General features: G+C 43.1%; 1 protein-coding gene across 2 annotated transcripts; it reads left to right on the top strand.

The window, feature by feature from the left end:
- Nucleotides 1-22,806: 22,806 nt before the first annotated feature.
- On the top strand, nucleotides 22,807-26,737 carry OTX2 (orthodenticle homeobox 2; the record flags this gene model as incomplete). 2 transcript variants are annotated; one of them, XM_082619058.1, is made up of 3 exons in its annotated part: nucleotides 22,807-22,903; nucleotides 23,888-24,039; nucleotides 25,912-26,737. In XM_082619058.1, 3 exons carry the CDS (start codon nucleotides 22,807-22,809, stop codon nucleotides 26,530-26,532), a joined length of 870 nt encoding a protein of 289 aa, XP_082475184.1. In that variant the 3' UTR covers nucleotides 26,533-26,737. The 2 variants fall into 2 exon arrangements, with proteins under 2 accessions (XP_082475184.1, XP_082475183.1); XM_082619057.1 differs by having other exon boundaries at nucleotides 23,864-24,039.
- Between the last annotated feature and the right edge of the window lie 45,352 nt (nucleotides 26,738-72,089).

Raw genomic sequence — 72,089 nt, 5'->3', positions numbered from 1 at the left:
GAAGCCCATGCAGTGCAAGGAAGAGTAGCCCCTGCTGGCAGCAACGAATACCTAGTGCAGCCAAAAATAAATAAAATTTAAAAAGTAAAAAATAAAAATAAAAATGACTCTGCGTGTAGCATCAGTTCCTCTTAGGAAGTTTACCCAAGTCAGAATAATCAAAACTTTGTTGTATCCAATTCAACCATAAAAATATGAATAGAATCTTCGAATCCATTTCTCTCATCCTGAGGGTGGTATTTTTAAGATATACAAATCTGGCATGGAAAAAAGTTTGGTCTGGTTTTTTGGTGTTTTGTTTGTTTGTTTGTTTTTTTGCGGTATGCGGGCCTCTCACTGTTGTGGCCTCTTCCGTTGCGGAGCACAGGCTCCAGATGCGCAGGCTCAGCAGCCATGGCTCACGGGCCCAGCCGTTCCGCGGCATGTGGGATCTTCCCAGACCGGGCACGAACCCGCGTCCCCTGCATCGGCAGGCGGACTCTCAACCACTGCACCACCAGGGAAGCCCGTTTGTTCTGTTTTGATGACTTATGGTAGAAGTCATATTTTCTGCAATCTGTTCTAAGCAACTTTTAGAGAAAGAATGAAATAAAAATCTAAACAGTGTAGATTCTACACCAGGTGAGTAAAAATGCTCTAAATTGTAATCTGACTCTAAGTTCATGTCATAATTTAAATTAGATTTTAAATATTAAAAACCTTGTGAGACACTATGAAGTCTTCAAAACTATGGGAAATTGGTATTCATATTGACATGTATATGTGCATATATTACTGTCTGTTAATGGTGACAGCTGTTGCAATAACAAGAAATTGTATAAAATTAATTTGGACACAATGGGTTTGATTCAGCAACTTGGATGTTTTAAGAATATCTTGAGTAAATCACTTCATTTATTATGGGTAAACACTTATCAGTTTACATTTTCCAGTAAATTTAATTCCCTATGTGTTTTACTGGATATAAAGTCATTGAACAGTTACATTAGAGAATGGATTTCAGTAGCATAGTGTCTGATGTTGAAAAAGTTCAGGGTATCCTGATTGAGGTGGTTACAGGACTCTATACATATGTTAAGAAAATTCACAGAATTGTATACCAAAAAAAGTCAACTTTATGACAATTCAAACAATAAAGTTAACGTCTAAAAAAGAGTTCAGGATACAACAAATGGTTTAGATTTTTTTAATATTTGTGTTGGCCTTGGAAGGCTAAAATATAACGTATGGCATGTAATAAAAATTTGTAACTAAGTAGTAAATAATGCTAAGACTATAAGGAACAAGGAAAGGTGTTTTAACGTACATACCAAAAATATGCAAGAACTATGAGCTTCCCTTTTTTTTTTTTTTTTTGTGGTACACGGGCCTCTCACTGTTGTGGCCTCTCCCGTTGCGGAGCACAGGCTCCGGACGCGCAGGCTCAGCAGCCATGGCTCACGGGCCCAGCCGGTCCGCGGCATGTGGGATCTTCCCGGACCGGGGCACGAACCCGTGTCCCCTGCATCGGCAGGCGGACTCTCAACCACTGCGCCACCAGGGAGGCCCCGTTTGTTTGTTTTTTTTAAATTTATTTGGTTGCATCGGGTCTTAGTTGCAGCAGGTGGGCTCCTTAGTTGCAGCTCGTGGGCTCCTTAGTTGTGGCTTGCCAGCTTCTGAGTTGCGGCAAGTGGGCTCCTTAGTTGCAGCAGGCAGGCTCCTTAGCTGCGGCTCACCGTCTCCTTAGTTGTGGCATGAGAACTCTTAGTTGCAGCATGCATGTGGGATCTAGTTCCTGGACCAGTGATCGAACCCGGGCCCTCTGCATTGGGAGCATGGAGTTGTAACCACTGCACCACCAGAGAAGTCCCCTATGAGCTCTCTTGAGAGAATTTCAAGTCTAGTAAATCTTTTCGTAACACGAACTTCTTAAACCCTCAAAACATGAGAAGACCCTCCTAGAATTTACTAGTTGGGAGTAAATATAAAAATAATTTAAAAATTACGTTTACATCATAGAATAAGAACTGGAAGGAAGCTTAAGAAGCCATTTGATTACCTTCAGGCAGGTGTAAATAAAGCTATTTAACCAAAGCTTTCAAATCTCTTCCCAGAGATCTCCAAACACAGAGAATCTACAGTGGCCACCAGTAAACATATTCCTGTGTTTTGCCACTGGGTAAGCTGGGGATATGAATCTGTGTGTTCAGCTGAAAGCTCCTACGTTAAGTTCTTTCATCATCTCTGATCTTATAAAGAAGGCATGGAGAGCTTCCTTCAAAATCCCTCTTCCAGAAATTATCTATGCATTTCATGACATTAATTGGGTCATCACTTTAGCCATTCTTCTTCAGGTTAATTGAACATACCCTTTAACTATGTGCTATACTCATCTGAGAAGTGCCCTTGAGATATTTCCATCATAACAGCTCTTTCAGTTCACTTGGGGTTCCACACTTCCTTTGTATTTTAAAGAACAGTGTCGAAATTAAGTCCTGCATTCTTGTTAATACTCACCCCCAGTCCCAAGGGTTGAGTGCCTCCTAGGTCATGCGTGCTCTGTTCCATTTTTTTCTTTTTTCTTTTTTCTTTTTTAAAATAGTCTGGAAGAAGTTAGATGTATATACAAACCGCTTACAAATGGGCATCATGTAAGTGCAAAACCCCGATAGAGAAATAAGCGCATGGTTCCTTAGTTTGTTTTTTAGCTAATGATGAAAATGCACATAAGAATATGACAAGAAGTAGCCTTAAGGACATGTAAGTGATGGAAAGAGAAGGAAAACTCCTCTAGGTAGTGCCCAAAGGAGTTACCATTTTCTTCCTATCAATATTGGGTGGATGTATAGGTCCCTTCCTCGATAGCAGCAGAACAAAATAAAATAAGTGTTGAAACTGACAAAGAAACTTACAGACACCTACAGAATCAAATGAGCAGCCCATTCTGATATTTTGCAAGTATAAATAGAAACAGAAATAACTAGAGGTGTAGAAATAGTTGAAAAAGACACTCAACATTAAATTCTAAACTTCAAGTTTGAAACACCCAGAGATTGGGATTTTTCCATAACTCATAAATCAGCCCTAATTCAAAGAAATGGCCAGGATGGCAAGGGCAAGCAACTTTAGATCTGGCCAGGACAGGACCTGGGGAGGCCCAGCAGAGACCCATCATCTGTTGATAAAGAAGAAGACCCAAAACAGAACCAGGGCAAATAATTCTGTAGTGTTACTGTCAAAAGTGTCCACCCATTCTTTATTGCGGAAAGGATCCATACTTCAGTTGTATCTTTATATTATTTTTTGCCATTTGACATATTATTCATTCCACAGTTATATTTCAGTTCTCCTCAAATGATTCTTTTGCAACCTTTAGAAAGCCCTTCACTATGTTCCTTTTTAATTTGGCTGAACTTGGTGGATGCAAGAGGGTGGGCTTCTCCTAAATCATGTTGCTCAGAGCATGTTAAAAAAAAAAGTAGCACCCCAGACAGGTGTGTTACTGTTTGAATGTGCCACCGGTTACACACCCAGGAATGAGACCTGCTTTGCTAAGAAGGAAAGAAGTTCTGCTCTAGAAACTGTTCATTGAAGCTCTTGTTTTATATTGAGGCGGGTTCCATAAAATAGCCATTATCAACTGCATAAGACAAAGCTTGTGTTAGTTCGAGGGCTAGCCCCTGTTTTAAAATCCTAGAAAAGATAAATCCTGAAGGTTATGGGTCATTTCCACTTTCTCCACTGTTTCCCTGACAAGAGGTAACGTGGGTCTGAGGAGGAAACCAAAGATTAATGGCTTAAGTAAAGCAGAAGTCGTGTGTAACTGCCCAAATGCTAATACACACTCATTGTTGCTCAATTTGTTATTTAAAGTCTGTGCTTTATTCTATTAACTTTGATTTGTCCTTTTTACTTCTGTAATTTTTCCATACTGGACCATCCTGGCAATCCTCCCTACCTTTCTCTCTGGGTTTCATTCCCTGACAGGGGCTCTGTGCCTGGGTCTACCTGCAGGACCCAAAAGGCCCATTGGTAACTAACTACCATTATAATCTTGACCAATGGTGATAGCTTCACCCATAGATTTAACGGAGACAAAACTGAACAATAACTTATAATAAACATCTGAGTTAAGAAAAAATTATCAGGACAAACCATACATAAGGTTAGATTAAAACAGATAAGGCAGGATGACAGTGTGGTCCAAGCAAGTTTTTCTATGTGGAGATGCCTTCTATTTAGTATAAATGAACACATTACTTAAAACAAACAAACAAAAAACCCACACAAAAAAACAAACAAACAAAAATTCACACTCAAAAAAGGGGATAAAAACTAGTATTGAGAACAATTATGAAAATGACCAGAAATGGCACTTTTCATCTGCTGCACAGGGGAGTTAATATCATGAAAACTTAATCATAATGAAATATTTTGTCAAACAGTATCTGTTCCTGTATTAAGAAATTAATGTGGGACTTCCCTGGTGGCTCAGTGGTTAAGAATCTGCCTGCCAATGCAGGGTATACGGGTTCAAGCCCTGGTCCAGAAAGATACCACATGCTGCGGAGCAACTAAGCCGGTGCGCCACAACTACTGAGCCTGCGCTCTAGAGCCTTCAAGCCACAACTACTGAGCCCACATGCTGTAGCTACTGAAGCCCGTGTGCCTAGAGCCCATGCTCCGCCACAAGAGAAGCCACCACAATGAGACACCCGCACACCAAAATGAAGAGTAGCCCCCGCTCGCCACAACTAGAGAAAGCCTGCGCACAGCAACAAAGACCCAACGCAGACAAAAATTTAAAAATAAAAATAAATAAATTTATTTTTTAAAAAAAGAAATTAATGCCCATATGCATAACTTTGAGTTCACAGAAACGAAACACTTAAGGTGATAGAATTAAGGATTTCATTTTCTTCTTTATAGTTTTATGTATTTTCCAAATTTTTTGGAAAGAAGTTTTAGAAATAGAAATAAAGATTAAAAACTAAAAACTGTTTAACATAGTTTTTCCTGCTGAGTTAGTATCCTGTTCATGAAACATGAGCATAATAACTCAGTTACTATTGACTTCATCAAGATATGGCTCGTTATATGCTTAAATAATAACTGAAGTGAGGATGAGAAATAAATTTCGCAGAAAGTAAGAATAATATCATGCCTTGTCTATATGAACCCAAACCTGAAGATATTTGAAAATATTTGAGTAACTGAGTTTTTTTACTTTTCATCTGCATCAGTGATACTATACAGCTATTTATATTTTGCTTATCACCAAAAAATCTTAGATGTCAGCATTAGTATACATGTTATCTATTTTTCTACATCAGAATTTCTCAAGTTTGGCACCTACTGACATTTTAGGCCAGACAATTCTTTGTTGTTGGGGGCTGCCCTCTGCATTACAGGATATTTAGCAAGATTTCTGGTCTCAGCCCACTAGATAACAGTTGTGACAACCAAAAATGTCTCCAGACGTTGCCAAATGTCCCCTGGAGTGAGAAATCACCCCTGGTTGAGAACCACTGCTCCATAGCAAGTTATCACTCTCCAAATATTTTGATTATCTTTTTAACAGTTACCTATTACCGTGGCCACGTTAATCATGCCATGATTCACATTGATCACAATTATCAAAGAAATTACAGATTTACCCCGGCACTCAGGGTTACTATTAGGCTATTAGACGAAGCCTGGGAATATTAAAGGAAAAAATTCCTATAATTAGAAAAATAAAAGATCACACAGAAAGAGCAAAGATTTTGGTTGTACATTGGAATCAAATGACATTCATTTGTTGAAGTGGTCTGAATGGCTCAAAAACATGCAGCAGCTATCATTCACTCAGCAACAACACAACAGATATATTAACACACATTCTGAAAAGGAGGGATGTTGCTTCATAGGACAATACTGCTAATATTTAAGAAGAGATGTTGGTGAATCATCAGATAGTCAGGCATGATTTTTTCCCCTTAAATGTTTCCTATCATTTTTCTTACTGCTTTTTTACTTAAACACGGGTTCACTGGCACTCACAATCAAACTTCTCTTCCGAAACTAATCTTAAAATTAAATATCTTACTTTTATTTCATGTAAATAAATTATAAATGATCACAGTTAATAACATAAATAATAAATACTATCTGCATCACCATACTTTTAGATTGTAGTGATTTTTATTTCATCACTGTGAATAGGGAGGGGATGGTCTTTTGTCTCTTCTAAATGTCCCAGTCCACATGGGATAATTAAATATGACCTAAAAGCAAAATAAAGTTTAAGAGGATTTTTTTTTTCAGATATGCAGCCTTGATTTGTACCATTGTCCTCCAATTTCCTTTTTAAATTTTCAAAAATAACATGTGAGTTTTAAAACTTATTTAATTTAAAATGACTCCGTTTTTAAAAAGAATACACTGCAGTGGGATGCCGGGACTGCATTCATCCCAGCATGCCCCACCACTGTTCTTTGGATGGCAATCACAGGACCCAGACATCAAGCTGTGGAGGAGATTCTTCCAAGCAACAGCATCTGGCTCTTTGGCAAACTGAACAGGCAGTTGCCCTGGTGGCTTTGGAGTTGCCTCTGGGTCTGTCACAGGGTAAGGCTGCTGATGGAGTGTCTGGATTTTCATCTCCTTTTCGTTTCACCATCCTTCTCATATACCTTTTTGGCGTCAAGAGATCCAAGAACTTCCATAAAGCAAATACTGCCCTCCTTAAGTCTAATGAATTTCTACATAAACACTGTCGTATTCAAGAAGTATCCCTTTCCATTGCCCACATCCCTTACGAAAGTGTAAAACTAGGCAAGCATTCTGGCAGCAGCGACACTAGCATTCTATTTCACACGCCACCTGCAGAGAGAATCACAAATTAAATGTTCTATTTTCAGTCCTGGATATTTTAGGCCTGCATTGTCACCTTCTTTACTTGTAATAGATCTCTTTGCCAGTTAAATTTAATAAAGTCATATTTATAATATGAATAACTACCTAATCTCATGGAAACTTTTTTTTCATTCTCAAGATTTCAATCTAAGCTGGCAAGGTGGTATAAAGACTATAGGGGCTTAGTTAGAAGAATTTATGGCACTTTAAAATCACACGTACAGTCCCTGGAACAAACAAACACCTGAACACAAGAATCGGCGGCTCTAGAACAAAGGGGCTCTCATATCCTCTTAGCTGTACAGGAAATTAAAAAGGCCAAATTTGGAAAGTAAAGAATGCATTTTTGGATGTTTTTCGGATATTAAAAAAAAAACAACCCTCTAAATCCTTTGTGCCAAAGGTAGTAATGAATATGGCCTCTCTACAGACCACAGGCTATGCATGGGTGCCATGACCCTCAAATCATACCCAAAAGATAAAATAACTCCTGGTGAAGAGATGGCTCAAAGGCTCTAGTGAGTCCAGACAGACATAGATCAGTAAGGTTGCTTTATAAGAGGTAGCATTTAATTCCTCCTGCTAGAGTTCATCAGAAAAAGGGAGGCTTTATGCACTGACCTCTTCTATAGAGACTCAGTTCTAATGTATTATCATTTGATCACATTCAATAACTCCATCAATGACCAATGGAAAAATCCATGGTAATGTCTGTTTTATGGATGGAGAGCAAATTAAAAAGAAGGGGGAGAAAGTCTTTATAGGAAAGACTGTATTTGTGTGTAAGTTGTTACTTTGAAAATCTAAATTCGCAGGGAAATAAAACTCATCACAAGTAGTTGAAGCTAAAATGGCCAAAAACAAACTAATAAATTTATAATAACTATGTCTAGTCCAGAAAAAGAGACTGAAAAAGTAACTGGTATTTATAATCATTCTGAACACTTTTTGTTGCATTCTCTTACAAATAAGATAAAAATGTAATGATGCCACACACACATATAGTCTATCTTTTAGATATCGGCTAAAAGAATATACAGTTAAATCTCAAGGTTTTGTTTATTCCTATCTAAAAAATTATCTTCTCCTGGAGAGCACATAATCTAAACATATAATAAAATGTACACTCAGTTGCCTTTTGATTTTATTTTTTAGAAACAAATCAAATTTGAACATTAAGAGTCATCAACTTTTGTCAGTTAATGCAAACAACTCCTACAGCCTTCCCTAGTAACACTGCTGTGGATGATCAACACAAGTACTTACAACTTAGAGCAACTGACAAATCTCTCCATGCTTAATTTTTGTCTTCAACCATCTTCTATACTCTAGAAACTGGAAAAATCAAGATGACTTCTGCCCTCAGATTTGGGATGGTGAATTTTCCAGAAGAGGGTAGATAATGTAAAGTTTTAGATCAAATGCTTATTATAACTATTTGCTTTTGCTTTAAATGAAAAAAAGAATTAACTTAGTTTATGGTCCTGAGCATGAATCTCTAGACATAACTCCTGACAACTGCATAATACATAGTAGGCCCCTGAATATGTTTGTTGAATGAATGAACAAATAAATGAATATGAGTTCATGTTGCAATCAACTTTTTAAAAATACTTATGCTCTGGAGACTTCTTGGATTGATAATCATACATCTTTAGAGAAATAAGAGATTTCAATGGAAAATTTTGCACGTGAAAAATGTTTATCCATCCTGCCATGTGTGAATAACTTGGTTGATAGACAAAATTAATCCAAATGTGCAATTGGATTTAAGACTATATGGTCTAATGCAAAATGTTTTTTGCTTTTACTGGAATGTAGTTGACTGAGGTTGTATCTACCCAATGTCAACTACCAGGGCATTTAAAAATATTCCTTAATGATAATGGAATTATTTGGTTTCTCTCCAAGTGTTTTAACATAAACACAGGCTTACTCAAGGTGACCTATTCCTTGGTGAATATCTAGTGTCTACAGAATATCTCCTTGTTAGAAAAAGGCTTCACCCAGCCCTTTGCTACTTCTTTTTTTTTACTGAAACAGTAGGGAAAGGTCAGGATAAATTAATTTATCCATGATTCTATTGATACTCAATATCTATAAATCATGCCTGTTTCTTCTGTGTTTCTTTGACCTATTTTGTGCATCAAATACAAGAGAGCACAACCAGAAGGAAACTGTTTTTCAAAAAGTAACTCAGAACATACCATCTACTTTCAGCATGGTCTGTATGTCTCTTAAGTGGTGACTCTGTCATATTCAGAAGCTAAGTATTGGATTCAATTATATCTTGCACTTTTTGCTCGTCCATTAGCTGAATAAGCTGCCAGAAAACCGCCATTTAGGCTAAGAGCTACTATCTGTTGCTGAACTAGCTTAAATGGTATTCAATAAATGATTAGGAATGTCATTATTGAGTTGCTATCCAAAGTCACACACATGCTAATAAAGATGCCTCCAGCATCCATAGGTCAAATGCCAAGAAACAGATCCACAAATACAAGTTAGTCTGTTGTTACTCTTATGTTATTGGGCAAGTATGACATATAAGGTTCAAGCTATCCCAAGAAGAGAACCACTTCCTTCTGGTCTTGTGACCTGGTCACTCCCTTGATACCCAGCTGACACACATGGCCTCACCACCAGTAGAAACCAAGGCTTGTCTGATAAATAGTAACTGGAGTACTTCAACTTTTGCAGTCTGAAAAAGGCAGTCCAAGGGAACAGGAAAAGCTCTAGATACATCATATAGACTGAGGTGGGGGAGGAGGGGAGAAAGTTCCTAGACCATGACAAAGAGCTGATAGCTGGCTTCCATCAAAGGAAGGTTACAACGCTCTAGAGCAGGGGTGCCCAACCCCCCCAGGCCACGGACTGGTAGTGGTCTGCAGCCTGTTAGGAACCCGGCCGCACAGCAGGAGGTGAGCTGCGGGTGAGCCAGCAAAGCTTCATCTGCCGCTTCCCATCACTCGCATTACCGCGTGACCATCCTCCCCACCAACACTCCGTGGAGAAACTGTCTTCCATGAAACCGGTCCCTGGTGGAGAAAAGGTTGGGAACCACTGCTTTAGAGGTCCACCTCTCCTGAGGGAGGGAAAGGAGGAGGCTGGGGCTTTAGGGAAAACTCCAGGTCTGCTTGTCTTCAGAAGCTTTGAGAGGCTCCCTAACCCGTGGGCAGAATCACGAAAATGGCAAGTCTGCAGGAAGTCTGTAGGAAGTCTGTAGATGAATAGATGGAAACAGGAGGGAAAGTGGGGTATGATTGAGGGATAACAAGGCTGGCCCAGGGACACTGAGAGCTGCAGATGGAAGTGTGCATTTGTGGGAGGAACTTTCCTGTGAGGCTATCTTTCAAGGGAAAGGCATGTGTCCAGTTGGGCCTTGGAGGATGGGCTCCTTCCTCCTCGGAATTTGTGTGTGAGTGTCCTCGGGGCAGCCTTGGAAGCCTGACTACCAGCTCCCCTCTGCTCTCCCAAGCACCTCACAGGGGCTCAGACCCCAGCAGTGTATCTCTCCCCGGCGCTATGTGTGGCTGGCCAGTGCGAGAAGCCTCCAGAATTCTCCGAAGGAGCTCGGCCCCCTGCCCCCACTAATCCTTTGGTGAAGGGAAGAGATCTGGTCTGAGTGTGCCTGTTAGCCTGCGGCCGCCTGCCCCACCTTAAGGGAGAGAGTGATACTGATGGAGGGGCGCCACCCCCCCGCCCCCAATTGCCTGAGCCTCGGACTGGGAGACGGCGCTGGGGAAGAGACCGGGGCAGAGCAGGTTCCAAGGGCTGTAGGACTCCAAGCAGCAGGCGTCAAGCCCCTCGCGGGCGCCGAGGCACCTCGTAAAAACCTAAATCGAGATCACCCCTTCCGCAACCTGTAGTCGTCCCCGGGGCTTGGCGACCGCGAGGGCCGCCCTCGGGTCCCCGCGCCCCGGAGCGCCAGGCTCGGCCGTCCGCAGGGCCACGCCTGGCACTAGGCGCCGCCGGTCGCTCCGCGCCCAGGCTTTGGGGTCTCCCCTTCGCGCGCTGGCTCTGGCAGCTAGCCGCTCCGGGTTCGAGGCGGCCAGCGCGAGGCCTGAGTTGGCCGCCCTCGCCGGGGAAAGGGAAAGCCAGAGGTGGCCGCCGCCTCCTCCCCATTGCCCAGCCTGGAGTCGGGGCGTGCTCGAAACTACGAAAGGTTGGGATCCCCCGCGTTCAACACATACGCACGCGCGAGCACACACGCACACACTGAGAGAGAGAAGCGCGTGCACACGCACGCTTTGCTCTCCTGGCCAGAGTTGGAGAGGGGGCGCTTTGGCAAACTTGGTCGACCCGCCGGATGACCACTTGCGCGCAGAGGCCCCCCTCCCTTAAACTCTCAGTTTTAAAAGATTTTTTTTTTCCCCACGACTTTTCCGTAAGTGAATCAAAGCAGAATCCAGGCTCCGAGGCAGCCCCGTCCCTTTAGGTAAACTTCTCAAAATGCACCAGGTGGCCCTGGGTCTCCAAACCTTCCTGCGCTCGGGCGCCGCGGCCGCCCTCGCCCGGCTCCGCTCGCAGGCTGGAGAGCGCCAAGTTTGCGCGCAGACACCCGCGGCTGGGGCGCCTCCGGCCGGGCGGCGCTGCCCAGGACCGCGCGACTCGCGGGAAGGGGCGCCCGGCCCCGCGCCGCACTTGCCCAAAACTAAACCGCCTGATGACAGCCGCTCCTGGTGCTTACACATTAAGAAACCCAAATTAAGAAGTGGGTGAACTGGGGAAGGAGGGAGCCAGGGGAGTTTGCACCCTGTATCTCAGGTATGAGCACTTTTCACTGACATTGATGCAACTGCATTAGAGTTAATGGCAGCAGACTGCTTCTCATTATTAATTGTCTTTGTGTTTGGATAAAGTATGTAATCTTCTCAACCACACCATTAAAATAGGTTGCCTTTTCAATTAAGAACTGTCGTGAGCACAGCAGTCAATTTTCCTAATGAAGATGCATTATATTTTAACATTTATTTTTAAATAAAGGAAAATCCCAGGTTTTTATTAGACACGATTATGGAGAAATACAAGAGAGTTTCTCTAAAATGCATGCGACCATGTAGTGCATTAAACGCCAGGCTTTTAAATAAATTGAAATTTCTGCAGATAAAAGGAAAGCATGAGTATCAAATATGTTCAAACCCGCTTCATTCAGATTTCAAAAAGCAAATACGATGAGTTCATTTTTTTCAAATGCACTTAACAGATATAACAGATATAACAATAAAAACAAGTCAGTGACTGAAAATATGCCTGTAAACTTTCGGGGGATCCCTTCTAGTTTAGAGATAAATTGCAGATCTTAAACTAAAGCAGTGATGTTTGTTGAAAATGCACTACGCACATTTAGATAATGTGCAGTCTTTGAACAAATACCTCAGCTTGATCATTAAGGGGCAAAAAATGTTTGGGCTGTGCACTTACAATTAGTTTTTGTTTATCTGTTTTCTTCCTTGCTTTCATATTTCGTCTTTAAAAAGAGAAAAATTGAAAGCTAATGACTCTAGCAGAACTGCTTAAAATTCTACGCCTTTGTGATAAGCAACTTTTCAATTACTGTAAAAAATTAAAATCGCAAAATTCTAATGTCGAAGTTTAAAAACTGGTCAGAAAGTACATGCTTGGATATGAAAGTGGAAAGTTTGCATCCGTGAACAAAAATGAAAAGTGTGCGTTATTCATTTTCTAATCTCGGGAATATGGGAGCCTGTAGTAAAAAGGATCTGTCAAGATCTATGTTTTCTTTGTTAATAAAAAAAATTTAAGTTACTGTATTTTGCATATGAAATACTATTTTAGACAAACAATTCCTCTTTTTTCTTTCCCCATTCAACGTGAATACTCTCATAGGAGCCACATTACAGAATAGTGTTGGAGGAAAAAAAAAATAAGTCAAATTCTTCTAAATAGAAGAAAAAAGTTCCCAACAACAGCCAGGCTTTTTTTTTTTTTTCTTTGTAAGGCGACATCAGTTGGTTATTTTGCAGACATGATCTTTTCCAGGTTTTAGGTGTTATGTCTTTTAAAAACTGAACTCTTTTAAAATCAACCAGCCCTTAAAATGATCTGCAAAGAGTGGGAAATTAGATTTTCGATTAAAACCTTATCCCATCTCGAAGGATTACTTTATATTGATTCTTAAATATGGCTACAATTGATGGGCTCTAATTAAAAATCCAAAGGAAAAGTCTGCCGTGCCCATATAAAAGAAGCTTTTCATATACGGGAAATAAAGCTTGTAAAAGGTTACAAATAAAAGATTAGAGATTTATCCAAACTAGTTTAAAGCTTCACTGTGGTTTTCTTTTCTTCTTTTTTTCCTTTCTTACAAAACCATTCCCGGGTCTTTTTTCCCCCAGTTTTAAATGAAGTTTGCAAACAGGCAAGATATTGAACTGTAATGGTTGTTTTATATCAGCTCTGTAAGCTCAAGGCTGCTGCCTGCAGTAGAATTGATTTCAAGGAAACTTCAGGACCAAGAGATGAAAATTACATAAACTGACAGCTACCACCCTTCAACAGTCCATCCACATTCCCGTCCACACTCTCCTGACACCCAAACCCACACTCCCACCCCTCACATTGCTCTCCGTCTCTCACAGTCACACATGCCCTTCCTATCCCTCACCCTAACCCTGCTCTGCACACACCCTTGGTCCTCACACGCTTAGGGACAGGCGCGTAGCTTCCAGCTCACACTCAGCTCATAAATGTCTCACAGCCCCACATCTCGCACTTGTCACACAATCTTAATCCGTTTCATTCCGGAACAACATGGTCCTCTTTTCCTCTTTTTTTTTTTTTTTTTTTTTTTTGCATTTGGAATTTGCCTCCGACTCTTTTATCAGGACAGCACAATCCTATCTTTGAAGTCATTTCTTTCCCCCTTACCCTCTTTTCTGAAGCAACAGCAATGCAGGGAATAAGCGACCCAAGCTTAATTCATAAGTGATCTGTGGCCTTCTTTTTTCCCCCCAATTCTGCCAGCATCGCCAATCTTTAACTCTTGTTAAAAAATTAATTAAAGTTAATCTTGTCAAAGTTTTTAATAAAGACGTATTTTAAAACCTAATGAAAAATGACTTCTTTCTAAATATCGTGGCAGTTCTAAGGCAAGATGTGGTCCCCCACTGTCCACTGAATCACTGAAAGGATTGGAAATTAATCTTCATATTTCTGAAGTAAGTGTTCAGGGAGTCTAACTGGCTCCTTCCCCCCTGAGAGGCTGTGTTCTCACGGAATATGGGTTTTGTTCTTCATCTTCTTTTTTAATTAGCCGGAAAGAATCCTGAGATCTCTCTCTTTCCTAGTCCCACTCCTCCACTCCCCCACACCACCATACTTAATAAACTTGGAGGAAAGTTTGGAATATTTTAAACTGGCCTGGCATGTGGGGTGGAGAATGTAAGCCCAGCTAGCACCAGACGTGCATCTAGATTTCGAAATATGAATATCAGCCATATTTTGGAAACTGCATGCAAGCTCTGACAAATAATTTGATTCCCCGTGTACAGGTTTTCTTAATTTAGCTTCTGAATGCTTACATCCCATATTTATAGCAAGATAATTGTACTCATGGTAATTAAAAAACATCCAGTTGTTAATGAAAATTACTTAAAAACATAAAGCATGCTACTAGAAGTCAGATTCATAGGAAAAAAATTTAAAGACAGAGGACACAGGAAAAAAAAATGTTAAACATGAACAGAGAAAATAAAATGACCACATAGTAAGTGTACTGGAAGTTCAAGGACTTACAGAAAATCGAGTTAGACTTTTCATACAAGGAGTCTTTTTCTCCCACCAGGTGTCTAAGGTTTTCAGTACAACAGCCAGCACCCCCTCCCCCGCCACCCCAAAGCTAGTGGCTTTTGTCCTGAACTAGAGTAGGGTTTGTGGGGACTGTACCTGAGCCCGGCTGTCTGCAATTTCCAAATTGGCAAGAAGAGACTGGAAGATAAAGAGCATGATCTTACAGGTGAAGAACAGTTTTGCAACTTTTCCAGGAGACACCCAGGAGAAAGCTTGCTTGCTACCAACTGCTGCAGAGTCTGGGCAGAATTCCTCTAGAAAGAAAAAGAAAGTCTTTTTCCACCCCCCACCCCCCCTGCATGCCTCTCTCTGTCTAGTTCTCTTTCTCCTCTCTGTCTCTCTCTCTCTCTGTCTGTCTCTCTCTCTCTCTCTCTCCCTCTCTCTCTCTCAGATCCAATCTTTTAAGAGCTTCAGCACATTGCTAAGCTAAAGGGAAATTCTCTTTGATAAAGCGGTGTTTCCAGCTTCTGGGTTTTAAAACCTAAATCTATATTCAAATCTGGCTGAAGGTGTGTTCTGGGATTTATGAAAGCCTCTTAAAGGGGTAAATTTACCAAACCGTGACAAAATCATCACAATCTTACTTTAGACATCTGAAGTGGATGAGAATTTTAAAGAGACCCTTGTTTGTTTAACACTGTCCATTTCCAACTCGTGGTTTATTGGTCCCGAATTTCTGCGAAGTTACTAGACGAGAGGGCAAAGGAGAAGCGGGAGCTGTCTCCTCCCGGCCGCTGGAAGGGGAAAAGCCCTCCCACGCCCCCAAGGCGCTGAAATCTGCCCGTCTAACAGAACGGGGGAATTTTCAGGGCGATTCAGCTGCCCCCTCCATCTGAGAAGACGTCAGGCTGGAAGGGTTTCCCATGACTCCGGACCCCACTGCAGATAGGTCTCCCGGTCTACAATTTTTCACTCACTTTGTGGAGATCACAAGCGCGCGTTCTGATATTTCTCCCCCTCACCCCGCCCCCACTGCCCCCAAGCCCTCCCTCCCGCCCTTTCCCTCCGCCAGCTGCACAACGTCCCTTTTTTCTTTTCGTTCTTTGATGCTTTAAACATCACTGTGGTACAACTGGGGGGAAACACTGTCCTGTCTTGGCGTAGGAAGGAGGCTCTGGCTCGTGGGATCGGGGTGGATTTGCCCTTCCTTCATCGAAAGCATGGTGACTGGCCCAGAGCTCCCTACCTACGCCTCACGGGCCAGACCTCCTGGGGCATTTCTACCCCCCCTCTCCAATTAAAGGCCTCGGGGCAGTTGTCAAGCATTTTAGTACAGTGAGGGCGGGGTGAGAAAAAGGGTCCGTACTCACCCTCCCCCCAGCCCGGGCCCCCTGAGAGAGTCTTGACTCCTGGGAACGCGACAGCCAACGGGTCTCTTCGGATTGGAGCGCTCGCGGAGGGCCCGGGAGGAGCTGGGCAGACCCCGGGCCGCTCGAGGTCTCGCGGGGACCCGGGGCCCAGAGCTCTAGAGACACCTTGCGAGGCTGGCCGCGGCCGCCGAGTGTCCAGCCCCAGGCCGAGCCGGAGCCAGAGCCCAGCCGGGCTGCCGAGCGCTGGCTGCCTCGTGCGCACTCGCGTAATTCGTTAATTGCTGGAAATCCCAAGGACGGCCACATTTGATTACACATACAGTATAAGAACCGACAACAAAGCGACGAATTAATTAACCAACTTCATTAACATAGGTCCCCAAATTAAAAGCGGCGAGCTGTTTCTTTGGCCCACTTGCCGTGGCGGCGTGGTTGGAGGGGGGAGGGTGTTCAGGAAGAGACTTTATATTTCTTTTCCGGCTTTGGGAGTTGTGAGGCAGGAACTGCTTTCTGCTCTCCGCCCCCCACTCCCCGCGCACCGCCCCCCCCGGCCATTCACACACCCTCAGCCTGTCCACTGGGGCCCGCACCCCACCCCTCCCAATCCGCCTCTGCTTTTCTGGGGACTCAGGTCTGTCGGGCCCCGCTCTCTGTGCCAGGCGGAAAAGTTGGGCTGGGGTTCGCTCTCTCCGGCTCGGTCCCCGGGTGCCGACCCTCTCCAGCCTCCGGGCTCCCAGCCCCCGGCTCGGGCCGCGCGGGCTCGGTTAGTTCCGGGCCCCGCCGCGGCTGGCGTTGGGGTAGCGTTTGTTTTAACGCAGAAACTCTGATTATTTCCACCGTGGGCCTCCCACGTCCCCTCCCTCCCCGGGTATCCTGCCGACCCCACTCTCACAGCCCCGAATCCTGACCTGGCTCCTGTTGTCTCCCCAACCGCCCCTGGGGTTAGATTCCTGGATTCGTGTTCTTTGCAGGTTGCCTTGGGCTTCTTAAAACCCTAAAAAACCTGCGCGAAAACCAGGAGCCCGGGTCTCTTGCTTGGGGGCCGGGAGACGTTTATAGGGACATAAAGAATGAGAGAGACACTGAGTTTTTGAAAATAGTTTGTTCTTGGACTTGCGTATCTGCATCTCTCTTGCCTACACGCCTACGCTTCACTCCCAGGCCTCCTTTCTCTACCCTTCCCGGTCCCCTCAGCGTGGTCTGACCCTGTTTGAGACCGCAGAGTCGTGTTTTTAACCTTCAGTCTCACTAGCTTTCTGTGTCTGTTCTACACACTTACTGCTAGCGTGGAATGTGATAACCAGCTATCTCCCATGCTCACTCTTCTCCAACCTTGACTTAAATATTTGTATCTTCCCATATTAAGGTGTATGGGTTTCCTTTCTCCCCTTCCCTAAAACAAAAGCAAAAACAAAAGAGGGGGGTGGGGGGAAGAGAGGAAAGGAAGAACAGGAGAAGGAACGGAGAGGCCTCCCTGTCCATCATTTTAATTATACAATAAGTTCACATGCTCCGGCCCATAATGTATATTTTAAGCACAGCCCAGTGTCTTTCAAGAACATTCTGGTAATGTCGGAGGCCTGGATTTGTTGCCTGCTCGTCCCCCCGTGCAGCAGCGGCCTGTTTTCCTCCCCCTGTTGTGTGTTTTTATTATTTTCCCTCTGGCTTAGATGTGTCAATCATTCTCTCCCTGCCATTGGTTGGAGAGTTTGCGTCAAAAAGTTGCCAGAGAGGCGCTTTCTCAGCAAATCTCCCTGAGAGCGGAACCGACCTCAGCTCCAACTCAGCCTCCACTGTTATTAAAAATAAAAATCGCTAGAGAAGCCCTCCTCACGTCTACTTTGTATGTATCACAGAGGGGCCCACGCGCGTTTCGAACTCGAGCGACTTTCCTTATTTTCTGTTCTTTAGAAAAATATTTTTTGTTGTGTTTGACTTTTCATGGAAGGGTGAAGATTGCAAGGTTTCTAACTCAATACTCTTGATTTCTTTTAGGATAGCTGGCTATTTGGAATTTTGAAGGCTAATTTGATTCCCCCCCCCCAACCTCCCATGTGGCTCTAAGGTAAGTGTCTGTCTGTCTTGTCTGTCTATATACATATCTACGTGTCCCTCTGTTTACCATCATCCCAGTGCCTCTAATAGACCCACTGATGCACCTTTGAGAACGTGGAGTTCTTCTGAAGGCTGATGTATTTTTTTACCCTTGCAAATTTTTGAGGTGTAATAACGATCACTGCGAAAAATTTGTGATCTGGAGATAAGGGCGAGAGTGGGAGGAAGGGAGGGAGCGCGCTCCTGGGGTCGGTGCTTTCGCAAAACGTCGTGGAAACCCTCCGAGTCCGATGTGGGGTATTTCGGAGGGGTGTTGTTTGTGGTTTTGTTTTATGTCAACGCCCATTCTGGGCTTCTCCCTGCTATCTTTGCGCTTTGGACATCACATGTGGTTGGGGTCATTTGGATTGATCCCAAGGACGTTTTCAGAGTCCGAGACAAAAAGATGCAGATGTAGCTAGATGGATGGATGGATGGATGGTGATGATGATGATGATGATGTTGTTAATAATAATAATAATTTGGGCGCCTCCGCGCGCCCAAAGCCCAGCTTGCCGGCGGGTCGGCGGGCGCCGGCGGCCGCAGCTCAAGCTCCTGCCTGTCCCTAATGAACGTGAGAGGAAACCCGAGAGGATAACCGAGGAGGCGGGGAGCGCCGACATCTCCTCCGCCCCGGCGCTCGCCGCTCGCTCTTTTCGGCCCCCTCTCCCCCAGCCAAGAGCAGCTCACCAAGGTTCTCGGCCTCTTCCAGAGGGCCTTCAAATCTCCTTTTTCTTTTTGAACACCACTTCCCCCCACCCAGGGGGGAAAAAACCCGGGGTGCCATATCGCCCCCCACCCCCCGCCATGGCTGTTGTGTGTTGTGGTCCTAGACCGAGCGAGCGTGGAAGAGTCGTTTTCCAACGTGACTGCTGGGGACGGTTCCGGGCCCGCCCCTCGCAGCCCTCGGCGCGCACCTGGGGCGGGCAGAAGTGGCGGTGAGTGGCCCCTGCTCCGCCCGAGGCCGCACGGAGCCGGGGACTGGAATCCTTCCGGTGGGAAGGCGGCCGCTCGGTTGTTCTCGGACAGGGGCCGCGGCCCGGCCTGCTTGCGCGCTCGCGCGCTCTGCTCCCAGGCTCGGAGACACCCGGGCGGCGCGGGCCGGGTCGCGCCGGGGCAAGCGGGGCGCTGAGGCCCAGCCTCCAATCTCGGTCGGCCCGGGGGAGAACCAGCAGAAGGTCTCAGCCGGCACCCAGCCTCCGCAATGAGTCGCGCCTCAAACTCCGAAGAAGTCTTCGTGCTGAAGCGTTCAAATGACTCTTGAGATCACAGTCTGGTTTCAGGACACACTTTTTGAAGCCCAAGTTCCCGTCAGAATCCCGCCGAGTCGGCTTTTTCCTCCCTTACAGACCGAAGCGGGGTGCGGGGACGGAAGGCCGAGCCGCGTTGCCCCTTGAGTTGGTGGATTGCTTGGGGAGGGGACGGGGAGGTCACTCCTGGAAATTCTCCCTGCATGCCAGAGCTTCGGGGGTCAGGATTTTTCGTGCTCTCCTCGGGACTTTTTCCCGTCGCCAAAGTTATTAGCACAAGAGAGGAGTTGAAGAGGAAACCCCTCCCCGCAAAGGCAGGTAGATACCCAGACCTCTGCACTCAGAACTAACACCAGGACTTTCTCCTCGCCATAATTAATAGTCAAGGCCAACCCTTTTGGCACGTTTCTTCCTCCCTCCCTCGCGAGTGGCAGCGTTGTTTGATTCCCTGAGGTCAGAAACTTTCACTCGAGTTCGCCGGAGGGGGGCCCGCGCCGGCTGTTTTCCGCGCTGCCCGCATATCTCCTTTTTCTTTCTCTCTCCTCTTCCTCTTCGTTGTCTTCCGAGCCGCAGGCAGGTCGCCAGTCCGCGTAGTTTTGTTTCCTTTCCATCATGCAGAAAATTAATCAGCCCGGACGAGAAGCAGAGCTGAGCACGGCGTCCTGTAATTAAGGGACGTGTGCCCTTCGGATTATCTCGTTAGTTTATCAAGAAAACATTTATTATAATTAATTCTCGGACGAGGTAATTATTATTGAGCGAGGACACAGCAACTGGTAGATGGGCTCCTTGGAAGATGAAAAAAAAAAAAAAAAAACAAGGGGGAAGGGAGGAGGGGGGAGGGGAGCGACAGATTGCACGAATTGACCGTTACATATAAGGCAGCGCGGCCCGGGGCGGGCAAGTGGAGCAGGACCTCGGGCGCCGGGGCTGCGAGGCTGCAGGGCTGCCGGGCAGGGACGCCGGACCAAGTCATTCGCGCCCGGAGGTGTAGGCGCCAAGCGGCTGCGCGGACTCGCCGCGAGACCGCCGCCCGCTCCTTCTAGGTAGGAGTTCTCCAGGGGCCACCTCCTGAGCAGTTGTTTTGAGGCTTGTATTTTTGAAAAGGGATTTCTTTTTCCCCTTCTGGGCTCTGCTTAGAGAGGAAGGGAGAAGGCTTCCTGGCAGGGCTTTGAAAGTTAGATGGAAGTGTCTAAGGCCTCTTCTTTGGAGAGCGCATACCTAGCTAGCTAGCTGTGGAGAACACGTCGTAGTTTTGTTTTGTTCCTTTTTCTTTTAAAGATGCATCCGGTAGTAAATGGAAAACAGTCTATGCCGGGAATTTTGGTCATTTTTCGATGGTAGAGCAAAGGAGCTCCAAGAAGGATCTCTGTCCTGTTGTTTTCTGTTTGTAACTGCTTTTTATGCTGGAATGTGCTACTTTAATGTGTGATGTGTCAGGCATTTCTAATTGGGTGAGAGCTATACATGTAAGAATACTTCCATATTTCTCATATGCACATCCGATATGATTTCAGTTGCTTCTATAGTAGTTCAGAACTTTCCGACATAGTAAGTTTGCATTAAACAAGAAAGAACTCCAGCTAAGAGGCTATTAAAACCAATACATGACTGTATTTTAAAGCAATATTATTTTCACAGCCTCCAAATAACTATCTTGAAAGGAAAAGATAAAACATCAGGTCTTTGTTGTAGGAGCAACTAAATTAGTTCTATTGGTGAAATAATACAAACTCCGACAAGGGCATTTATAAAATTACATTAAATTAGATCTAAGGGTGGAAAAGCATGATTTTTGTGCTATGAATTTAAATCAGGAAGAAGTTGAAGTAACTGGGTTCCATCTGTGGAGTTTTGTGTCTTGATCTCTTAAGCAATGTAAATATGAAAATCCAGAGTCTTTAAAACTCAGTAGGACCTCTGTAAAAGTAAGAGGGAACTTCTCCTAATCTTGTGTCCGCCATTTTGAAGCAATCTCTCATAGTGTCAAAGTTGCAAAGTAGAGATCCATGCAGGAGAAGTGCCACCTTTTAGGAAAATAAAAGCCAAAATTGCAAACAGCCAGTCTATAAACATCCATTTTGGATCCCTTTGCTTGAGGGAGCGAGAAATACTCAACAAAATAAAGTAAATAACTTTTCTTTTTCTTCCTTCCTTTTCCCTCTCTGAGCTCTTTTTCTTATAGGATTTTAGGACACTTGAAAGGTAGGGAGAAATTCTATTAGTTTCACAACTTTGGGTGTTTGTGTATGTACTTTCTTCAAAACTAGAATGTGCAGAAAGGCGCAGAGGAAACTCTGCTGTAGCTGCTGAGCACCCAAATGCCCGAAAATTTGCCTCCTGCAGGATCTGCAACCTCTACACATCAAAATCAACATGGAAGCGGCTTGCGCTACAAATGTGCACCCTTTCTACTTGCAAATGTGGGAGCCTGTCATTATCTGATTGGTGGGATTCTAACTTTACTTCAGAATTCCTAGTACACCCTGTGCCAAACTTGAAGACTTTTTTTTGCACTGCGTTTAAATATTTGATGGGTGTCGATAAAAAGTTAAATACTTGTTTGTTTAGCTTTAGTTCTTTAGACACATATAATCAAGTTCTCCAAAACCCTAATAAATCTGTTACTTACCTCGAAATCTAATTACCCAGACTACTAATTAGGTGAAAATGATTACTGGAAATGACTTCAAATGTGGAATAATAGTGGTTGAGCAGTTTTCTCAAGTTTGCTGTTTAGCAAGTTGGTGTTTTAGATGTTAAGTGCACTGACATTTTAGGTTCGAAGCAGTTGAAAGTGGTAAAAAGCTAAGATAATTAAAATCTGCCTTGGAAAGGCAACAGTCTGGGGAGAGGTAGATGTCTTGAATTGTTTCTTTGTTTCTCACCAATGGCCTTTGTTATCTGCATTATTTATTTAGCCAAAGAGTTCTTTGTCTCTGCAAATGGCCCCAATCAAGTTTTGTTTGAGACAATTAGCTAGTGCCAGCCAAGGAGTCCTATGCAAATGTAGGGATAGGAATGCAATGTGTGCATTTGGAGGCGTGGGGTTTTGGTGGGGTGGGGAGCGGGAGGCAGATTGTATTGCTTTCTTCGGGTCTTTTTTTTTTTTTTTAAGTTTTGGCTGGGGGTGGGGAAGACAGGTTTATCTGGTCTCTCTGCATCTCCTCTAGTTCAGAGAATCTGGGGAGGGGAGCGGGGTAGGGGGGGGAGGCTTTGCAAGTCCTTTAAAAGCCTCTGCAGTGCATAGCCCGGGCTCTTCTTAAGTTAGTGGCGGAACGTGGAAGAGCTGCGTCCTCCGAAGCGGTAAACCAGCACCTCTGTTTGTTTGTTTGCTTTGCCTTAGCTCCACCACTCCAAACCCACCCACCAGGACTCTGAATCTGTCCACCCCGGGCGAAGCGAGACCTTCCGGCTGGGTCCCCCGGATTTGGGCCGACTTTGCGCCTCCAAACAACCTTAGCATGATGTCTTATCTTAAGCAACCGCCTTACGCAGTCAATGGGCTGAGTCTGACCACTTCGGGCATGGACTTGCTGCACCCCTCGGTGGGCTACCCGGGTAAGTGAGCCCCGCGGCACTGCTGCCCTGCCCTTCCCCACGCCCGCTCCGCGGGGTTGTGACACTCTTTCCCCCGAGCGCCGCGGTTGGCGGTGGCGTCGCCCCCGCCCCAGCTCCAGGCGAGGTCTCCACTGGGTTTTCCTTCCGAGAAGCAGCTCAAAGCCACAGGGCACTTACCGTCCGAGGAGAGGACAGGGTCTGGGGGAAAGGGAGTAGGTGGATCTACAACGTAGGAGTGGGGCGAGGAAGGCTACTGCCCTTGTCATTTGGGCGAGGGGACCCTGCCTGTACCTCGAAGTCCAATTCCTCGGAAGTGCCCTCTTGGCGAAGTCGGGTTTCTCATCATAAATTCTCCCCGCCAAGCCTGGGGCTTCCCTTCTGACCTCCAGGCCCTTAGCCTCTAATCCTTAGAAGTGTGATTTACCCCGGGTGTGAGTGCTTTCCTTTCCGATAAGATCTGTTTTTTAAAATCCTCCTAGAACAAGAAGTATGAAATATGCCCCCATTTGAAAGTTGGAGGAACAAAGGCCCCTTGGAGTCCTAAAAAGCCTAGATCTCGGGCAGAATCGAGATTTGCCCCATCAGTTCAAGCTGCCGGTCCTCAGGGATCCTTTGACTTCACAGAGTGGGATTTTTGTGTTGATGGTTTAGGGGTTGATTTTGGAGGGTTCTTGTTTTTTGTCCTCCATTTTTTTTTTTTTTTTTTTTTTTTTTTTTTTTGGTTAGCTTTCGAGGAGACGCTCTGTCTGGAGCCATCTCCGACGTCAGGCGGAGTGGGGCATTCCCTGGAAGGGCCAGTGTCTGCCAGAGGAGCCGAGACCGGGAGGGGATGGGGGAGGACACGGGTAGGGTCCGGGTTGAGCTGCTGCGAGGACCAGGGGAGTGCTGAGTGTGGGCGTGGCGGGAGTCGGACACCCGCAGAGACCCCTGTGACTGAGAAGCTGCTCCCGCACCCTAAAGGGTCCTGGGCTTCTTGTCCCGCAGCCACCCCTCGGAAACAGCGGCGGGAGAGGACGACGTTCACCCGGGCGCAGCTAGACGTGCTGGAAGCGTTATTTGCGAAGACCCGATACCCAGATATCTTCATGCGGGAGGAGGTGGCGCTGAAAATCAACTTGCCCGAGTCCAGGGTGCAGGTAGGGCAGATGTAGGTAGACACAGCCATCCTTCCTGACCGTGCCACCCCTCCCCCCAGCCCTGTGTTTGGTGAGGACCCAGCAGAGTTCCAGGTCCCGGAGAGGACCAAAGGAAGGTTTTAAACTAAACGCTCGGCTCCATCGGAAGCCAGTAAACTTTTCTCTTAGGGCCCCTTGAGTGTCTGATTTCTCCTCGTGCCCCTTTTTGTCCCTCCACCCCCACCCAATCCTATAACCAAGGTTCTTCCGGTCCAGTTGGCAAGGTAAGACTGGTGATTTAGCTGCAGTGATAAAGCACAGTCCTAGAACCCTTGGACCCCTGGTGGACAGAAGCCCAGCCTCTGCAGATTTCAAGCATAGTCACATAATATTTTAGTTCTTCCCTTCCCCCGTTGGAACAACCCCCTCCCATTCTCATCTACTTTTAGGGGTAAAAGAAGCTTAGCTCCTGGATAGTTCCAGTATTTTTACTGATGAAGAAACAGAGTAAATGACTTGCTCAAGGTCACATGTCAGTTTGGTGGTAGAAGAAGAAATTACACAGTAAGAGTGTTTTCTTTGACTTCTTAGGGATGGAACAGAATTTGCTAGATCTGAGCCATTCAGCAGATAAGATATCAACATGGTATCCCAATGATACCTTCCCCCCTCCCCTTACTCCCCCTTAACTTGACCTTAAGCTGGAGAGGAAAGTAAACTCCCAACTCTTCTGGAATGCAAGTCCCATATAGATTTCTCTGGAAAGAATGTTTAGCACCTAAACCACATGTACACCTGGGACTCCCCTTCGGCTAGGACACATCAGCATGAACTGCAGATCAAAAAGAGCCTTTTTCAAAGTCAGATAGAAGAAATTCTAGCACTTGAGAGGCTTGAACTAAAGTCTTAACTGAAAGAAAATAAATGGCTCTGCATGGTTGGTGGTTTGTGCTCAGCCTTCACGGCATCATTTTTACCACAGTTAAGACACCCATGTGGAGAGCTCATTCAAGAGGACAACTAAGGACTTTTGCCTAGAAAATGCCACTAGCTTCCCTGATAAGCCCCCCTCACACACTAAACACAACACCTTCATTGCAGAACATGAAGAAGGCTGGTAAAGAGAATTTTCAAAGTTACACACAGAGGCAAAGTTGACAAGCCAATGAACATAATACAGTAAATAATCTATGTGTCAAGTGGCATTATCCTGAAGGCTCAGACTTGAGCCTAGGAGAGAAGTCTGTCTTTGAGCTCAAAGCAGAGTATATACGAGTCACTCCACTTAGCATAAAGTAGGTTTTGGCAAATAGTAGCTTTCAGACCTTCTTCCTCGACAGGATCATTTCTCCTGGGAGCTTTCTTCTGTGAGTCTTTCTAGAAGAGACAAAAAGTAGAGTGATGGAACCAACCTACATATTAGTAGTTGCTACCTGGAAGATGGACTGTAAACTGTTTGAATTTAGGCTGTTCTTGCTGGCATATAACAACAGATTGTTTTCCCTCACTTCTCTTATGTTCCCATCCAGAAGACATAGATATGTTCTATTCCATTGTGAGAGTGTTCCAAAATGCAGCTGGGTCTTATGTGTATGTGTGTATTTGGGGTGAAATAAGAGATAGGAAAGTGAGGGGGAGAATTTTTAGTCATGATTTGGGTGATTATCTTAAATTTTACTGTTCTGAGCTAGGAGTAAAGCAGGGTCAAATGCTTTTAGATAGAGCCTCCCCAACTTTCTTATAATTCCAGGAACATATATGAGAGTTTCACTGGCAGGAGAGATTGTCTGCTTAGCTCATCTGTCCATCTAGGACAGACTGATAATCTGGGAGCCACTCTTTTCCTTAAGGAGTCACTGAAACCATGTTAAAGAAGTTTCTTTCCCTTTCAAGGTGTGGTTTAAGAATCGAAGAGCTAAGTGCCGCCAACAGCAGCAGCAACAGCAGAATGGAGGTCAAAACAAAGTGAGACCTGCCAAAAAGAAGACGTCTCCTGCTCGGGAAGTGAGTTCAGAGAGTGGAACAAGTGGCCAATTCACTCCCCCCTCTAGCACCTCAGTCCCAGCCATTTCCAGCAGCAGTGCTCCTGTGTCTATCTGGAGCCCAGCTTCCATCTCCCCACTGTCAGATCCCTTGTCCACCTCCTCTTCCTGCATGCAGAGGTCCTATCCCATGACCTATACTCAGGCTTCAGGTTATAGTCAAGGATATGCTGGCTCAACTTCCTACTTTGGGGGCATGGACTGTGGATCTTATTTGACCCCTATGCATCACCAGCTTCCTGGACCAGGGACCACACTCAGTCCCATGGGTACCAATGCAGTCACCAGCCATCTCAATCAGTCCCCAGCTTCTCTTTCCACCCAGGGATATGGAGCTTCAAGCTTGGGTTTTAACTCAACCACTGATTGCTTGGATTATAAGGACCAAACTGCCTCCTGGAAGCTTAACTTCAATGCTGACTGCTTGGATTATAAAGATCAGACATCTTCGTGGAAATTCCAGGTTTTGTGAGGACCTGCAGAACCTCTTTTTGTGGGTGATTTTTAAATATACTGAGCTGGACATTCCAGTTTTAGCCAGGCATTGGTTAAAAGAGTTAGATGGTATGATGCTCAGACTCATCTTCTGATCAATGTCCCGGGAGGCATAGAAGGAAAAATGAAAGGCCTTAGAGGGGCCTGCCAACCAGCTACCTGAAATGGACAAACCATTTGATACTTAAGATCCTATCATAGTTTTAGATCATTGGTTTTACTGATTTGCAAAGTGATCGAAAGCATTCTAGCCACGTGCAACCAAATACCACCAAAAATAAACAAACAAATCTAAATTGTGAGGGAAAGGAGGGAAGGACATAGCCTTCTTAAGCAGAGGTGTTCCAATGTCGTAGCCAATCCTTGGTTGAATCTTAGGAATGGACAGTGTCTCAAGCTCACTCACGTTTCATGACCAACTGGTAGTTGGCACTGAAAAACTTTTCAGGGCTGTGTGAATTGTGCGACTGATTGTCCTAGATGCACTACTTTATTTAAAAAATAATGTTCATAAGGAGTCAATATGTAGTTTAAGAGACAATCAGTGTGTGTCTTATATAAATGGTACATCTGTGGTTTTTAATCTGTGCTAGACTTCAAAACTATGATCTCCTGTTATTGTATGCAAACTTGAACTCCACCTCTGCAGGGGTTCTTCTGTGATTAAATAGGTTATAATTATAAGTAAATTCAGAGCAACTGAGTACTTATCTAAAAAGATTACCTTTGGCTGGAGGTGAGCTGCACTGAAACTTTACAACAAAATGTCTCTGGACAAGGAGAGTGAGAGAAGAGAAACAAAAGGACACTAACTCATCTGTAATTTGCTGTTGGTAAGCCTAGCAGTAAAGAGACATTGGTCAATTGCTCTGACCCTGATGAATTTATAAACTGAGATCATCGTTGTTTATGCTTGCAGATGTTAACTGGAAAAGTTATATATGCATAAACCTTTCTTCCTGGATTTGGCAGATATGTATAATTATATTAAAATGGTTCTAGCACAACATTGGGTCCAGTTTAATTTTATACCACCATTTATGAATGAGAAGCCCACATTCAGCCACTCCTTCCCCAAACATGTTATTCTTGGGTCAGAGAGGGAATTAGCAAACTTTATTTTTAAAAAATTTTGAGGGGGGGCTAATCTATGAATGAACAAGATATGAATGACCGGTATGTCAACTTTTTGTGACTTTCATTAGTACTGCTCTGAAATTGAGTATAGAGAGTCTAATAATCAAAAGCTCTCCTTGCTTTTCCCTCCCAGCCAGACAACCCTAACAATTTCTTAGGCACTTTACTAGCATGTCTTTAACACAGATCAATTTTTTAAGCGAGAAGGGGTGAACTGTAGTACCTCAGAGAAAATGTGAATGACAAGAATTCCTTGTTTCTATTCTCTTATTTGATTAAGGGTATTTTTTTAACTTCCAAAAAAATCTGAGATAAACATGAGAGGGAATGTAATCAGAATCTGAAAGCAATTCAGGCAGAAATGATTTCTGAACAAAAGAGTTTCAGAAAAGTTTTAAAACCTATAATTTCAGTAGTTGAACATAAGGCACCCTGGTCAGGTGTTTTTTTTTTTTTTTTTTTTTTTTAGAAAGTGCTGAGGGGAAAAAAAAAATAGGTCTCTTCTCAGTTGTACCTGCATTTTGTAAACCAATCACCAGAAAAGACAAAATGGGCCAATGATCATGGTGCTCCTCAGGTAAAAGCAATATTTAATTTCATTTTAAACTCCTTATGCTCTTAAGTCTGACCAAAAATTAAGTGATTCTTGATTGTAACTTTTTAAATGAATGTTAGCAGTTGCAACCATTTTGTTTTCTGGCTGATTTCCCCCTCCCTGGCTGCTGCACATGCTGTCTTGAGCCCTACATGAGATCTTGTGTAATAATTGTTTTGTTTTGCTGCTAAAGGAAATGAGGAAATGGAATAGTTTACAGTCAACAACTGAGGCACAACTTGATGGCAAGGTTTTCTAGTACCTACTGATAATATTCACCCTGCCGTAGTTTACAACTGGAATGAGATTGGGGCTGGGGGTGGAGGGTGCAGAGAGAGAGAGAGAGAGTTAGAGAAGGAACGAACATGAATCTTTGCTTTATAGTTGTCCAGATACTGGGTCTCATGCAAGGAAAGCAGATCCTCAATAATTTCTCACACGGCCTTCAGTTTTCAGGACGCCCCACAAAGGGACAGGAAAGATTACCCTCTCTGTAAAAACAATAACGACAGCCACAAACAGCGGACTACTCAGCAAATCACGTAGTTAGGTTTCTCTCCCCGTACTTTAAAAAAGGAGTACGTCAGAAAAAGGCGCCGAGCCCCCTCTGAAACTAATTTTTCCATCACCTTTGCACAACTTCGTTTAACAGACCACGGAGTTAAATCCCTGTGAATTGACGGCGAAGTAGAAATGAATTCCCCCTGACCGCAGGCAACAGAGGGAGGGCAAGGGAGGCGGGGAGCTAGCGCGGGCTCCCACGTCCAGAGAGTTCCGGTCACCGCGCCCTGCCAAGACCTGGCTTTATGAAGTTTAGTCCAATAATCGTCATTACTTGGTACTGAAATGACGCCACCCTCCAAAGGCGTCGGGGAGCGATTTCAACCGCTTGCTGGAGATCAACAAAGACCTGAATGTTGATGTAACCTTCGTTTTGAGGAGTGCAGGTGAGGGTGGGGTAGTTTGCTTTACAAAGCTCTGTTGTCCCAAACCTTTATCTTTCCCACAAAGATTCTGGGCCCTTTGTATTTCACCTCGGGAGTGTTTCGTCCCTTCACAGATAAGAAGAGAAATCCAATCAAGTCAATTAAGTTCCCGGCTTTCGAAACCTCGGAGTTTGAGATCATGGTCAGTTTCCTCAACTCCTCTCCCACTCGCTTCCCTCTAATCTCACCCTTCCTGCGGCTCTCCACTCCCTCAGCCCCGAAGACCCCCGGCGGCCCTGCGAGGATGTGGCGCCCGGGAACAGCCTGTGCTCCCCGCCGAATCCACGGCGGGCTTTCAGAGCTGTGTTTTCTAAATCTCGACTGCCCGATCGGAGCTAGCCGGGAATGGCACTCCCATCTCTGCCCCGGGGGGCCCGAGGCCCAAGTGGCTCTCTAGCTGGCGCCGCCTTCTGGGCTCCACTCGGCCCTGCGGGCCGGGAAGCTTCCCCAGCTTCCCCTCTCTCTGGTCCGGCTCCGGCTCTGGTCGGAACCTCGGCTGAGCCGCAGCCCCCCTCACGGCCCGGTCCTCAGTCTCCCTCGCGAGCTCCGGGCGCTGTGGGCCCCGGCGAGGCCCGCGCGCCGCCAGCCCACGGAGGAGCACGGCCTCCTCGAGCCCTTAAGTCAGGCTTCGGCGTCAGCCATGGTCCTGGGCACCCGTGGCCGGGTGACTTCACGGCCTGGCGGAGTTCGGGGGCCAGGCGGGCTCCAGGTGCGCGTGCGTGGCCCGGCCAGGAGGCGAACGCCCTGAGCTGGAGGGAAGTAAGCCGAGACCGAAGGAGAGGATAGCGACCTGGCCCTGCCGGGCGCGGGAGAGGGGGCCAGGGGAGAGACGCGGGCCCGACGGGGCCCGCGGCCTCTTGCCTTCCTCTCTCCCGGGGAGGAAGCGCCGCAGACGGCTGGGTGTCCTACTGGCGGTAAAGGGCGAGGCCGCCGCCGCCGCCACAGCGGGAACTCCCGCCGCGCCTTTGGCCTCCGGTGTCCGGCGAAGACGTGGCGCCGACGACGGGGTCCAGCTGGGCCTGCCTTGGGCCCCAGGAATCCTCCAGGAAAGCCTGGGACTTCTGCTAGTGGGTCTGGGGGAGTTGTGCTCGGTGTTCTGCCCTCCTGGGGCTCCTGGGCTCTGAGCTGAGCCTTTCAGGGGATAGCCTGCGGGACTCTGCTACCCGTGGCTCATCCCTTTTCTCCGACGCCTCTAGATTTCGTCATTAAACTGGATGCCCTGACTTTTCCTTTTCAGACCCGGCGCAGCACTCAACCGCCCTGAAGGCCAGAGGCCAGTTCTGGAAGGGGAAAGCCGTGCCTTTGGCGTCCCGGACAGCGCCGGGCGGCCCGTTCCGGTTACCTGCAGGGCAGGGCCGCAGTCCTGCGCCCGCCTCCACTTAACCAGAAGCGGGCGCTCGGGCGGGCGCTCGGGCGGCCACTCCCGGCGCGCTCACCACATGTTTGAACCCGCGTCTAACACCCGCTGAAAACCTCGCTGTTGTTACCCGGACAAAGCTGTAACCCAAAACCAGGAGTGCCAGTGTGAGGTGGTGGTTTATTGATACACAGACGTGTTTTAATCATACAAAAGAGAAACACAAAGGAGTCGGGCAGGAGACAGGCGCATCCCACACAAACGGAAGCTGACGTCTTAGAAAACGACCAAAATGCAGAGATGCAGGGTCGGGTTCTGCCACGACCTTTGCCTTCTTCACGCCTTCCTTCAAAACCTTATCTCTTTCCCTTTCGTACCACAAAAGGGTTCACGCCCCATTCACGCATCTGCATGCCCAGATCTGCGACCAGTGTCTGGAACACTTCTTTTCCTCTTCTCAACGGCCAGAGCCCTGTAAGCGCAGCGTGCCCTGATAAAACCTGATCCCCCTTGTCGCCCCATTTCTGCCCTTGGGTTAGCGTGATACAAAAAAACGGGGAGCCCCTGGCACTTTCCCCTGGGATGGAGAGAGCAAAACCCCAAACAAAACCCACCCCGATGTTTTTCCGTATTAGGCTCTGAAACTGCACAGATTATGGGATTTGTCTCGGACAGAATTAACATTACATGTGAACGGTAGTGCTTCGGTATATTGAGACACATTGTATACGATTGCTTGGAGCATCTCTTCTAAACTGCCTGTTAATAGCAACATGAGACCTTAAAATAATAAGTGGTTTTTCGGTTTTAACCTGATTAAAACGAAATCTAGACTCTGTAAAGGGCAGTTTTTCTGGTGGAAGCAGTTCGAAGGAAAGGGAACCCATCACGGGGGCTGGAGGAAGCTTTTGTATGGAGAAATGGCTGGAGAGGAGAAGTAAGCAGGCATGCGTTTGAAAGGTCTTCTACTATGCAGCAGTCCCCACAAGCAAGGGAGGTGCCCCCAGCTCTAAAGAGAATTAGCCAGACTTCCTCTCTTGCAAGCAGTGTGTTTTATATTTAAAAACCAACCTGCTGTCGACTGTAAACAAACAATAAGCAAATTCAAATGAAGGAGCCCTACCAAGTCCAACCCATTTGGTCAAAGATAACTGCAGGTACCAGAGAGGTCAGGCTATCACTAGGGGGAGGGTCGGCTTCGAATTTTGTTTTTCTCCTAGAGGGAAAGTCGAACAGCGTGAGGTCTGTGACTCACTTTTATTCCTTAATCTTCCCCATCCTTTACCTTCAATTCTCAGAGGAAGGAAACATGGTATTGGGGGGCAGGGGGGAACACAACAACAAAGGGGGGGAAAAAAAAAGAATCCCGTAGCAAATATAATGGTAAGTGGCCAAAGTTTGAATTGACTTCTGTTTCAGCACCACAGGGGGAAAAAAAAGCTATCCAAGAATCAGATGGAATCCTGTCACCCTCTCCAGTGTCCTAGACATAGTTTGCCTACTTCGGAGTGGGAAAATGGCCTTTTGGATGAAAGGCTTCTTAGTCTACTTGACATCTCTAGAAGACATTTCCAGCAGAGGACTTTAAAAATAAGATGCCAGTTTTTAGCAGCTATACTATTGCGTTTTTCTTTTTCCCCCTTGAACTGCCCATGATGGGAACACCAAATCCCACAGGGTATATCCTGCACCCTGCAGGTCTGCTCACCCTCCAACCCAGGTTCCCGAGGTAAAGGCCATAAAACGCCCGTAGAGACAGCTTGGGTGGAGTGAAGCTTCTCCTTAGGCCCTGCCTCCAATCTCCCAACTGGAATCTCCAGAGGCCTTAGGCTACACTGAAACCTAAAAATCACTTATAGCAGCCTCCAATTGTGTTAAAATCTTTCCTAGAACCAACAGTCACATTTTAGGCTCCTGGGCCATTAATAAAAATCGCCTTAACATTCAAATGGCTCTAAAATGCGTTGATAGCGGATTACTGGGGCCTAATGGACGTCGTGTGTGATAACATGGCTCCTGAGCAGCGACGTTCTGGAGTGGGTGTCCGACCACAGCTACCTGATTATCAGCTTACAGTCAAACCTCTTTTTAGCTGCGATGCTCTTAAGAGGCGTTCTTCCGGACAGCAGAGCGGGAGTCTTCTGTGTTCTTCATTTAACCGTATTTAACTATCGCGTACTGTTCTGGAAAGGGGAGGGGAAAACTTGCCTATAGGCGTAAGGTCACCCCCAGACGTAAGAGGGGCGGGTCGCCGGTCACTGCCCCTCCCCTCCCCTCGTTTAATGGAGAGATACCCGAAAGGCGGTGGCTAGGGCACATCTAGGCCCCTGCCTGAGATGTCGGTTTCCCCTAAGTCTGGGGCTTCCCCGCGGTACTCCCGAGCCTCTCGGCCTCTGGCCGCCTCGGAGCGAAGCTTGTGAAGAGGCTGCTTGGCTTGCCCCGACAAGACCTGCCACGTCCGGAACACTCGTGGAGCTCTCCTGCTGCCCGCGAGGAAGACTTCTGGACAGGCTGCGCGAAGTCGTCGACGCTAAGGACGCCCTGGCAGCGGCCGCGGCGCCAGGGAGGGAGTGGGTTCCCGGCTTTCAACGAAAAATGTGGCAAGTGCACCGTGTTCCCATTCTCCACCCCCACCTTTCACCCAGCGAACTAAGCGGAAGACTCCGAACGCTGGGCCTTCGGAGGCTGAAGAGTACACCCCGGCATCGCCCCAGGGGCCTCCCCTGCCCGCGCGGCGTCCCGGGCTAAGGTCATTTGTCGAGTCCGGAGAGAGTAACAGGCGAGGCCGGGAGTTACTGGAGTGGCTGAGAGGCAGCTTACGCACCAGCTGCGTGGGACATTGAGATCACGACCCCCCCACCCCCAACCCCAACCCATGCCGCGCACAGGCACCAGCCCCGGAAGTGGGCCTCGAACCCACAGCGCCCCGAGCCATGCTCCAGGCCGCACATGGCGCCGCCGGTTCCCCTGCGGAGCGGTAGACTGTGGGTCGCGCCCACCCGGCAGAGGCGAGGCTGGGTCCATAGGGCACTGTGCCTCCTCGCGGAAGCGGGGGGACCCGGGAGTCCGCGGTCTGCGTGCTGTTCCTTCTCCAACCGCATCCATGGTCTTTACGAGTATCTGATGGGGGTGTGAGTGCAAGGACGCCGCGAGGCAATGATTCCCCTCGGTCAAGGGCGACGTGGGCGCTCTTCTCGCCGCATGCCCGGACTGCACCCCCACGCTGGGCGGGCTCTAAAGTCCAGACTTCCTCCCTCAAGCTTCTTGTGGTGAAAGACGCGGGAACTGAAACAGGCTTGTCCTTAGAGCTCGCGACCTGGCATAACCCCTGCCTACCGCGCCAAGCCTGGGCTAAGACCCCGGAACCAAGTGTGCCGGTCCCGCGAGGAATAGCCGGCACCGTCCCAGTGTCCTCGCGGAAGTGCACCCACCCGGGCCCGAGGGCTTGGGCGGCCGGCTGGCAGCGGCTTCCGGTTCCGACTCGAGGCCTTGCCAGCTGGCGTGTGGAGCGGCGAGATTACTTCGTGCCAGGGTACGTTTTGACTACTGGCTGACAAAGTCGTCTAAACTGAATTTTGAGATAGTTTTGAACACTAAGAATGCACATGTACAGCTTTCCCCTGAGTCCTTCTTGGCCACTAATCTAAACAAATTTGATAACTTTTGAGTTGTGTTTGGTTGGGAATTTCAGCCATTCTTACTGCTGTGGAAGTGGTAAGGATTTTTTTTTAATGGGAGGCAGATATTTTGGGCAATTATATATATTTATACGTGTAATATAGAAATTACACATATATACGTGCGTACATTATATATATGTGTACATATATATTAGACATATATGTCTAAAGTGAAATTAGGTAATTTTGGAAAGAAGAATCACATTAATTTTTAAATTTTAAATTGATCCAAGTCTCTAACTGAAATTTATTTTTCAGTAGCTCTTGCTGATTAAGTTGACTCTATTTTTAATTTTCATCTGAGGTGACCACTTGAAGCTCTAGAAGGCTAACAAAACCTCAGTCTATTTTTTAATTATCTTTTACCAAAATCATAAGAGATATGTTTGGTCTTCAAATTGATCATACTCTAAGGCCCTCTAATTTTGAGGTGGAGGAGAAGTGGTACAAACATGTATTCACCATTTTCAAGGACAAATAATTGGGTTGATTAAGCCAATCTTGATTTCCGCCCATTTTAAGAGGGCATATTGCTTTCTTTACTTTTTTTCTTTTCTTCATATGTATTGATAAAGTTGTGGAGTAGGTACTCTTACTAGAAGTTGCCTGAATTGATATCTTTTTCAGGAATTCTTAACCTGCGATTCAAGTATCCTTTTGGGAATGGTTGTCTGTGGATTGATTTTAGAGGATGGGTAAATTGACTCAATTGTATGAAAATTTCTTTGGTTTGTATGTTAAGTGTATTTTTTCTGGGCAGAAGATCCATAGCTTTCACCAGATTCACAAAAGGGTTTGTAACCACCCCAAATTATGAACCATTGGTTTTTATGATGCATAGTTTGTGAATGAAGGGTGAACTTGGAGATGGAAACTTTTGTAGTTCTTGGTAACAGTTGGAACTGGCAGCCCTGTAAAATTTAAATCTACCCTTAACTTTTAGCAACCTTTAATTTTCTTTAAACAAAATAATCTTAAAAGTCCCTTTTATTTCTAAATTCTACCTAGTTATTTCTAAATTCTACCTAAATTTGAATTATTGTCCATGAGTCTGTTTATGTATGACACATTAAATTAATGAATGAAGTAGACAAGATTTTTTCTAATGGTATTTTGCATGAAATGTCAAGTAGAAAATTTAAGCAAATATTTTAATGATTCAGATCCAAAAGCCTTTTTAATCAAAACAAAACAATCAACAATAACAACAATAATAAAAAGATATTCTCCAACACTAATTAAATGTTTCAGAAAATTTAATGTGAATTGATTCTCTCTCTTTCTGTCTCTGCACATACATAAATGTGTGTGCACATACCAACCATGCGTAGGTTCCCAAATTTTTCTGTTGAAAAGTTTTTCCTTTTAAAGCTTGATGACTGTCAAAGGTGGACGAAACAATAGATAAGGAAGGTGGGACCTTCTGACTGAGTGAGAAGGAGGGCAAGACTATGTCATCCAGGAGAGGAATTCAAGATCAGATGGTATAATCACCTGTAGGGGACCCAGGATAGAATTTAAATTAAATACTTAGAGGACTTTCATCTTGAATAGCAGATTTTGCCCACCTTCCCCACTTAGAACTCCCCAGCTTACTTCCAACCTTGTCTGAGAGGATATCTTCCATTAACTCAAGAAGGTACAATCTATGGTTTATTTAGCATTTGATCTTTGCACAGAGGCTTCCATTTAGAGTAACCATTGCAGCTAAGATTTGGATCTGGTCCCTCAAATAGCCTGAACCAGGCGACCTCAGGCAAGTAGACACAAGATACTAGCAATTTATTTCATATCAGCTCCCAAGCCATCACCAGATGATAACAACCCTTGGACACCGTTAATCTCTGCTTGACTCAAACTGGTGACCGCAAGGTGAAAGGCAGGGCGTTATCTCTGAGCAATTCGTGTGGCCTTCCACAGATTGCCAGTTGGGCCAATACAACTGAAGCCTCTTCTCCAGTGGTTACTTTAAAAAATTCATATCCAAAGTCTTTGGTCTTTGTTGGACTGGAAGGTAGGAGGGCTTTGTCAACGAAAATGCCTGAGGGCCAAGATGTAGGAGCTTAGAATCCAATAAAAATTAGAAAGGTTGAAAAGGTAGCCTTGTGTGTTCCCTGCCCAATAAACTTTGAACAACATCACTGTAATTATGACTAGAAAAAGCCTCTGGAAGTGAATGTTTTTGCCAAACAGTAAAGGGAAAATTCACCTTAAATAAAAGGCAAAGTCCTATTTAGAATTGATTTTATTTTTTTGAAAATGGCTTTTATTTTGCCATCTCTAAGGTCAGTACAGATCACCATATACTCATTTGGTGTAAAGTTCAGGGCTAGAAGGGACGGCAGAATTGGTGGGCAGTGGAGAATAAAGGAAAGTGGTGTACTGAAAAACAAAGCTGTCCTATGTGTCGGTGCCCAGAGAGGGGTGGCCAAGTGACCTGCAGGGGAACTACTACTATTCACATTTTCACATATGTAGAGGGAAGAGTTTTAGTCTCATGTCCCAGTGTACTCAGTTCTAGCCTGAAGTCATAGAAACCTGCCATTACTACTTGGTGGAATTATTCTGCCCCTGCTACTCCAATATACTAGTTGTAATGATTCTATTTGATTTTGCTAGATGGCTCTAGAGAGAATTGACAGATTTTTTAAAAATGGAGAGGTTTTAAAAATACTGCAGCTATTTTAATATATTTTTTAACATCCATGTGTTGGAAGTGGATCATTGATGGTAAAAGTAAAACCAAATTGTTTTAGGTATTTCTACCAAAAAGTTCCTTTGGACAGGATCAAAGATCAGCTTCACTTACACAGAACTTCAGTTGTCAGCAAACAGTGTCACAGAACCATGTCACTATGTTTTTCCATAACTTCATTCCTAGTCTATTTGTTTGCTGCCCAAGCTTTTTAATTAACTGGTATTTACAAACCCTATTCCATCATTTGGTATCTTCTCCCCAAAATGATACACTAAATAAACCTAAGCTATAATTACTAATCATAGGATGGGTGCATTGTATACATTGGTAAAGGAACACCCCTTATAACAAAAAGTCACTGATGGGTAAAGTGGTGCATTTTGTAACATTGGGCAGTTGCCTAAGTGACTGTGGGGAAGTAAGACATGGGGTAAACAATGAAGGCCTTTTACCACTTCAGACTGGCCTTGGCTCTAGTGTTTGATGATATAATGTTCAGAAAGCATAAAGAGAGTCACAACATTTTCCTGGTCAGCCAAGAGGCAAACACATATGTTTAGAGTATTTGTAAGGGCTTACAGTTTCAGGACTATCTTTCTTTAGTATCTCTCTGCTTCATGAGAGGGTCTGGATAGAGTCCAGAACCTTAAAGGGGAAGAGTCTAGGCTTTTGTTTCCTTGGTTAGAGGTGCCACTTCTTCAAGATGATGATGGTGAAGATGGGATCAGTCCCCCATATTGAAATGATTTGCATTTGTCTTAAATCAAACAGAGCATTGGACTAGGTGATTTACTCAGCCTTTCAAAGATCTATCCAAGCTGGCAAATTTACTACTTTCCAGAGGTCAGTGTTTATTGTAGGTCTTGAACTTTTACATTTGTGTCCTTCATTGATAACTTGAGTGGATTTGGTGCCAAGGGACATCAGTAGCTTCCCTTGTGAACGTGCAGCTTGTGCTCATCCTGCTTATCTTTGCTGAATATTTTGAACTTTTCCTGAGCTTTGGTTAATTTTACCCCAACTTCATATACAAATTGTGTTGTGGTTTTTTGCCTGTATTTCTAGCTCTCCTGACATTGTAGAAACCCTCACACAACATTACTTAATAAGGAGATGTAACTTCCAGGTGCCTTAGAAAATGTAAGTCAGTATATGTTTTTCATTATTTGAGAAATTAGCCCCTAGTTTCACTAGGAGTGTAGTTAAGGATAGTAGTGAAGCATTCAGGCTTTAGAGTTGGATTGTTTGGGTTTGAATCCAAGCTCCTCTATAATGATACTTGTAGATATTTGTCCTTATGAAGATTATTTAACCCCTCTGTGCCTTAGTGTCCTCATCTGTAAAACAGGAAAAATAATAGTTTCTATTCCCCCAGTTGTTGTGGGTATTAAAGCACTTGGCTTAGTAAGTGCTCAGTCCATGTTCTCTGTTATTATTATCACCATTATTGTCATCATCATTGTAGTCAACCACTGGCCAGCAAAACTGAGTCAGAGTCAGACGCCATAATGAACTAATGTTGACTGTGCTCATTCTACTAAAAGGACAGGGACACAGATGTAATAGGAAGAATGCAAGAAGAGTGATTATATAATATTGTATAATATATATCAAACTATATGTGTTACATAACTGCATGGTTAAATTTATTTTGTATTGTGTTTGCCTTTGTCATGAAGAGTCTATTTTTTTTTGTTCAACATTGGTAGAAACCATAAGGATTTTGAAATCTGCAAATATATTTGGAGAGAAGGAAGTAAGAGCAAAGACAGATTTTATAAGGGGGTTAAGGTGTAACAAGACAAACCACTCTACTTTATTTATTTCTTTATTTGGCTGAGCAGTATGTGGGATCTTAGTTCCCCTACCAGGGATCGAACCCATGCCCCCTGCAGTGGAAGCACAGAGTCCTAACCACTGGGCTGCCAGGGAATTTCCCAGCCCTACTATCTTTAAATCATACCTCTAGTCCTCTCCATGTTAAGAGTTAAAATATTTATCCATCACTGCAAGTAGTTTTTTCTCAGCTCCAAGCACTCTGAACACCAACCTGCTCTCACTTTAGTTAAGAATGATACTGGCATCTTTATTCCCACATAATGTGGGTTAGTTCATTCTGTGGACAATGTTTATTGCCCCCACCCCATCTCTAAAAACACTGTCAAAACATGGTTTTAATTTCCTTTTAAATGTGGCTCAAACAGGGCTGCCATTGCATTTCACATTTTCCCCCTTATACACTGGCATTTAACAAGAAGAGTGAGGTAAAGTAATCTAGTAATAAAGTAATAAAGACCTTGTAAATGGGCTCTTGGTTTAAAAAAAGAAGTAAGAGAATAATTGGGAATAGAAAAGGCTTTATGCAAATCAACTAGTATGGATGATGGCAGAAGGAGAAGAGAACAGGGTAATGAATTTGTTCAAATGAATTTACTGAAGATGGCAATTCAGCTCTCTAAGGAATTACAGGGAAAACAAATAAGTGGCTAGAGGGACTGATGTCTCAAGAAAGCCTGAACAGGCAAAATGGACTATGTTTGCAGAGGGTGAAGTTTTAGTCATCAGCTTCCACAGTGCTTCAGCACACACTGTGCAAGCAATTTGTTTAAGGTTGCAAAATCAAAACATGTCTCTGAGCGCATGGACAAGGAGGCAAGACCTTTGCAATGTCTTCAGTGGAGCAAGGACCTGACAGCCACCTGCCAGTGCCTGAAAAGGCATCACCCATCAGGCAGGCAGAAGAATTGTCCAAGACTAATTTGGAGTAAACTGATGGAAACAAGAAATATGTCAGTGATGAATGACCTCTCACTAGCTATGGAAGAGTTCTTCCAGGGAAGTGGCACAATCTCCAGTTCGGAACATTTAAAGCTAGAGAAGGAAGAACTCTTGGACTTAAGTCTCAGGAACTGTCCAGCATTAGTGGAGGGCTGGAATTGCTGCTAAATGACCTGTTAGGTGTGAGTTTCCATCTACGATGTATCTAACTGTATGCTTATTGAATACCAGATGTATTTTTCAGTTCTTTTTTTTGGCCACACCATGTAGTATGTGGGATCTTAGTTCCCTGACAAGGGGTCGAACCCTTGCCCCCTGCAGTGGATGCACAGAATCTTAACCACTGAACTGCCAGGAAAGTCCCTTTTTTTTTTTTTTTTTCAGTTCTTTTGACAGTTCTGACACTAATATTGTTACTGCCAAAGAGATTTCTGTAGGTTAATATAGATTTGCATTTGTTCCACAAGGAAATGTAATTATTTAATGAGTCAGTATTTGCCTTGAAGGCACTTCAGCTATGACCTCCTCAGGAATTTCAAAGAATAACCAAGCTCATTGCAGCTTCTCATGCCTGCTGTAAATTGCTCCAAACAGCAGACACTAACCGCATTACTAACGAATTACATGAATAATAAAATCATAATTTTTTCTGGTTTTAGAGAGATTAAAATGGATGTTAGAATGGCTATAGGAAAGGATTCTCAGGTGTCAAACTTTTGTAAAATTAAGTTTCCACTTAAACTTTCATTAGGATTTAGGAAAACTAGGACCATTATAAAGACGTATCTGTTCATTCAGTGAATATTTGAGGGTTTTCTCTGTACCAGGCCTTCTCCTGGGTTTGGGACACACAAGGTTTCACCTCCTGTGGAGCTCACATTCGTGTTTATGGGAGAACACACTGATGGGTGGTCATTACAGGAGACAGAAACTTTGGAGTCAAAAAGGGAAACACCGCTGGGTTTAAAGATGTGTGGAAATGTAATTGACATTAGAAGCTTAGTGTTTGTCAGCACTTTCATGAATGAAAACTTTTTTTTTCCAAAACACATTTGAATAGAATTCAGATGTTCCAATGAACGGAAGTACAGTGTGTGATGCTCCATTCTCAAGTCCCTCTGGGTGATCTGGGCATGTGGAGGGAGGTTGGAGCACTTAAGCTGCTTCTCAGAACATACATGGGTCCCAGGGTCCGTAGCTGCTGAAGCTCCATATGGTGTCCTGTGTCCTGGCCTTGTTGTGTGACAGTTGCTGCTAACAAGCTTGGCTTTGGCTTGACCATCTTTGAAACTACCCCCTCCCTCACCCCTTCCAATTGCCTCAATCAAACCAACTCCTTAGAAAAACAGTGCTGTTAAAGAAATGGCCACAGTGTCACCAGAATAGGCAAAGGGAATTACTTAGTGTTTTCTATAGACATACTGATTGTAAATTTTAAAAAGGCCTTTTTGGAAAAGACCGTCCATTAAGAGACCACTTAATGTTTAATTACATGCCGTTGGAAACTCCACAGAATAGCAGCCAGCCAAACAGGGCATCAAAATCTAAGACATGGTGGCTGGTGCAGAGTTTCCTTTTGAGTTCCAGGTACAAAAATTCAAATCCAGAGTGGTGTATTCTCACACTCTGGCGCTACCATAATACTTAATTATTACTGTCCCTGTGGTGTAATATGATCTTGGAAAATGTCACACAAGAATTCCGCCAAATTGTTTGTTTTATTACTTTTCCTCCCCCTCCCTGGTTTCTGTTTCTTGGCTCTGTTCTTTTCTGTAGTTGCCTTTATCTCTCTCTCTCCTCCTTCCAAATGGCATTGTGAGGTTGAGTTCACCAGGTGTGCAAACTTCCTCCCGCATCTGACACTTCTTTGGCAGAAAGCGCAGGTAGCACAGCAGATATTGTCAGGGTCAAGTTAAAAAATAACAAAACCTGCCAGTGCAGATTTCCTTCTCGTGGTGCCTGGCATCAATGGGCTCTCAAAAAGACTGCTGTGGCTTTAATATTTACCTTTTACAGCTGGCATGAACTTGGCAGTCCATCCACAGCTCACCTCCTTTCTCCTCCTCTGTCTTTGTCAGGACCAGAGGATAGCCGGTGTTTTCCCTGGTCTCAAGGCAGGGAGGGTAGGGACAGGAGCAGAACGGTGAACAGCATTATTCTATTTAGAAAAAGTTAATTGGGGCTTCCCTGGTGGCGCAGTGGTTGAGAATCCACCTGCCAATGCAGGAACATGGGTTCGGGCCCTGGTCTGGGAAGATCCCACATGCCGTGGAGCAACTAAGTCCGTCTGCCACAACTACTGAGCCTGCGCATCTGGAGCCTGTGCTCCGCAACAAGAGAGGCCGTGACAGTGAGAGGCCTGCGCACTGCGATGAAGAGTGGCCCCCGCTCGCCGCAACTAGAGGAAGCCCTCGCACAGCAACGAAGACCCAACACAGCCAAAAATAAAAAAAGTTAATTGGAGCAAGTACTGTTGTTAGATCTCAATTTAAACCTCAGTGGTCACTGTTAGGTCCTTGATTTATCAGAAGTGAACTGACTTGGTAAAATATTGGAGATGTTTGATCTCTGTGGTAATCTTTTAAAATTTAAACTTCTTTTTCTTCTTCCTTTTTTTAAAAATATTTATTTATTTGGCTGTGCTGGGTCTTAGTTGTGGCATGCGAACTCTTAGCTGTAGCATGTGGGATCTAGTTCCCTGACCAGGGATCGAACCCGGGCCCCCTGCATTGGGAGCGCAGTCTTACCCACTGGACCACCAGGGAAGTCCCAAACTAATTGTAATATTAATGGAGAGAGAAAAAAGTGTATTGCAGAACCTTGTATTATTTCCTCTTTTTACAAAAATAGCTCTTCTATATAGAAAATATTGGGTTGGCCAAAATGTTCGAGTTTTTTCCATAACATCTTATGTGTTTAAACATTCTGGGCACAGGGCAAGTGATTGCAGGACCAGGGAAAAACTGCCTCTCCTCAAGTTAATGGCTGATATGATGATGCTCTTAGCCCCCATTAACTATCCATTCCTGTCTCTTTAGATTAGTCGAACACAGCCATGAAACTAGTATTAGTTGCTGCTAGTTTCACCTGGAGAAGATGACCTGTAATCATTTTATCTTAGAGTACAGTGGAAATCAGGGAGAGGTTGCAGTTAACCTCCACCAGCATCACATTCATATATATGTATGTGTATATATATGTGTAACACACACGACCTTTTTGTTGTTGTTAACTTTTCATGTATCTCTGTCATCTCACTAGGTAAGATAAAAATTTCAGGGAATTTCACTTTAAACTTATTTTTATCCCCTCAGTACCTAGCCCAGGACTTGGAATATGGCAGGTGCTTAATACAAAGAAGTTGTTGGTAGGTAATGATGACTCAAGCAACTGAAGACAAGACCAGAGGGCATTTGTCTGTGTGCTTTGTGCCCTCTCTACCTTGACAGAGCCCTTACTTTGGTCTCTTATCTAGTCCTCCTGCTCCCCACCTTCCAATCTGTTTGTTCATGTTGCTATTAGACTTGCTTTCTAGAAACCAGATCTGTAACACATACGGGCCATGGGATAAAAGCTTTACATCTAAGCTTGGCATTTAAGATTCTGCAACATGGACTTCCCTGGTGGCGCAGTGGTTAAGAATCTGCCTGCCAATGTAGGGGACATGGGTTTGATCCCTGGTCCGGGAAGATCCCACATGCCATGGAGCAACTAAGCCTGTGCGCCACAACTACTGAGCCTGCACTCCACAGCCCCTGCTCCGCAATGAGAGAAGCCACTGCAATGAGAAGCCCGCGCACAACAACAAAGACCCACCCGACACAGCTGAAAATAAATAAATAAATTTATTAAAAAGAAAAGATTCTACAACAGTGCTTTTCAAATTTTAATGTCCATACAAATCACCTGGGGATTTCCTTAATGCAGATTCTGATCTGGTAGGTTTGGGGGTGAGGCCCAAGAATGCGTTTTTTTGCTTTTTTTTTTTTTTTTTTGCAGTACGCGGGCCTCTCACTGTTGTGGCCTCTCCCGTAGCACAGCACAGGCTCCGGACGCGCAGGCTCAGCGGCCATGGCTCACAGGCCCAGCCGCTCCGCGGCATAGTGGGATCCTCCCGGACCGGGGCATGAACCCGTGTCCCCTGCATCGGCAGGCGAACTCTCAACCACTGCGCCACCAGGGAAGCCCAAGAATGTGTATTTTTAATGATCTCCCAGGTGATACAGCTGCTGCTGATCCTGGGACCGTATTTTGAGTAGCAGGTTTCTACAACACTTGGCTTAGCCCAGGTGTTAGATACTGTTTTAGCTCATCTTAATTCACTCCCCACCCCACACTCTACATTCTAGCAAAACTGTTGTTCTTGACATTCTCTGGCAATTCTCCGACTTGTGCTTTGATTCATGTCATACCCTTTCTGCCTGCTAAGCCATTACTCATCCTTCCACAGAGCTCAAATATCACCATCCCTGTGAAGGCTTCCAGCTCAGTTGCCCCCTCCTTGGCCAGCTAATCCTACTGTCTACCAAGTTCTCACAGTGCTTTGCTAGTGCTGGTGTTAGGCACTGATTACAAGTTGTCATAATTGTTTGTTTACATGATTGTCTTTTCCAGCTAGACCATGAGCTACAGGGCAGGGGGCCAGGCCTTAACTATCTTATAATCTCAGAACCCAGTATACGGCACAGCACACACAATAGTTCCCTAATAAATATTGGTTGAATTAAATTGAACTGGATTTCTTACTATCACTCTTTTTCAGAAGACTTTTAGTGATGAATATTTTGAGACGAAAACATATCTTGACAGAATTGATGGGAAGTCATGAAGGACCATAGTTGCAATAATAATAATATTATTGTTAATGATAGGTATTATTTTTTTAACATCTTTATTGGAGTATAATTGCTTTACAATGGTCTGTTAGTTTCTGCTGTATAACAAAGTGAATCAGCTATGCATCTCCCTCCCTCCCACCCTCCCTATCCCACCCCTCTAGGTGGTCACAAAGCACCGAGCTGATCTCCCTGTGCTATGCAGCTGCTTCCCACTAGCTATCTATTTTACATTTGGTAGTGTATATATGTCCATGCCATTCTCTCACTTCATCCCAGCTTACCCTTCCCCCTCCCTGTGTCCTCAAGTCCACTCTCTACGTATGTGTCTTTATTCCTGTCCTGTCCCTAGGTTCTTCATAACCTTTTTCTTTTTTTTTAGATTCCATATATATATGTGTTAGCATATGGTATTTGTTTTTCTATTTCTGACTTACTTCACTCTGTATGACAGACTCTAGGTCCATCCACCTCACTACAAATAACTCAATTTCGTTTCTTTTTATGGCTGAGTAATATTCCATTGTATATATGTGCCACATCTTCTTTATCCATTCATCTGTTGATGGACACTGAGGTTGCTTCCATGTGCTGGCTATTGTAAATAGAGCTACAATGAACATTGTGATACATGACTCTTTGAATTATGGTTTTCTCAGGGTATATGCCCAGTAGTGGGATTGCTGGGTCGTATGGTAGTTCTGGTTTTAGTTTTTTAAGGAACCTCCATACTGTTCTCCATAGTGGCTGTATCAATTTACATTCCCACCAACAGGGCAAGAGGGTTCCCTTTTCTCCACACCCTCTCCAGCATTTATTGTTTGTAGATTTTTTTATGTTGGCCATTCTGACCGGTGTGAGATGATCTCTCATTGTAGTTTTGACTTGCATTTCTCTGATGATTAATGATGTTGAGCATTCTTTCGTGTGTTTGTTGGCAATCTGTATATCTTCTTTGGAGAAATGTCTATTTAGGTCTTCTGCCCACTTTTGGATTGGGTTGTTTTTTTGATATTGCGCTGCATGAGCTGCTTGTATATTTTGGAGATTAATCCTTTGTCAGTTGCTTAATTTGCAAATATTTTCTCCCATTCTGAGGGTTGTCTTTTCGTCTTGTTTATGGTTTCCTTTGCTGTGCAAAAGCTTTTAAGTTTCATTAGGTCCCATTTGTTTATTTTTGTTTTTATTTCCATTTCTCTAGGAGGTGGCTCGAAAAGGATCTTGCTGTGATTTATGTCATAGAGTGTTCTGCCTATGTTTTCCTCTAAGAGTTTGATAGTGTCTGGCCTTACATTTAGGTCTTTAATCCATTTTGAGTTTATTTTTACGTATGGTGTTAGGGAGTGTTCTAATTTCATTCTTTTACATGTAGCTGTCCACTTTTCCCTGCACCACTTATTGAAGAGGCTGTCTTTTCTCCACTGTATATTCTTGCCTCCTTTATCAAAGATAAGGTGACCAGGGCTTCTCTGGTGGTGCAGTGGTCGAGAATTCGCCTGCCTCTGCAGGGGACACGGGTTTGAGCCCTGGTCCAGGAAGATCCCACATGCTGCAGAGCAGCTAAGCCCATGCATCACAACTACTGAGCCTGCGCTCTGGAGCCCGCGTGCCACAACTACTGAAGCCTGTGCACCTAGAGCCCGTGCTCCGCAACGAGAAGCCACCATAATGAGAAGCCCGCATACTGCAATGAAGAGTAGCCCTGGCTCACTGCAACTAGAGAAAGCCTGTGTGCAGCAATGAAGACCCAATGCAGCCATAAATAAAATAAATAAATTTAAAAAATAAAAAGATAAGGTGACCATATGTGCATGGGTTTATCTCTGGGCTTTCTATCCTGTTGCACTGGTCTCTATTTTTGTTTTTGTGCCAGTACCATACTGTCTTGATAACTGTAGCTTTGTGGTATAGTCTGAAGTCAGGGAGCCTGATTCCTCCAGCTCCGTTTTTCTTTCTCAAGATTGCTTTGGCTATTTGGGGTCTTTTGTGTTTCCATACAAATTGTGAAATTTTTTGTTCTAGTTCTGTGAAAAATGCTATTGGTAGTTTGATAGGGATTGCATTGAATCTGTAGATTGCTTTGGGTAGTATAATCGTTTTCACAATGTTGATTCTTCCAATCCAAGAACATGGTATATCTCTCCATCTATTTGTATCATCTTTTTTTTTTTTTTGCGGTATGCGGGCCTCTCACTGTTGTGGCCTCTCCCGTTGCGGAGCACAGGCTCCGGACGCACAGGCTCAGCGGCCATGGCTCACGGGCCCAGCTGCTCCGCGGCATGTGGGATCTTCCCGGACCAGGGCACAAACCCATGTCCCCTGCATCGGCAGGCGGACTCTCAACCACTGCGCCACCAGGGAAGCCCTATTTGTATCATCTTTAATTTTTTCATCAGTGTCTTATAATTTTCTGCATACAGGTCTTTTGTCTCCTTAGGTAGGTTTATTCCTAGATATTTTATGCTTTTTGTTGCATTGGTAAATGGGAGTGTTTTCGTAATTTCACTTTCAGATTTTTCATCATTAGTGATAGGTATTATCTATTAAATTCTAACTATGTACGAGGCATTGTGCTAATCACTTACATATAAAATTTCATTTAAATTTCACAACTTATATTTTAGATAGGGGCATACCCACATAGTTTAGAGGCTGCAGCCCCAGGGAATGATGGAGTTTGGATTTGAAACCTGACTCTCAGATCCAGCCCATGCTCTTAGCCATTTTTCTGATGCTGGAAGAACAGTCTTGCTCTAGGACTCTGCTAAGTGTGTCTTCCTGCCTAGGATATTCAATTATGTGTACTGTAAATGCAGCAAGGTCTCCCTCCAGGGGAGGGACCCTAATCTCTTTCTGTGCTTTAGACTCCTTTAGCAGTTTCATGATGCTTATAGACTCTTCTGAATATTTTTGAATGCATTAAAAAACAAAATTACAGGGCTTCCCTGGTGGTGCAGTGGTTGAGAGTCCGCCTGCCGATGCAGGGGACACGGGTTCGTGCCCCGGTCCGGGAAGATCCCACATGCCGCGGAGCAGCTGGGCCCGTGAGCCATGGCCGCTGGGCCTGCGCGTCCGGAGCCTGTGCTCCGCAACGGGAGAGGCCGCAGCAGTGAGAGGCCCACGTACCGCAAAAAAAAAAAAAAAAACAAAACAAACAAACAAAAAAAAAAACAAAATTACAAAGGAAACCAATTTTATTGAAATACAGCTATCAAAATAAGAAAAAACCCCAAAGCTGTGACATAGTAATATGTGCCTTTCTTTATTAATGCCTTAAATAATAAAATCTAGCAGTGAGTCTAATAATGACTTTTTTTTTTGGCCATGCCACACGGCTTGCGGGATCTCAGTTCCCTGACCAGGGATTGAACCTGGGCCCATGGCAGTGAAAGCACCGTGTCCTAACCATTGGACTGCTAGGGAATTCCCAGTCTAATAATGACTTTAATTTTGAATTATCTATGGGGCTAAACAATATTTTGAGATATCTGCAACTGAAATATTATGAAAATATCTGTGACCTCTCACTATTCAAGACAAAATCACAGGTGTTGTTTCAGATAATGTAGTTTGTTGCCTATATTTACAATAGAAGAAAATTCCAACTTTTAAAAACTGTTTATTTGTTTTATTGAAGTATAGTTGATTTACAATGTTGTGTTAATTTCTGCTGTACAGCAAAGTGATTCAGTTATACATACATATACATTCTTTTTCATATTCTTTTCCATTATGGTTTATCACAGCATATTGAATATAGTTCCCTGTGCTATACAGTAGGACCTTGTTGTTTACCCACTCTATATATAATAGTTTGCATCAACTAATCCCAAACTCCCAATCCATCCCTCCTCTTGACAACCACAAGTCTGTTTTCTATGTCTATGAGTCTTTCTGTTTTGTAAATAAGTTCATTTGTGTCATAAGAAAATGCTAACTTTCAATAAGAGGTTAGTGCAATTAAAGATGTGATTTTTTTTTTTTTCCCCGATCATGGACCTTCAGAATTCTATGCACAGACACCTTGGATATGTATGTGTGGGTCCAGGTTAAGAACCCATGTTCTAGGGAAAAGGGATGTTCTACCTTTTTGAAGAGGATGAGGTGCTCATACATAGAAGTTATTCAGGTGTGAAAAAGTGTCATGTACATAGAAATGCCACAAAGTCAGTGCCAGGAGGTATGTAGTCATGTAATAGAAGGGAGAAGGAGGAAGAACCTGGCAGAGTTAGAGCCCTGCAACAGGTAAGAAGCTCTGCCTTTGGGGGTGAACCCAGAGATTTTCAGAAGAGGATGCAGAAAGCATACTTGGAGGAAAGTTAAAGTGTACATAAAAGTCTTAGGAATTGGGAGAAATTCTGTAATTTCTCTTTCCCCAGGAGAGACATATTGTGGTAATCCTGTACTGAGGCGCACAAAGGGACCTGTGCCTGGAGTCATCATGTGATGGCAAAGTGGGCATTGTCCCCATCTTCCTGTATTATATATACACTGATGTATGACAAGGGTCATCAAGTCCACTAACCTCTACCTACTTTGACGGAGTCAAATGACAGTGTAAACCCAAACCTAGTGTATATCTTTATTGACTTTGAAGAGATAGGCAATTCAAAGTTTGGAGGCACAGATGGTGTCTTGATCACCCAAAGTTGAAAATTTGTCATTCCAGTGGCATCAAATGCCTCCATTTGGCATTCAAGTACACTAAGATAGGATCCCTGTTTTCTTTTAGGACCTTAGCTCCCTTTTCTCATGCACTTTATGTTCTTGGCAATTGAACCTATTAAAATTCTTTGCCCACTCTCACTTTATTCTCCTTTGTAAATCCCAACACCAGTAATACCCTTTCTTCTTATCCCAGTCTTCTAGCCTATCCATCCATTAAGCCTCAACTCAAATTCTTCCTCTTCCATGAAGATTTTCCCGGAACTACCTCTGTCTATCACAGCCTCCACGCTGGAAGCAATCTTTTCCTCTCTGGAACTCCCATAGCACTTTATCTATATTTCTTTTATGATATATAACTTCAGTGTTACTGTAAACAACAGTTGTGGCCTTTGAAGAAAACTCAGACTAGAAAAAGTGGCCAATTATGGGAGGAAAAGCAGAGAAGGAGTAAAAAACAATATTTATGGCCCTGAATAGTTCTATGTCAATATACAGAACATGAGTAATAACGTGAACTTGGAGTATTAACCAAGGTTGTAGATGTAATTGTACAAGTATCACACAAATGGTATAATAGGATTATGAATAGAATAAGGCAAGTAAAAATATATATTTTTGGTTAAGAAATTTAAAATTTTCCATTAGAGGTGGAGGGGAAGTTTAAGAAGATACACAGTGTATACCAGCTTGGAATGACATGATCAGAGCCCTCCTTATGAAGATTACTGTGGTGGCAGCTGAAGGACGGATTAGAGCAGAGAGAGATTTAAGGCAGAAAGACCAGTTGGCAGCCATTTAAATAGTCCAAGTAAGATATAATAAATATCTACTTAGGACTTCAAGATTTCAGGTCTAGGTGCCTGGGAATATGATGATGTTTTTAAGAAGAGTATATAGTAAAAGGATTTGGGGGGTACTTGCAGGATAAGAATGGTTTGGATTCTAAAAGTTCTTGGGGGACAGGAAAAGTGAGAGCCTTCCAATCAAGGAATTAAATGCAACTGTAGACTGAATTACTACAAATACAGTGTCTCAGTCATAACTGCAGAATTGCAAGCAGGTCTGGGTTCACACTTTATGAAACACTTTGTTAAATATGTTAACTTGCAAATTCTCTCATTTGAAGAACATTGGAAAAAACTTGGAATGTTTAAATCTGAAGAGATAAATAGGGGGGATATAATCACTGTCTTCACATATGTGAGACATAGAAGAAGTAAAGAGGGAATTAATTACATTCTGGAGTGGAAGGTGGTGGGGTGGTGGTAAATGGAGTTACCAGGAGGAAATGTTTGGCTTATCCTAAGAAATAGTTTAATAGTAATGAGAGCTGCCAAATAGTGGGAAGAACTGACTTCCAGAGCAGTGAGCTCTTCATCTGTGAAGCAGTGAAACAGAAACAGGATGAAACTTTGGTTGTCTGTTTTGTAGAAGGAATTTCTATAGTCTGTAGAAGGGAGGTTGAATTACAGGATGTTTAAGATACCTTGCTACTCTAAAGTCCTCAGCTTCTCTTCTCCAAGGAAACTTTTCTTATTTCCTCCTGCCCTGGTGGAAGTGAGTCCCCTTCTCTGTGCTCATGAAGCACCCTGGGGCTACCGTAGTCATACTGGTATCACCCATTGTGGTAACAGCTTGTCTGTCTTCCTCCAGACTGCCATCTCTTTGAGGGTAGGCATTGTCTTTTGTCTCTACATGTCTATTGTCTAGTGGAGTTTTCAGACAGAGTGATAGCATTCAGTAAATGATTTTCGAATGATGTATAAATAAATGAATGGAGGGGATTTAGGTTCGACTGCTATAAAATGTGGGGTAAAGAGAGCGAGAGCTGGGAGGTTTCAGTTTGCAAAGTTACCTTCATGGGAAAGTCTCATTCTCATAAATCATGTGATTTCTTTCCCTCGTCTCCCCTAGTGCAGACTCGGTTATCCGAAATATGAGGGAGTTTGATTACAATGAAATGAAATCATCTTATCTGAAAAGTCAAAATCATTTGTGCTTTCAGAGCAGCAAAAAATCAAGAGACTTCAAAGTTGCGTTTGATTTTTATGTAATTAATTAAAATTTAAAAGCACAAAAACACCAGTGACTATTAAAAGTTCAATAGCTAGAAACACCAAGGTGCATATGGAAAAGAACAGTATAGAGTCAACTTACACAGCTTGTGAACAGTAGATCATCGTGTGATCACACACATTCTTGGGAATAATCTGACATAGAAGGTAGTTCTCCCAAAGGATCCAGTTTCTTACCTTGCCTTTGATATTATTTGCACACTGATTATAATGCCCGCAGTTGTCAGTCTGTGTTAATGCAGACTGTTGCTGTAGTTGACACGAAGCTGAACTATATGGTTCCCTTGGTGAGGAATGGTCTAAACATAGCTAGTGCCTGGAGTGCATGGAGATGTTCCTTCCTGCTAGTTTGCCTTCAAAACTGTGTAAGAGCTGCAAATCAGATCCCAGAACATGTTCTCTGTGCAGCCATCATCCAGATTTGGAATTTATAAGGCTACATTCTCTTTTTAGATTTATGCTGGAGCCAATGAGAAATTGCACTTGTTTATAGAGGAAAGAGAGGCAAAAGTCTTCCTTATGGGGAGAGGAGGCAATACATTGCTTTCTAAGGACATTTTGGGTGGCAGACTGTCTGCTGTCCCCCTGACCGCCAAGCAGCTTTGGACACTTCTTGGTGCCTAGTGCACACTCAGGTCAGGGTGGTGCATGTTAATAAATGTTGTCTTAAAGATTACACGCTGCAAAGAGAATGATTACATTAGAGGTGCATAGTTGTGACTGTAATGGGAATGATTATAAAGGAAGTAAATGAGGTACCTATTGCAAATGTAAAGGTTTCTTAACAACATAATTATTGTAACCATGACTGAGAGTGAAGATAAACATATTCTGACATTAACATTAACACTTTCACCAGCCTGAATGGAAACATATTCAGCTGTCATTTGATTAATTTTCATTAATAATAAAAGAAAAATCTTACCTGTCTAAAATCCCCTACTATATTTGCATTATCAGTGTTGACATTACGGAGGACCAATCTGCTCATTTGTATAATTTACCTTAAATTGCTCTATCATAAGAGACTGAAGAAAGGATTTCTGTGAAACAGGACTATATATGTGTGTCTGTGCTTGTGTGTGTGTGTGATCCATGTATGTGTGTGCATGTGTGTGTTTATGTTTGAGGGCCACTGTTAACTATATGAGGCATGATCTTTAAAGCTCAAATTTCAATGTACTAAAGGTTACATAAACTGAGAAGTGTAAATACTATAGTAGAAACTAAAGCCTTAGCACACCTGTACTTAGTAGTTTCCACCTGAATATGCAAAACAAGAAGTGCCTGTTGAACATACTTATGGATCTCCTTCTACTCGTGTCTTTTTTTTTTTTTTTTTAAAGATGTTGGGGGTAGGAGTTTATTTATTTATTTATTTTTGCTGTGTTGGGTCTTTGTTTCTGTGCGAGGGCTTTCTCTAGTTGCGGCGAGCGGGGGCCACTCTTCATCGCGGTACGCGGGCCTCTCACTATCGCGGCCTCTCTTGTTGCGGAGCACAGGCTCCAGACGCGCAGGCTCAGTAGTTGTGGTTCACGGGCCTAGTTGCTCCGCGACATGTGGGATCCTCCCGGACCACGGCTCGAACCCGTGTCCCCTGCATTAGCAGGCAGATTCTCAACCACTGTGCCACCAGGGTAGCCCTCTACTCATGTCTTTATTCCTACCCCACCAGCAATCCTATTTACTTTGAATCAGAGTGTATACAGATGATGAAAGGGAGAACTTGATTTAGTAAAGGATTTTTTCCCCTCATGCATGTTGTCTTACACTTTAGGGAGTTTAGAAAGCAGGGGCAAAATTTCTTATTGGCCATCAGAGATGGACAATTCAGTGAACTGATAATGGTGAATTCTATGAAGAGATTTAATTCATAAGGCCAAGGGGTTTCAGCACAATGGGCTTATTTCTCAGACAAAATTCCCAAGATAGTCAATGACGTTCAGATATGACCTCTAATTAATTTTAAGTTCATTGAAAATTTGGCCTGAGGGGACGCCATAGAGGGGACCCAAGGGCTCTTCCCACTTAGCTACGTGTTGACCTGAGGAAACTGTGAAGCTGCTGGCTTTACCTATGAGGTGAGGAAAGAGTGCAGTGGAGAGTAGACAGAAGCCAATTTAAAGAGTGTTCCAGAAAGTATTTATGTTAGACACTTGTAATTCTCTGGCTATGTCCTACAGGTCTAAGATAAACACACTCCAGGTCAGCTTGCAGATCGCCAGAGGGCTTAAAGAGCCACCATGAACATTCCTTTATGAGTAAGGATATTGTAGAAACGACCAGCTTAAACATAGCTAACTATGAGGAATCATAATTTTTAAAATTTGTTAGCAGAGGCTTTAAATCAACACTCAAGAACTTAGAAGTGATGAAAAAGAAGATCTACCCTGATGATCTCAAAAGCAGAGATAAGCAGAAGGAATGATGATGATGAAGATTACCTTGCTGGGATTCAAGAGGCCTGGAAGGGGATTAGGACTCTACACTAGGTGGTCACAACCCTAATCTCAGGAGTTGCCCCACTCATAGCAAATTGTCTAAAAGAGCAGGGGACAGGAAGGAAGAAGCAAAGACACCTGTTCGTAATTTTCCCAAGCAACATTTTTGTCTATCAAAAGACCAAAGCTAAGCTGAACTTTAGAGTCAAGGTTTCCCTTGTTGGAAACAGAGCAGACCAGTAACACCTTTAAACTCTTACCTGTTTTTCAAGCCACCGAGGGAGGCAAAACCTGCAGAGAGCATGGCGAGGGCAGCACTAGGAAGGCCCTGCAGAGGTGCTTCATTAACCCGATTAAGCAGGTGGATGGAGAGGGCCTCACTGATAATTTACACCTTGCTAATGAAGCGTGTGACTCTTAATCTCCTCCAAACAAGATACACTCATGAAACTCTGGTGCAAGGAAAGGGGAAATTAATTAGGTGAAAAAACTATGAGATTATAGCAGAAGGATTCCTGCAAGGCAACTGTAACCTGGGTGGTTTTTCATTTTAGCCTTTCTGAAATTAATGGCTGAGCTGTCAAGTAAACAAGTTGTGGTACCTTTTGAGCTTAGAAGAGGTTCAAAAGCAGTGCATCACTATGTGTATAATTTTATGTTTCTTGTGATGCCTTAGAAAATCACTCTGATGGGAATGGTTGCTCTGATTTCTTGTAATTTTAATATATTTGACTACAGTACAGCTGTTTATAGTAAGATTATGTAAAGAAGATGCACTTACATATTGCCTATAATTTAAAAATGCCAGCCTACAAATAATTCTTATATTTAATGCAAGATGTGAGAGAATTTTGTGTCCTGAAGAGAAACATTTAATCTTTTTTATTTTTTGGTCGCGCCATGCAGTGTGCGGGATCCTAGTTCCCCGACGAGAGATCAGACACGCGCCCCCTGCAGTGGAAGCTCCGAGTCTCAACCACTGGACCGCCAGGGAAGTCCCCTGAAGGGAAACATTTTACTTCATATTTATTTAATTTTATTTTCCAGCTTTATGGATATATAATTTACATATAACATTGTATAAGTTTAAGGTGTACAATGGTGTTGATTTGATACACTTATACATTGCAAAATGATTACCACCTTAGCATTAGCTAACACCTGCATCATGTCACATAATTACCATTTTTTTTTTCATGAGAACATTTAAGATCCACTCTCTTACAAACTTTCAAATATATGATGTATTATTATTAACTATGGTCACTGTGGTGTACATTAGAGTCCCAGAACTTATTCATGGAAGTTTGTGTCCTTTGACTAATATCCCCCCTTTTCTCCAACCCCCCAGCCCCTGGTAACCACCATTCTAGTCTCTGTTTTGGAAGAGGAACATTTTAAATGATTAATTTGAATTATTACATGAATGGTATTATCAGTTTAGTAAAAGAAATGTAATGACAGTAGCTAATATTTATCAGGTATTTGTATATATCAAATGCTAGCTAAATACTTTAACTTTACTAACTCGAGTCCACATAACAGCTGTATGAGGTAGGTAATCATTATTAGTCCATTCGTTTATAGATGAGTAAACTGAGGCCAAAGAAGTTACGTGAATTGTTTATATCATGCCATGTGTTTTCTTGCTTACTTGTAAATGAAATAAACCAGATCTTAAAGCCAGAAATTAATTTAAATCATGTTTATTTCAGAGGATTTCTCATATTTTTGATCAAGTATGGAACTGGATTTAAATTTACTGTCATTTACTGTGATGTTGGGCAAGTTACCTCTCTAAGTTTCAGTTCCTTCATCTCTAAAATGGGTGTAACGATTCCTGCCTCATCAGATTGAAATGAGTCTTACCTGAGATATTGCATGTGCTGTACCATGACGCAGTCAGGGTTCATACATGTTGCCCTCTTCACAATTCCCTTTTTTTTTGGGTCTACATGGGACTTCATGAGAGACTCTCAGTCTAACTCATAGCTGTAATTACGTAAAGACCTACAAACCATTGTTTTAAAACAACTTCTATTCCCTGCCATATCTAAACCAAACTTCATGTTCTTGAGGCTCCACAGGCTGTCTTCTGCTGTCCTAACTCCCATCCTTTGTTCTAGGTCAGATAGCGTTTTCACTGTGCCCATTCCTACTTCCATCCCTACACTCTTTACTTTCTCCTTGTTTGTGATGTCTTCCTCTTTTCTTTCTGCCAATCCAGATCTATTCATCCCATGAGACCCAGCTTAGTTCCTAAGTCCATTCATCCATCCACCTATCCACCTAGTCAAGGAACCGGGTGTCAAGCACTGGACTAAGTCTTGAGGATCCAAATGAGACAAGGTCCTGGGCCTCAGGAAGTACACTGTTTAGAAGGGCCAGCAGACACATACAGAACCATTTATTCCATGCCAGGGGAAGAACACACTGGCAATGGTACAGTGGCGAGGGCATGCTTAATTCTGCCTGGTGTTAGGGTGACATGAGAGGAGCTGTCTCTCAATGTGGATGAGGCTGGGAAAATGACTTCAGGCAGAAGGAACTCGAAGACATGGAGTTGTGAAATGTCAGAAGATATTAGGGGAACATCGGGTGCTCTAGTCCTGCTGAGTTGGGGTCTGTGTTGGGAGCTAAGGTTTCTGTGCTCTTTTCTCTGGGCAGTGGAAATCCCATAGATCCTGGGAGTTTACATTCTAAATGTAAATGGTGGATTATAGGAGAGCAAGACTAGAGGCAGGGAGATGAAATAGAAGTCCATTGCTAAAGTTCAGCTGAGAGGAGATGAGGTCGGCTCTAGGGCTGTAGCTTTGAAGGTGACCAGAGATCAGCCAGCCAGTTAGAGAGTGATTTAGGAGGTACAAAATAGGAAGCAATCACTAAAACAGTGTGATACATAGTAGATGCTCAATAAATAGTTGTTGAGTAAATGAATGAATGTATGTGCTTTTTTGGTTGTTTTTCTCCTATGGTTGCAATTTCTTCGCAGCCCTCTGAAGATGCTAATTATAGTTGTTTTGGAAGTCTTCCCCCTGCCTCCACCCCCCGCCCCAGTCCCCTGCCTTGTGTCCTCCAAGTCCTGTATTTCTGTTGTTTGTTTGGTCTCCATCTTTAATGGCAGAGGTCTTCCTCAAAAGTGGAATGAGTCTGGCATGTCAGTTCATATTTAAACATGAGGTACTAAAAGCTGATTGGAAGCTATGTGTGCATGGGCAGAAATTTGTTGACTATTGGGGTTCACCATAGGATAGTTAGGCATGACCTGATGTTTATATTTGGGGACCCTAAATTTTCAATATTTTTCACCAGAGAAATATTCAGTTTCACCAGAGAAGAATTTTTAGTTTTCTTCCCTGAGGGTATGAACAGGTGTGATATTCAGCTGGTACACACTAATGCAGCCATACTGGTTGTTAAAATATTGAAACTCTGGGCTTCCCTGGTGGCGCAGTGGTTGAGAGTCCGCCTGCCGATGCAGGGGACACGGGTTCGTTCCCCAGCCCGGGAAGATCCCACATGCCGTGGAGCGGCTGGGCCCGTGAGCCATGGTCACTGAGCCTGCGCGTCCGGAGGCTGTGCTCCGCAATGGGAGAGGCCACAGCGGTGAGAGGCCCGCGTACCGCAAAAAAAAAAAAAATTGAAACTCTTATTACTGGTGTCATAAAGCCACTGCCCTGAGCCATGCTGACCCTTCTGAGCCTCATATTCCCTACAACTAGCAATTAAAGAAAGGGTCAGAGCCTGCAGGGCCTTGCCTCAATGCTAAGGCCAGTGTCCATTCCAGCTGATTGGTGTCCGTGCTGTACTGGCTGTAATAACATATTAAGAATAAGGCATACACCTGGCATTCTGGAGAGCAGGAAAGGGGGCTGGGTGGCCCTGATTTGCATGAAATCTTTCAATCACCTCCTGCACCTTTCAGGGCAGCATTTCACCCCTGCCCTCCTCCTTGCCTTGTAAGCTCATGTCCATGGCCAGAGGTTGCCTGGTTCACTTTCTTCAGAGAGACACCCTCCTATCTCTTGCTGGTGTGAGGGTCACTTGGCTCCTTGATGAACAGCCACATGGGGCACTGTATTCTTCAATATAAAAGCCTTACCCCTAATTCACTCTTTTTAATAATATCTGGAGCCTCTGAATCCTGACCCCTTCTTGGGTTCTGTGGCACATATCCACTTGCTTTTGTTTTGTTTTCTTTTGTTTTTGGTCTTTCCCCTCTGTGGGGGTTGACAATTGTAATTTCTCTGCTTTGCTGAGTCGGTTACTGCCTGACCATCTGCTTTCCATCTTCCAAACTCTTGTGGACATCTTGGCACTAGCTTCTCATGGATACTGATGATTCCTGGGACTCTCTTTCAGTCACCTTGAGCTACTTAGAAGAAAAATGTTAGTCAAGACTCAGTGGCTTCATGGAAAAGAAACCAAGTCAAACTGGTTTAAGCAAGAGTGGGAAGATTGTTTCAGGATGCAAGGGTTTTCTTTCAGACTCAAGGGCGTGGATGCAAGAGGCATCCTGAATCTGAAGTGCAAGGCCTCTGGGTCTTCTATGTTTCTTTTCTTTTCCGGGTATTTTTACTTAATTCCCTTCCTGCTTCCTTTCTCCCTGACCAGTTCTCTCTGCCGCTGTGGTCTGAGTGGTGGAATATAGCATACCTAGTGATTCCAAGGACTAGTGGAATTTAGCTTGGTGCCCCTCTGACCCAGTTCCAAAATCTGAGGAAGGAATTAAATGGCCCAGCTTGCGACAGGTGACCCCTCCCCGCCACGCCCAATCCAGTCAGTGAAGATCCTGGTAGGGCACGAGGTGCAGGCCATGTTACCATTTGATAGACAGGGTAGGAGAATGGTTTCCAGGGAGGGAGCCATTGCGAGCCAGGCAGACACACCAAAATGTGTCGACTACAACAGAGGCAAAGAGTCCATTTTTTACCCACCTAATTTCTTTAGGCTTCCATTCCTCCAACTTTTTTTGTAGGGAGGGGGAAATAGAACATGGGAGGCTGTTTTGGAAAGTTGCTGCCATTGCAGTCGGAGACTAGGCCTGGTGCTCAGGCAGCCGCAGCAGTGGCTAGATTGGCCTAGGCCCTTTGGTGCCCCCTGTGACACTGTTTTCGGAGAGGAACAGCCTGATCTCTGGTGTCCCTCCCCAGGGGGGCTCTGGTCTGTTGCCCAGGAGGCCTGGGTCAGCTGCTCTTCACAGCCTGGGGCCAAGACCCCACATAATTTGTCTTTTTTTACCTCCCCTATTTGAAAAGGGAAATATTGACCAAGATCGGCTTGGGGAATTTTTTCACATAAATATGGCAGTACACACACTGTGGACTATATATCAGGTTCCTCTGAATATTACATGCCGAGTAAGAAGTTTAAGAGTTAGAGCTCCCTCTCCCAACAGACAGAATTCATTTTTCTAATGAAATGTTTATTGAATAGGGCAAAGGAAAGCAAGCACATGTGGTAGTTATGCTAATCAGCATTTGATAAGTAGAATGCAATTTTCTCTTTAATCAACCTAGTGCCCATCATGTTCAATTAGTGATGCGCTGGTGACAGTCCATGCAGGGCTGGAAGGAGAGAAGCAGCAAATGCTGTTCAGGGATCTACAACCCGCCAGTTCAATACCACCCAACACCATACAAATGCCGTTAGAGTTAATTAAAAAGGTCAGAGCTCACAGGCCTGTATTTCCAGTCCCTTCTGTAGATATAGGGGCCGTACTGCATGTGTCATGAAATTCCTTTGGAATTGAAGTTCTTTTGAAATGAAGTTATAAATATTGTGCTTATGGATTGAGCAGCTTTATGATAATAGCTGCAAATCACTGAGATAGAAAGTACTTTTCAAATGAAACTTCATTTAAACATTGTATGGATGCTAATAGCAAAATTAGAAATAAAGTGAATAGACAGATACACTTATTTTTTATTCTAATATTTTAGGCTTTTAGAATTGTCCTTGGTGCAAATATGCTGATGCCCTAGAGTGTGTGCTGTGAGTACAGTGAATGGCACTTAGTCACTTCCCCAGTTTGTTATTGTCACTGTCCTAGTGGTTTTCACTGAAACTAGACCTGAAGAACAGACATACATTTTTCTTCTGGCTGTTAATAAAGTGTTTCATGTGTTGTTTTAGAGATGCAAAGTCCCCCTTATACCCGTTCTATAAGACAGACTCTGTAAGGTAATACTTAACATTTAGAATTGCTCCCTGGATGAGGCTGAACTTATGAGGCTGTAGGGACTGTCTATCCTTGAGAAAGTTAGCTTCTAGATAAAGTTCAAAGTGACCATTTTATTTCCTTTTTACAGTGTACCTTTCCTTGTTGTTGGTCTTAGCAGATTAAAAAAATAATGTTCCTTAAACTTTTCCACTAGAGGGATTTCATTTTTAACCTCAGGTCCAGACAGTTGAGTTAATCATGCTTTTTAGTTTACATCACACCATCATCTCCCTCAAGCTCATCCCCATTTGCCCTCCCATTTCCGTAGGTACATTCTCTAATGCAGGTCACATTTTTCCTTGGATATGTATGTATCCTTGGAAGATATGCAGTGTGGGGCTTTTGTTTGTTTATTTAGGTATGATTTTCTGTTTATGTGTTTTAATATAAATAAGTGATACTGTACTGTGGATCTCATTCCAGTGCTAATTTTTCCCTCAACACTGTTTTTAAGATCTGTCCTTGTTGCTGTATATACATGTAGTTCTTTGCTTTCGAACACTACATAATATGATGTCACTTGCATCTACCTTGTTTGAAGTCTCCATTATAATGAAAATGTGCCATGAATATCCTTATACATGATCATTTTGGAACTTGTGTGGGAATTTCTCTCAGGTCCATACTGTTAATCATATCAGATTATATTGTAGCATAACTGTACTTAGGTTTGCACTCCCACTAGCAATGTACGAGGGTTCATAATTCCCCAAATAGTCTCCAACACTTGACACTATCTGACTTTCCAATTTTGTACCAATCTTGTGGACCTAAAAAGTTTTTTTTTAATTTACATATCTCTGGTTATTAATGTTGTTGCCTATCTTCCCGTGTATTTGTTAGCTCTTTCCATTTCCTTTACTGTGAACTGCATATTTATATCTTTGGATCATTTTTCTCTTGGAGTTCAAGATTTTTTTTGTTTTGGTTTTTTTTTTTTACTGATCTGCAGGAGTTCTTTGTGTAATCTAACATCTCGTTAGTTTTACTCAAGACACATCTTTTCCTTATATGTCATTAATTTGTCAACTTTGTGGTGTCCTTTGTTGAATAAAAATTACTAATATTATTTTTTGTGAAGTCCAACAAACTTTCCTCTTTCAGTTTATGCCTTTAAATGGAAAAAAATTCTTCCTCACCATAAGTTCACAAAGATATTCAACATTTTTCCTATATTAGCTTTTTAATTTTATCTTTCACATTGACATCTCTAATTCTCTCTGAAGTTCATTGTTTTAAGTTAGAGATCAAGTTTTATATTTCTTTATACAGTGAATCAGTTTTACAACACTGATTCGTAGTCCAAATGACCCATCTTTACTTCACTGATTTTTTTTTTTGGTGTTCAAGTGTATCAATAAATGTACCTTTATGTTCTTTTTTATTTTTATTTTGTTTATTGAATGAAAGATTCTTTAGATTTTATAGTGCTTTACAATTTTCAAGTTTCACACACATGATTTCATGTAATCCCATAGTAACCTTCTTTATTCCCCCACCCCTATGTTGACCCTCCCCTCGCCCCCCTCCCTATCGACAACCACTAGTTTGTTCTCTATATCTGTGAATTGGCTTCTTTTTAATTTTATTCACTAGTTTGTTGTATTTTTACATTCCACATATAAGTGATATCATACAGTATATGTCTTTCTCTGTGAGACTTGTTTCACTTAGCATAATGACCTCCAAGTCCATCCATGTTGCTGCAAATGCCAAATTTCATTCTTTTTTATGTCTGAGTAGTATTCCATTGTGTATATGTACCACATCTTCTTTATCCATTCATCTGTTAATGGACACTTAGTTTACTTCCATAACTTGGCAATTGTAAATAATGCTGCTGTGAACATTGGGCATGTACCTTTTCAAATTAGTGTTTTTGTTTTTTTTAGATATATACCCAGGAGTGGAATTGCTGGGTCATATGATAGTTCTATTTTTAGTTTTTTGAGAAACCTCCATACTGTTTCCCACTGTGGCTGCACCAATTTATATTCCCACCAATGGTGTGTGAGGATTCCCTTTTCTCCACACCCTCACCAACATTTGTTATTTGTGTTCTTTTTGATGATAGCCATTCTGACAGGTGTGAGGTGATATCTCATTGTGGTTTTGATTTGCATTTCCCTGATGATTAGCAACATTGAGCATCTTTTCATGTGCCTGTTGGCCTCTTTGGAAAAATGTCTCTTCAGCTTTTCTGCGCATTTTTTAATCAGGCGGTTTGTTTTTTGATGTTGAGTTGTATGAGCTGTTTATATATGTTGGATATTAACCCCTTATCAGTCATACCATTTGCAAATGTTTTCTTCCAGTCAGTTTTCATTTTGTCGATGGTTTCCTTTGCTGTGCAAAAGATTTTAAGTTTAATCAGGCCCCCTTTGTTTATTTTTGCTTTTATTCCTTTGCTTTGGGAGACAGGTCCAAAAAGTATTGCTTCGATTTATGTCAAAGAGTGTTCTACCTATGTTTTCCTCTAGGAGTTTTATAGTATCTGGTCTTATATTTAGATCTTTAATCCATTTTGAGTTTATTTTTGTATATAGTGTTAGAATATGGTCTAATTTCATTCTTTCACATGTAGCTGTCCAATTTTCCCAGCACCACTTATTGAAGAGATTGTCTTTTCTACATTGTATATTTTTGCCTCCTTTATCATAGATTAATTGACCATCAGTGTGTGGGTTTATTTCTGGGTTCTCTATTCTGTTTCATTGAGCTATATGTCTGTTTTTGTGCCAGTTCCATACTGTTTTGATTCCTGTAGGCTGAAGTCAGGGAACATTTTCTTCACTGATTTTTGATGACACTTTCCTTATATACAAAGTTCTTAGTGTACAAGAGAAATGTCATATGTTTATATATAATTATATTACATATTTATTTATTTTTAGACTCTCTAGTCTGAATCATTGGTCTTTTCCTGTATCTACACAACTTTAAAAAAAATTATTATTATTGGGACTTCCCTGGTGGTGCAGTGGTTGGGAGTCCGCCTGCCAGTGCAGGGGACATGGGTTCAAGCCCTGGTCTGGGAAGATCCCACATGCCATAGAGCAACTAAACCCCTGAGCCACAACTACTGAGCTTGCGCTCTAGAGCTCGTGAGCCACTACTACCAAGCCCACACGCCACAACTACTGAAGCCTGCGTGCCCTAGAGCCCGCACACCACAACTACTGAGCCTGCGTGCTGCAACTACTGAAGCCTGCGTGCCTAGAGCCCGTGCTCTGCCACAAGAGAAGCCACCGCAACGAGAAGCCCGTGCACCACAATGAAGAGTAGCCCCCGTTCACCGCAGCTAGAGAAAGCCCACGTGCAGCAACGAAGACAAAACGTAGCCAAAAAATAAAAATTAAAAAAATTATTATTATCAAGGCTTTATTGCATGTCTGACCATCTGGTAGAGTGAATCTTGCTCCTCCCTCTTTACTCTTAAGTATTGATATCTTAGCCATTCATAGTTCTTTATTCTCCACATTCAAGTTAGAATATGTTTGCCTTTTTTTTTTTTTTTCAAAAAGTCCTTTTGGAATTTTGATTAGAATTTTAAAAAACATATAGATTATGTTATCATCCCCTTACAACAACTGGGCATAAAGGCTGTCCTCATATTACTAGGCTTCCTCCTAGAGATGGGCCGGCACTGATATTTTTCTGCCCTGGGGAGTGCGGGCCCATGCACAGGGCCTCCCGAGGCACTGCGGGGGAGAAAAAGTTCACAGCGGGAAGGGGCTCCCCTCTAAGCCGGTTGCATATCTGGGACACCTGACCATGCCTGCCTCCCCTTCCCTCTATTCCCTGTGCTGATCTAGGGTTTTTAGGTTCTAGATTCATCAGTCCCCCTCTCAGTTTAGTGGCAACTCCAGGGTTTGCGGTTTAATGCTGGATGCCAGTATCCTGGATTTGTTGCCATCTTGTCAGGAACCAAATGTCTTTCACTATAAATTTCAAATATATTTTCTAATGCCCTAAAAAAAAAAAAGCTCTTTATACGTTTTAAAGTAATTTCCTGTGTCATAACTCTGAGATATAAGGCAGGTTATCATCCTGGGCTTTAGAAAAGTTTGGTGACTTCCCTAAAACTACAGTATCAGGAAGAAGTTAAGATGGGACTAGAACGTCACACTTCTACATCCTGTTCCAGAAGAAAGTAGCTCTAATGAAGTAGAAGGCACTGGACCCGGAATCAGCAGTCTGGCTGTAATCTCCTTGCTGCCTTCATGTCACACCGTGTCCTTGGGAGTTGCATGGAGTCCTAAGCCTCAGTTTCCTCATGTCTGGGATGGACCAAGTGATCCATAAAGCCCTTTCCATTTCCCAAATTATGAGATTCTGAATACACAGAGGAGGAACCAAGGCTATTTTATGGGAATTCCAAACCTCTGGTTATTCTTGTTCTTTTTCTGCTGAAAACTAATGAAAAGTGAAATGGCCAAGAAGCCCACAGACTGGAGGGTTGCTGTGGAGCTGTGTAATTAACAGGCTGCACCTATGGCTTCTGGATATACTGAGTGGGTTTTATTGTGATAGGTGCTCTTTAGCAACTGAAGGGGGATGATGCTCCTGACGTTTGAGTTTCTGTTTCTAAAAATTATGCACTGCTCTTGGGGAAAGTGTGCTAAGAATTATTGATGAACTTGAGAAAACAAGACAAAGCCCAGAGGACTGATTTGCTGTTCCTGGTGCCAGTGCTGAAGAGAGGACAGAAAGGGAGTGGGATCCCTATTCCATAGACAAAGACAAGAATACTGCCTTTATGCAAAAGCAATATTTGCCACAAGAAAAAAAATGTTTTAAAAGGGGGGCTGGGGACTGAGTAAAAGAAGAGAGAATATAGGGTAAGAAGGTAATTCATTTAAAATCCTGAATATCTATCCATTCCTAAGGTAGAGTCAACAATGGGAGACAAGATCCCAGACCTCAGAAAGAACTGGAAGAGCTCAGGAAAGGCCTCAAAGAATCAATAAAGTGTGAAGAGTCAATACGTGGGAGGCTATTTTGAGAAATGGCAAAATTTCGTGCTGAATACCGTCTTGTACATCAGTGATGTCCATAGTTAATTAGGCTAAGAAAAACACAGATGTTTTCTTTAGTGATGTTTGAGTCAAGTATAGTAGTCAGCACATCCTATCTATGATGCTCCCTCTCATTGCCTTTCATAGCGTCCACCGTCCAATGGCACACAAAACGATTCCTTACATAATTGTGTATCTACAACTAGTTCAATCCTTTTGTCCACATTGGCAAAAGGATTCAATCTCACAAGTTTGGCTGATTTGGGTTTTTTTTTAGGAATTAGCTGTTTTTAGTAGAATAGTATCTCAGTGCTGGTATTTAACTTAATAAAAAAAATCTCTTGGATAGTTTAATGGGAAAACAAATTCTGAACTATGATAGCATCAGCATTTTATCCGTAAAAGACTAAACTACTTTTGAGTATAAGCCAGTTATAAAAAGGGTTTATTCATCTTCATGTTAGTGAAGTCCCTAACTCAGAGACTGACCTGCACATGAGGAGAGCACTTTGGTTACAACTTTAAATTTCTTAGACGGTTAAGCCTTTAAAGTGTGGTGTAAATTGCAAAACTGGAGTTGGATGTGTGAACAGCTCAGATTCTAAACCCTAGTTCTACATTATCTGTAAGTATTTTGGGGTAGTTAGATCTTTGAGAGTTTCTGAAGTGAGATCCTATACTCTTATTTGTTCACAATGCAATTGAAAGATTTAGGGGAAAAAAAGCCTCTGGGTCTCTATGATTATACAAGACCACCCTAGAGTTGGACCCCTGCCTGCCTCTGTCATTTCCTCTAGCAACAGGGACCCCCTCACTCCCACCCTTCCAATCACCTTCCTTCTCTTAGTTCCTTACAAGGAACTGACCTCACCCACCTCAGGACCTTTGCCCATGTGTGCCTTCCACTTTTCCTCCTTGGCTTCCGCCAGCTAATTCCTACTCTTCCTTAAGATTTCAGCCCAAATGACACTTCGTCAAGGAAGCTTTCTCCAGTCCCAGAAATGATCTGGCCTCCTTACTCTTTTGCACCCCTCCCTCTGAAGGCAGGAACCCCACTGTTTTTGCACATCATTGTACTCTCAGCCCCAGTGAGATGCCCAGTGTGTCATGGGCATCCCAGAAGTTGTCAAGTGACTCCATGAACAAGTTACCCAAGACACAATCTGCCTGCTTCAGTAAAGCATCATTAGATTTTGAAAAATAGGACTGGAAAGGATCTCAAGAAATCATTTGACCCCTTCTGCAGTCTTTAGAAGCAGATGATGAACAGGTAGAAGAATACATTGCTGAAACAGTGCGGTGGTTCAAGCATCTTATTATGTGAGCAAGTTTGCATGAGCGATTGTGACCAGGAACTCCACTTTAGGTTGCATATTGCAGGGAGCACAGGTAGGTATGTGGTTAGTTTCACTGTGGCTGCTCTGTTGTCTGTGGACAGAAACTGTGATTCTCTTTATCCGCAGTGAGGCATAGTGTCCTGCCCACGTGCAGCTTGTGTCCTGGAAGTTCCGCTTTGTGAAGCTGGGAAGCCACTGCCTGATGGAACCACAGCTCCTGCTTGGTCCATTAGTCTGCCTAGGCTGTTGTTTTGTTTATTTGTTTAACAATTGCAGAGGCAGAGGTGTGTGGCTCTTTCAATTGTTCTACTGAGAGGAAGAAGTAGAAAGCATTTAGAAATGGCATTTCTTGAATGCATGATGTTTTACTAAACTGCCCTAAGAATGGAGGCTGTTTTATCATTAATATTCCAGTTTCAGATGGGTGTCACAAAAGACCCGTGTATGTCAGCTCTGGTTACTCTCTAACCTTGAAAGGCCTATTTTCTCCTCTTGCCAACTTCTCCATGCAGCTTATCAGGAAGAGAGGATTGCTGTTGCTGTCTAGTGCCCGTAATTAATCCCAGAGACAGTGAGGATTTAGGACCACTGATCATGGCTGACTTCAAATTAAAAAGCCACTTTTAGCATGTGAAACAGACACCATATGTTATAAATGAACCCTTTGCATGATGAGAACGGCAAGATAATTTATATGTAAACACAGGTTGCACTTAAGAGTGGGTGTTTTTACACATGCCCCTTCACACTTTTCAAAGATGTTATGAACACACAAACATGGAAAAACACAGTGTTTCTCTTCCCAGAAAATGTGTATGATTTTAAACATGAATGTAGTGCAAACTTCAGATTACTGGTTATGAAAGTTGTCTTTCTCCTTACCATCAATGTGGCGAGTACAAACAAAGGCAGACACTGGTCCGATTGGTTAGTGTAATCCAATTGCCGAGTTGAGCTTCTTTTCTTTTTCCTGCCATGACTAATTTGTGGTTTTGCAAAGTGTTTCTGAATGTCAGACATATCAATTATAAGAGATGGGCAAGATGCATAGGAGAACCTTAAACGGGAGGGGTACTTTAAAAATGTTTATGAGGAACTAAAGTAGTGATTGTAGGCAAAAGTCTTCCTGTGCGTTTGCAAGAACAATTCTCTTATTTAAGAAGGCATCTGGATTATTTTCCAATTAAAGAACAAACTGTCTGTCCACTGCCAATAGGAACTATTGGCTAGGCAGTTGGCGGTCCTATTTTTACTAATTGGTCCTCTCCTTTCCTTCAGCTGGTTTCTGAGATAAACACAACAATGGCACCTTCACTCTGTAGACATTGGTGCTTTAAGGGAAGGCTGGGCTAGGTGTTCATAAACAGATTCTCTAAAGGTGTTTATTTTCCATGGCTCTAGTGATTTTTTTCCCCCTACTGAAATTCTATTATATACCCTTTTGTTGTCACTGGCTGAAGCCTGTTGTTTCTGCAAAAACAACAATAGGCCTGAAGATTAGGGTTGCATTTTATGGGCCTAGCAGCCCAGCAGGGCATCGTATTTGTATCAATCCTATAAATTCCTGGCATCAGGCCTCTTTACTCCTAGTAATTAATCTTTTTCATAAATGCTGCCACGTTCAGAGCCGTTTTATTAAGTTTCTGGGCTCTAAATTTCTATACGCCACTCCTTTGCCTCATCAGTGTCAGAAATGAAAATAGAAACACAGCCACCACAAAGCAGCCAGATGGGTAGATCTTTACAGCTTTCTTTTCTTACTGAGGACGGTCAGGCAATCTAGATGCAAGGACCATTTTTTTCCTCTTTATGAGTACTGACCGTCATCTCCAAGCTTTGGGCATGGTTTGCTGTGGTTTCTTCACGCTCCTTGTTTGTGTGGACACTTGTCAGGTGTAAGAAGCTTAAGAATCAGGAAGAGGACTTGCTTCTTTTAGTCTCATTCCCTTGTCAAAATGCAATACTAGGAGAGGAAGCCTTGTTCACTGCCATTGGGCTGGCCTTTCTCGTGCAGGGAATATTGCTGAATCCTGTCCTTTTTGCCTCTTTTGGGATTGCAGTTGCATTGGTGTGTGTGAGCAGCATTTTTCTTTGGCCCACTGACCTAATTGCAATAGGGGAGGTAAAATATTTTCATTACCCTCACCCCCAGAATATAGAAATCTTCAAAGGGAACCCGGGAGGGAGGTTAGCCTCTTAACCCTAATTTCCCTACCACCACCTCAGCTTGGCTGTGCATCACAAAATTAGTCTTTAGTCACTGAACATAGTGGCACCAGGATTGTTGTCGGTTTTGCTTTTAAAAATCATTTCATATTGTAAACCCAGCGATTATTTCATGCTGCTTAAACTATATTTGTAGTCTTTGATCATGCACAAGTAGACTCAAGTTAACTGCTGATAGAATGATGATATTGTTCTCCGTGTTTCTTCTTTTTCTTTTTCTTCTCTGTCTTTAAGGACCCTGTGCCTAAGAGCTGGCATCCAGAAACTTCCATTACTACATTACAACATGTCTTTGTTTTTTAATTGGTTCAGGATTACCTATTTACATAACAAGAAACATAATTCAGCCAGAAAAATCTGTTGTTTGTATGGTATGCGTAATATATATTTATTGCATTTTATAAATTACTGATTATTAAAAATTTTGAAAGACGCTGGATTGGCAAAGAATGCCAAAGAGAAGGGGAGAGTAGTCATCATTGCTGATTATTGTTATTTTAACATAGGCTGGTTTCTTCTCTCCTTCCTCCCCTCCATTTTTCTTCAGGAGTTCTTTTCTGTCAGCCACCCTTCTGGCACCTTACTTCCCAGTGGGAAGATACTGTACCTCCACCAGTCAGGGCTGAAAATGGGGCAAAATAGGTTTTGAATAGCTGTGTCAAATAAATTCAAGTGCCTTTCTAAATATATTTCAAGATTAAGTAATTAAGGATTGTAAAGCACTTGGAAAGAATAAAGTGCCATGTAAGTGCTAAGTAATAAAGAGTCATCATAACAGTAATAAAAGGGTGAACTGCTAAATCTTTCTTCCTTCTTTTCCTCTAAGGATTTTCATCATTTCAGATTTGGCTCCTGAGTACAACTCTTTTATTTCTAATGAAGAACAAGGGCTGGAAATATTAATTCATAATGAGGAAGGCTTTTTTTTTTAAAGGTTTATTTAGTGACTTAGGGAGTTCATCCTCTACCCTGCCTTCTCCCCCGACAGCTGCTCACCCAGCAAAGTTTTAAGCTTCATCCTCATGGGTGGGCTGCAGAGGAACTCAAACACAGAACCCCCTTCAGAGGACACAATTGTGGCAGGCGCAGCTACTTCATCAACCCAGTAATCAACCTAATGATTTTTTTTGATTTATTTGGTGTTTTTATGATTTGTGTCAGTTTTCAATAAACTTGAGACCACCTGCAGTGACCATTATCGGTTCCCATTCTAGATAGGGCATTTCATCCCACTGGACCACTTTTATCACAACCTGACTACACTTGACTTCTGAATGCTCTTTCCCTGTGACCCTATTTATCAAAAATGTATGTGTGTAATTTTTTTTTTAAATAGGGCATACATATGTTTCTATCAGTGTTTATTTTCCACTCCCTCCAGCCTTTGGCAGAAAAGCATCCTTTCCTTTATCTTGTGCACATCTTTATCGCTGTCTGTCTGGAGAGCCCAAAACCTTGCACAGGTGGGACTGTGATCCCCATGGTTTTTGTGCTCACAGGTACGCAGACCACATGGTGATTTGGAGAACCAGGAATCTAATTTGAATACTTGGTCCTGGAGGTGTCAGGTTTTCAGCCTGTTTTTTGGATATACTAAATAAAGCCTTAACGATACAGATTCATAATTGTCATTTGCTTTTTTGCTTTTCACTTTCTTTCGAACAAGGGCCTCTGCTGCCTTACAAAAATGTAGAATGTCATAGAATTTGTGTTTTCTGTGCTTCTTCTGTGCAATATCACCACATAGGATATATGACCAATATGGAAACCTGTTTGATTGCTTTTCTGGGGATGGGACAGAGAACTGGGATTCAGCAGAAACTTTGGTTAAATAGCAGTAACAACTAAACAATAAAACAGTTGCTTATGAAAGGTTTTGTTTGTTTGCTTGTTTGTTGTTGTCATTTTAAGAATGGCTCTAGGAAATCTCTTTAATTGAGGCACATAATAATTTGTGTGTATACTCAGTAGAACCTGACCTCAAGGGAAATTTCATGTCATACAGAAATCAAAGAGGAAATGTTCAAAGATTCTTCAGTTGGAAACAGGAGGTAATTTTATTACTACCTCAGGAGAATTTGAAATTCTTCAATAAATCTTATATTCAAAACACCATCAGTATTGATAGGTAAGATTCATTCTTAGGAAAATGCAGTTCTTGCAAGTTTTTAGACGTGATTCCCAAAACATCCAGAAGTCAGGCTTCTGTACTCATTTTAAACACATTTTGGCCTTTATTCATAAACACATTTTCACTGATTCTGAGGTTTCCTTCATGTTTAGTACTGTGGGAGACACAGGTGATTTAAAGCACAGGATCAGACCCGAAAGGAGGGATAGGAATTTAAAATTAGGCGTGGAAGTTTGGGGTCTATAGTAATATTCTAAAAGGCAAAGTAAGAAGTTCTTTGTTTGAATGTTAACTCCACTGATGATTTTTTTGCATATGACTTTGATCAAATTACTTACCTCTGTTAGTGTTTTGTTGCATTAGTCAGCTGTAGTGTTCAAAGAGGTGCTGTGAGGATTAACAATAATTACTTATAAATAATTAATTTTGGTATAATGTTCTAATAATTTAAAATAGTCTTTTAAAGAACCTCTTTAACTTAAACTTCATAAATTATTTTATATGTTAAAATATAGAATGATTTAAAAGTAATTGTATACAGAGCAAATTATCATAAGATAATAATGAGAACTGTAGAGATATAACTCTTGGTTAGATTTCATGAGGTATGAATAGACCTGGGCATTTGGAAGAAACATTTGTATTATATTTAAGGTGATTTCTTGAGAAGAAAGTTAACTTTATTCTAGACTACTATAAAACTATTTAAAAATCGGTAAGTATGATTTTTGTCTGTACTAACATTTTTTTTTTCCAAGACTCTGCAAATTGTGAATTTAGCAAGACATGAATGTAGGACCAGTATCCTCAGAAGATAACGATATCATACAAAGATGTGACAAGCAGCTCAAGAGCCAAAACTGTTGGTTTTTATTTGAAGCAAATGTATATGTGAAACATAATCATCAGAAATCCTTTTGTAATGGGTTAGGTCAAGAAAAGAGAGTAAAAAAATTTTTAAACATAAACTTAAATTTCCAAAAATATATAACACCTTTGTAAGGTTTCATAGGGAAACATAATTTGAGAAATTTCTCTATCATGGTAAATTACCTAAATAAATATTCAGACGAATGTAAGAACATTTGTAATTTATGGCAGAGGACACAGACATTTAAAACAATAGAAGTTACACTCAAATTAGGATCCTCAAGTGTAGGCTTTCACATTTTTACAAAAACATATATCATTTGTCAGTAATAAAATCAGCAGATTACAGATCGAAATGAAGGAGCATAGACAGTTTGATTTACTCCAGGCCCAATACACTTACTTCCTACTGTTGTGTTGGCCCTTTTTTCCCTCCTTCAAATACTCAAAACCCTCAGTCAGTTTTAATTAGGCCAATT

This window comes from Mesoplodon mirus (assembly GCF_964341445.2).
Source record: "Mesoplodon mirus genome assembly, chromosome: 4".
Lineage (NCBI taxonomy): Eukaryota > Metazoa > Chordata > Mammalia > Artiodactyla > Ziphiidae > Mesoplodon > Mesoplodon mirus.
This window is presented reverse-complemented; position numbering and strand designations above follow the sequence as displayed.